Source organism: Phascolarctos cinereus, unplaced genomic scaffold, assembly GCF_003287225.1.
Source record: "Phascolarctos cinereus isolate Bilbo 61053 unplaced genomic scaffold, phaCin_HiC Scaffold_1;HRSCAF=81, whole genome shotgun sequence".
NCBI classification, from domain to species: Eukaryota; Metazoa; Chordata; class Mammalia; order Diprotodontia; family Phascolarctidae; genus Phascolarctos; species Phascolarctos cinereus.
The window spans coordinates 233867096-233939035 of NW_027555514.1; the positions used below are offsets into that span (position 1 = coordinate 233867096).

Sequence of the window (71940 nt, forward strand, 5' to 3'; positions counted from 1 at the left end):
CATGTCATTAGTATATAAGGCAGTCGGCTTTTTTAATCAGTAAACAATTTTTGAACATATACCCTGAATATATGTATATTTATTTATTAAACATGTACCTGTAGATGATTCTAAGTTCATTTTACTTAGCTATTTGGTTTTAATGGCTCTCTTGGCTGAAAAAAGATAGACAGCTCAAAATGAAGAAGAATTATCACTGTGCTTATTAATCATGATACTCATTTTTCATTCCATTCACTAATTATGCAAGGGTTTTTGATGAAATTTACCCAGTAGATTCTCATATTCCCTCATATTTTTTTAACAAGTAGGTTCAAAACCCAGTGAAACTTTCTTTTTTTTCTTCTCTCTCTCTCTTTTTTTTTTTTAGTGAGGCAATTGGGGTTAAGTGACTTGCCCAAGGTCACACAGCTAGTTAAGTGTTATATGTCTGAGGCTGGATTTGAACTCAGGTACTCCTGACTTCAGGGCCTGTGCTCTATCCACTGCGCCACCTAGCTGCCCTGAAACTTTCCATTAGAAAGTTTTTAAACAGATTAGAAAATTCTGTTTCCAAGTTTAAGCATACAAAAATAATAGTTTTATAGATACATCATTTTGGGGGGAAAATCATATAACAATGGCAAAATTTCTAAATGTCTACTTTCTTTCCTTTTTTTTGGTGGAGGGAGAAGGTTGAAGGAAGAGTGTTGGATAACAACAGATAAGGCAGTAGAAGTTTGTATTATCAAGATAACAGATGAAAGTTGTATTTTCAAGGAAGGATGGTTGCAACTCAACTTAAGCATAGAATTAGAGCTAAAAAAAACCTCAAAGGTCATCTGTTTCATGCTCCTCATTTTAAAGCTGACAGAATGGAAGCCCAAGAAGATTAAACAGCCTCCTAAGTCCCAACCTCTATTTATTTTGCTTTTTTGTGAGGTAATTGGGGTTAAGTGACTTGCTCAGGATCACACAGCTAGCAAGTATCGAATGTTTGGTCTGAAATGGGATTTGAACTCAGGTCCTCCTGACTCCAGGGCCAGTGCACTATCCACTGCACTACCTAGCTGTCCCCTGATCCCCACCCTTAAATCCCACCTTCTACAGAAAGTCTTTTTCAACCTCAGTTCCGGTGCCTTCCTTCTTTGAATTACTTCCGGTTTAGTCCATACATAGCTTGCTTTATTACCTGTTTGTGTGTTATCTCCCCCATTAGACTGTAATGAGGCAGGGACAGTCTTTTGCCTCTTTTTGTATCTCCAACTCTTAGCACTGTGTCTGGCACACAGTAGGTACTTAATAAATGTTTATTGAATGAATAAATGAATAAATTTTCCCAGTCACATGTCAAATGTGAATTTGAACCTAGCTCCTCTAATTCCAAAGCCAGTGTTCTTTCCACTGTAGTGCTTTGCCTGTAATGTTTCCTATGTCCCACCTGAAGCACTGGGTAGGCATGAGTGTTTTTATGGAGAGTACATTTGGTCACCAGTACTGCTTCCTCTTCCCTGCAGGACGAGTGCTATTCCCAGGCCTTTCCTATAACATCCCAGGGTGAGGTGGTTTAGGGTGTGATCTTTTTTCCACTCTCTACCCTTTTCCCGTATTCCCTTAATCTCTATTCAAAGTTCTAGTTATATAAAATATGAATATTGGAAATATGCAGTATGAATTTCAACAATGAGACCACTTTTGGGGATTCTCAGGAATTTGTAAAGGCACTTAATAAATGTTTGTTCCCGCCCTACTCCCTGCCTCTAGCCCAAGAAAACAGAATACTTTCATTAAATAAAACATTTGGGAAATGAAATGTTTGAAGGAATTTATGGACAATATACCTAGACTTCTGTCCTTTCCCTTGTGAAATGGGCTTAAGCTCTTTAATAACAGGGCACCAAGGACTATCATAGGGTCACAAAAGCAATCACAGAAACTCAGAATTGGAAGGGAGCTCATCCGCTGAAATAGATACATGAAAGACCACTGCAACTTTCCTGGTCTGTGATCTCTGTGCTCACACAAAGATCTCCAGTGATAAGAAACCTACCACCTCCTCAGACCACCTCTCTGTTCTGCTTTGGGGTAACTCTAATTGTTAAAAAGTTTTTCCTTACAAGCAATCTAAATCTTTCTCTATGAAATTTAATTCCTCCCCCAAAAAGCAAGCATAATAAATGAATTCCTCTTTCACATGACAACCTGAAAAACACTTGAGGACAGCTGTCACGATCCCCCTTGTCCTCCTCCACTTTGCCAAAGAAAACAATTGCTTTTGTATGAATGATCACATCTATCATAATGGCTAATTAAGCACCCACAGGTTAAGACCCCAGGGGCTGGCAACCTTTGCCAGTGCCTGCCCTCCCGGTTTTGCTCTTGGTTCATAGCTCTGGGGTTGCCTCTATCTCCTCAGTAGGGAAGCCAGATCCTCCTCCCCTGTGCTCCAGTTCCATCCCCTTGTCAGAATCCAGAGGCACAATTCAAATTTTGGCTCTACTTTAAAAGGGAAGAGGGGAGTAAAACTGCCCAGAGTAAAAACACGAATCAGGTTTACAATAGGCAGTTTTATTCCCACACGCAAAAAAGGGAAGTCAAAGCAATAAAGAACCATTGAATAATTATGATCAGTTGAGAAGCTAATAATACACGTCTTGTTGGGGCATTTGCAAATAACTCCTTCATCAGAGTTGCATATTAACTATTTAATATTTGTAAACAACTTCTTTACAAGAGCAGTTTATTAGCTATTTAACATTTCATCTCCAATGACCACAGCCTGATCAATACTCAAAGGGCTCTTTCTTTCTCGGTGGCCACCAGGCTCCCCAGCGCTCCAATTGCACTCAAACCTCAAATTCCTGAGGAACAATTCTATTTTTGTCTCCAATTTAAGGGGTCCTTAGGGAGCAGAAGGAGTTGAAAAGGGTACCCAGAGCACAAACTTGAATCAGGTATGGAACAAACACCCTCTTCCCTCCCAGCTGCTTCTGCCAAGATTGCTACTGCAACTACTCCATTAAATAAGGACACCCTGAGGCCCTTATTAAAGGAAAGAAGACACAAGCTGGAGGTGGCCCCATCTGACAAACAGGTTTGCCTAGGAAGCCATTAATTTGCTGTTCCCCTTTCTGGTCCCTTAGGAGCTCAGTGCCTCTTCCTGATAGGAAGAAAAGGGGAGGAACTGCCTCTCTTTTTTTGTTTTTAATTAATCTTTAAAATATATTTTTATTTTGTCAAATGTGTCCCAACTACACTTTAAAAGTTTTTTTTAATTTTTAAATTCATTTTTAATTTTTAAAAATTGAATTTCAAATTCTCTCCCTCCTACCTTTACCTCATCCATCTCAGCCCTTGAGAAGGCAAGCAATATATTGATTTTATGACATGCAAAAAATTTCCGTAATAATCATGTTGCAAAAGAAAACACACACAAAAAAACCCCACAAGAGGAATAAAGAAAGTGGAAAAAGTATAGTCTGCACTCACAGTTCATCAGTTCTCTCTCTGGATGGATAGAATTTGTCATTGTGAGTGCTTCAGAACTGTCTTGGATCATTGTCTCAATCAGAGTAGCAAAGTCTTTCACAGTTAATCATCATTAGAATATTGCTATTACTTGCATAATGTTCTTCTGGTTCTGCTCATTTCACTTTGTATCAATTCATATAAGTCTTCCTAGGTTTTCTGAAACTATCTTTCTCTCCATTTCTTATAGCACAATAGCAAAGAATTGCCTCTTTAGTATACCCATGGAGTTCTGACTCAACAGACAAAAGTGTTATTATATTCATTTGTTGTTCACTCATTTTTCAGTCCTGTCTGACTCTGTGAGCCAATTTGGGGTTTTCTTGGCAAAGATACTGGAGTGGTTTGTCATTTCCTTCTCCAGCTCATTTCACAGATGAGGAAACTGAGGCAAACAGGGCTGCCCAGAGTCACACAGCTAGTAGGTATCTGAGGTTGGATTTGAACTCAGGAAAACTCCAGACCTGGCATTCTATCCACTGAGCCACCTAGCAGCTAGCAGGCTGATAGGAAATAGTTAAGAGATAGCGAGGCCTGCTCAGAAATGGATATGGGGAAGGGTCACCCCCTTCATGCATCCCCAAGGAAGTGTTACAGATATACAGCTGTAATGAGGAGTACCAACCTCTTTCTCCCTCAGGGTAGGTGCCCCTTTTGTAGCTCATTTGGGAAGCAGCCTCTTGGTAATTTGAATCACTCAGGCCAGCTGATCCAGAGGAAGAAGGAGAATTGAAAGGCAATGGGGGAGAAAATGTAAGTGGCCCCTCTGAATTCCAAGGCTCAATGTGAAGTTCTGACAAGAACAAGAGACCATCCAGTCATCTAAACAGTGCAAAAAAGTAACATTATCATGGATCTACAAGAGACCTTTTGCATGAGTGAGAATGAAAACTGTGGGACCCTCAGTGAACAAAAGGTTTAAAAAGAATGGTGGTCCTCTAACCCAGATGTGGGTTTTGAAGTGTAAACACTGAAACTCCAAAGTGGTCTTTCCATAGACCCAACCACCAGAAAGCTGGTCCTCTGGGAAAGTGGATGGCATCCATTTGCCGATGAGCAATAGAATTAAGCTGAGTTACACAGGAAGTGGAGAACAGCAGGGATGCATGAGACCTGAGCTGCAGCCATATCATCTGTGGTTGAAAAGTACATTCATAAATGGTTTGCATGATTTTGCATGTATAATTGATATCATATTGTTTGCCTTCTCTGGGCAGGGGAGGAGTTAGGAGGAGGGAGACAATTTCAAATTCAAAATTTAAAAAGAATACTAAAAATTATATATCTTTTTAAAAAAAGTACATTCACACGTTTGCTCATTTGATCCTCATAATGACTCACAAATTATTATCCCTATTTCACAGGTAAAATATGCTAATTATGTCCATTTTTGACACATGGTAGGGTACATGTTTGCAGATGGCAAACCTCCCATCCTGATTCTAATTTGCAGAAGATGGCAAATGTTGGGCAGGATGTAAAGTACTGTGCTCTTTTGTTCTGTAGACATTCTGATTGCTGAAAAGGACAGAAAAAGAACATTAGTTCAGCTTGAGAAGAAACAAAGAACCTGATATAGAGAGGCTTGAGGAGACAGACAAGACTGTTCTGAGGACTTAAGAGAAAAGTAGCCCCCCAATAAATGTGTTGAGAGGTCCTATATCTTCAGGCAGAGCTGAAGACGGATGAGGGCCAGTGTGGTTCATCGGCTCATTTACTGGGGTATTCTCAGCATTTTGAGGGCTATAGCTGAGAAATTACATAAACAAATAACTGTTTGGGAATTATGAGTATTATATAAGGACTGTCTGGAATTGGATCAAACATGATGGAAAAGGTGCATTTCTTAAGTTTCACGTCACTAGTTAGAGATAGTTAACTAGTTATGAAGAAGTACTGCTTTCAGTATGGAATCACTGGGGTCCAGACAGACTCTGCTGGTTAGTAGGAGAGGCCTTGCTGCCCTGAGAGGTGATCAGCTGCAGAAAGGCTGAGAGAGCTGACTGAAGGCAGAGGAGATGCCACAGCTGGAAGCTCACTGGAGGAGACCAGAATCCGGCTTCTGTGTCATCCTGTTGCCCTTTCAGCATCATTGACAGCCTGAAGGAAGGGAACTTTTCCAAGGTGTCTGGGTTGCCCTTTACTGCCCTTTCTTGCTTAGGAGAGACAGAAAGAGAAAGGCAAAGACTTTATTTACAGATGTTTTGAGCTACGCTGATATATTTTGTGAAAACAAGTGTAATACATTAGAAGCATCTTGCTTAAGGGTGGCTGTATTCTTAAATAGGCTTACGGTGGCTTCAGTGGAAGGGTAACTATCCCCCCCATCCCTGCTTTCCACGTCTGTAACTATAATGTTGTTGGGCACTTAGGTGGTTCAGTAGAGAGAGTGCCAGGCGTGCAATCAGGAAGACTCATCTTCCTGAGTTCAAATCTGGCCTTGGACACTTACTAGCTGCGTGACCCTGGGCAAGTCACTTAACCCTGTTTGCCTTAATTTCCTCATCTGTAAAATGAGCAGGAAGAGGAAATGGCAAACCACTCCAGTATTTTTGCCAAGAAAACCCCAAATAGGGTCACAAAGAGTTGGACAGGACTAAACAAATGTTACCCTTGGAAAATGTGTTAATCTACTCCCCTGTGGCTCTACTCGATTTACCTGTAACTTCCCAACCCAAAATGCCCCTCTCTCATGTTAGAATATGAACTCTTTGCAGGCAGGGACTGTCCTGTCTTTCGTTTGTATCGCTAGCACTTAGGAAAGTGGTTGACTTATAGGAAGCAGGCCCAAAGTAAATGCTTTTTTTGTTCACCAAGTCCTTCTTTCATTTATTCATTCAGAAGATCTGGAGAACCACCAATCACTATACCACTCACATTTTCACTTTACTTTGACACTTTAGTATTTATTTATTGGCAAGACACTGGGGGCTAAGTGACTTATCCAGGGTCACAGAGCTAGTGTCAAGTGTCTGAGGTTGGATTTGAACTCAGGGCCTCCTGATTCCAGGACCCCTGGACTATCCACTACTCCCACATCTAGCTACCCCTACTTGGATACTTTAAAAGATCATTGATTCCCATTTATTTCATCCCTATCAGCAAGGATAAAATATCCTCTTATGTGACTCTAGTCTGGGCTTTTCCTTTCTTACTCTTACCAATAAGTACAACAGTGCTATACAAACGTACTAAGCTGTGCACCTAATAAATCAGGTGCAAATTATATTTTTAATATAGTAAATCATTCCCAATGCACCAAGGGATATTTGGAGAGCCCAGCAGGGAAAGCATTTTGTAATAATAGCTGACATTTGCACATGCTTTAAGATTTGCCTGAGGGATACATATACATACACCCATACACATACAGGAAGGTCCAAGTTCTTTAAAAGTAGAAGAATTAGGGTGTGATTATTCCCCAAGAAGAGTCAGGGAGACCAGAGTTTGAATTCTGCCTCAGATACTTTACCTGTTGCGTGGCCCTGGACAAGTCACTTAACTGCTCTCAGTCTCATTTTGCTTATATGGAAAATAGGGTGTTAGGGAAAACATGGCTCTTATGAGATAATGCATGTACATATATAAAAACAGATTTTGTACATATAATCTATTATTACACATATATCACATATATGTAGACCATACACAATTTTATATGTGTATTGTTAACGACTGTTAAGGGGCCCCCGGAAATGTAATAATGGACAGATTACAGACGATCTAGTATTGCACATATCATGCATACATGCATATTACACACATGTAATACATACAGATTATGTTCACATATGTGTAATACATATATGTAATAGATAATAGATCCTCATAAGAGCCCTGGGAAGTAGGTGCTAATAACCCCATTTTCCATGAGTTAAAACGACTCAGAGTTAGGTGATTCTACCCAGGAACACACAGCAGGGAAAGTGTCTGAGATAGAATTCAAACCCAGATCTCCCTGGCTCTTCTCAGGGAATAATCACACCCTAATTCTTTTACTTTTAAAAAACGTGAGGGCAGCTAGGTGGCGCAGTGGATGGAGCACCGACGCCTGGAGTCAGGATCGCTGGCTGTGTGACCCAGGGCAACTCACTTAACACCCCCCCCCATAAAAACAAAGAAAAAAAAACTTGGGCCTTCATACATTTAAGTTTCTTCTTGTTGTTTTTGGTTGGGCAGTGGGGGAGAAACTGACCAAGATATTTCCCCCCATTTTCTGCTTTCCTTCTAATCTTGGCTACATTGGTTTTCTTCGTAAAGCAGGTGCTTAATAACTGTCTGATTCATTTAACCAATTATCTAATTTAATTTACGCCAGTGTGAAGACAGTGTGGTGCACGGGAGAGAGAACGCTGGACTCAGCCAAAGGACTCGGTTTCCACGCCTGGCTCTGATGCCTGGGTAACCATGGGTCTGAAATTCTCCGGGGCCTCAGTTTCCTTCTCTGTAAAATGAGCGCGCAGCACTGGTCTCATCTCAAATATATAGAGAACTTTGTGAAATTTACAAGAATATGAGTCATTCCCTAATTGATAAAAGGTCCAAGGATACAAACAGGCAGTTTCTGGATGAAGAAATCAAAGCTGTGCTGTAGGCATAGGTGGAAACAATGCTCTAAATCATTATTGAATAGAGAAATGTAAATTAAAGCAAGAGAAATGTAAAATAAAATCTATTTTTATATATATACACACACACACATCATCTCATTCGATCCTCCTAAGAGCCATGTTTTCCCTAACACCCTATTTTCCATAAAAGTAAAATGAGGCTGAGGGCAGTTAAGTGACTTATCCAGGGCCACACAACAGGTAAAGTGCCCAGGGTCACACAGCTAGTATTATGTGTCTGAGGCTGAATTTGAACTCAGGTCCTCCTGAATCCAGGGTCGGTGCTCTAACCACTGCACCACTTGGCTGCCCCGTATACATTTAAGTTTCTTAAAGGGAGTTACTATAAGAGATCCCCAGAACCTCTCTCCCAGGAAAAAAAAAAAAAAACACCCACACCCATAATTAAATTAATTACTCCCATTCTTCTACCACCCCGGCGGATTGGGAGAATTCATCCATATTTGGGACTCTTTCTTCCCTGCGGAAAAGGCTGGTCCCACCCCATGCAGCGCCACCTCCTCCGACCAATGGCGGCCCAGCGCTCGCTCCTCTGCGCAACACTCACCCACGATTCCTTTACGTCACTAGAGGCTGTCGTTCGGCCCCGTTGCGCAAGCGCAGCTTGAAATCCCAATAATCCTCCTAACGCTGCGCGTCGTGATAAAGTTGGAGAGGGGGAAGGGTGGCCTGTACGTTTGCGCGTGCGCAGGGCATTTCATTCGTTGAACTTCCCGATTGTGCTTGCTTCCGGCGCTGGCGGCGAAGCAGTTCCGGGTCGGAGGATACGCTTCCGGAAGGCGGGAGGCTTGGAAGGCGGTTCGCGGGTGCTGAAATCTACCTGAACCGTAGCCTTGCGGTATCTGTGGCAACCATGGAAAATGCGTGAGTGCGGGTGTCTGGGGAGCGGGGTTAGGATCTTCCCCTCCCGGGTTAGTGTCACCTCGGGGGGAGGGTTGGTGTAGATCCTGGGCCAACGGCTCATAGATTTAGAGCTCCAGTCCTGCGCGCTCATTTTACAAAGAAGGAAACTGAGGCCCCGGAGGGTTTCAGACCCATGGTTACCCAGGCATCAGAGCCAGGCGTGGAAACGAGTCCTTTGGCTGAGTCCAGCGTTCTCTCTCCCGTGCACCACACTGTCGTTCACACTGGCGTAAATTAAATTAGATAATTGGTTAAATGAATCAGACAGTTATTAAGCACCTGCTTTACGAAGAAAACCAATGTAGCCAAGATTAGAAGGAAAGCAGAAAATTGGGGGGGGAAATATCTTGGTCAGTTTCTCAGATAAAGGTCTCATCTCGAATATATAGAGAACTTTGTGAAATTTACAAGAATATGAGTCATTCCCTAATTGATAAAAGGTCCAAGGATACAAACAGGCAGTTTCTGGATGAAGAAATCAAAGCTGTGCTGTAGGCATAGGTGGAAACAATGCTCTAAATCATTATTGAATAGAGAAATGTAAAATAAAATCTATTTTTTCGTGTATATATATATATATATATATATATATATATACATCAATCATCTCATTCGATTCTCCTAAGAGCCATGTTTTCCCTAACACCCTATTTTCCATATAAGTAAAATGAGGCTGAGAGCAGTTAAGTGACTTGTCCAGGGCTACACAACAGGTAAAGTGTCTGAGGCAGAATTTCACACCCTAATTCTTGTACTTTTAAATATTTCACATCTATCAGATTAGCTAAAATGATAGAAGGGGAAAATGACATGTTGGACGGGATGGGGAAAAAATTGGGACCCCTAATGCATTGTTGGTGGAACTGCGAACTGTTGATCCAACATTTGGAAGAGCTGTGTTTCAAGGTGACTAGGGGAAAAGGAAAAGAACCTATATGTTCTAAAATATTTATGGCAGCTTTCTTTGTGGTAGCAAAGAACTGGAAGTTAAAGGGATGCCCATCAATTGGGGAGTTGCTAAACCAGCTGTAGCATATGATTGTGATGGAATACTGCTGTGCTAAGAAATGATGAGCTGGGTTATTTTAGGGAAAAAACATGGAAAGACTTGAAATAATTAATAGTGAAATGAGCAGAACCAAGAGAATGTTACATACAGTAACAGCAATATTATTTGAAAAATAACTGTGAACAACTAAGCTATTCCCAGTATTATAAATATTCAAATCAACTACAAAGGACCTATGAAGGAAGCTGCTTTCCACCTCCAGGGAAAGATCTGATAAATAGTATTATGCCATATGCAGAGTATGGTTTTATATGTGTATCTACATATTTCATTTATCTGTGTCAAATGGAGGTCTTCTCTAGTACCTCCCCAAGAGAATAAGCAGTTTGATATAGGTTATTTGTGCATGTGCAGTCATGCAAAACATATTCTGTATTAGTCATATTGTGAAAGAAAACACAGATTCCCCCCCCAAAAAAAAACCAACTCATGAATAAAATGATTGAAATAAAATAAGCTCTGATTTTTATTCAGACTCTATCAGTTCTATCTCTGGAGGTGGATAGCATTTTTCTTCATGAGTCCTTTGGAACTTTTTTGGATCGTTGTATTGCTGAGAAGAGCACAGTCATTTAATAGTTGATCATCATACAATATTGCTGTTACTCTATACAAAGTTTAGAGAAGGCCTCTTGATGGGAATTTTAGTAGAGATGGGTAAGATTTCAACAGTTCAACAGCTGGTATTCCCAAAACACCAGTTGCAGTTGTCATCTTTTATTCAATGAATAAATGAATGAATGAATGAATGAATGAAACATTTAACAAGCACTTAGACAACACATAGAGAAGGTTTCAGTTGTAAGTTGATTGGAAAAGTCCCATGTCATTTCTACTGCTAAAATCACGTAAGTTTCTGGTGTTGAACAGTTTGACAATGCCAAGGACTTTGGGGACAAGAACGTTTCTTCCTGTGTCTTCAATAGTTGTGCCTCGTAGTACCTGCGGAAGCAGTTGCCCAGCAATACTTCTACTCAAGGAGTAAAACAAATGAATGTTCTCTTTCACTCTATTTCTTTACTCTTCCATTCTTTTGGAGATCCTACTTATGTTTCCTATTCGTTTCATCTGTCTTTACCTCCCACCTCCTATGTGCTAAGCTCCATGGGGTATGGAGACATGGTATGGTGATAACTAGGTGGTGTCCTGGAGGCGTGATTCCAAGCAAGATGAGGTGAAGAAAGACTTATTAGAGCCCAGGATCCTAGGAACAAAGTCCATGGTTCCTGTGGAGGTGAGATGGAGATAATAGTAATTTTGGCAAGGAGAAGGTCACTGGTGTTTTGTGGATAAATCAGGAAATGCCTTTTCTAGGTAGGACTTAGTGCTAGAGCTAAACATTGAAGGTGATTTGAGATTCCAAGACAATGTGAGAGTGCCCAACTTCCACAGACTATAAGGTACTACATGTTGAACGATCTAACACTGCGTCTTTCATGCAGCAGGCACTCACCAAATGTTTGTTCTATTACTTGAGAGATCACTGAGTATTGAAGTTGTCAAAGAACGTTCCACAAAGGGAGGAGTTTTGAGTTGGGCTTTAAAGACTAATTAGACCCTGGAGAGGGGAAAGAATTCAAGGGGCCCAAGATGAGTTCCTTTTGAATGTTATAGGTTGGGAAATGAGCCCACATTCCTTGGACAGTGAAAAAAGAAGATTACTCCAGTTTGAATACTCCCCTGAAACAAAAGTTTGAAGAGCACTTTATTGTCTTAATATTGACATTGTCTTATTTACACAATTTCAGGAATGGCTTTGGGGAGATGCCTTCTCCTGTTGTCCGAGATGTGGAGGTGACACGGACAGCTCGAAGACAAAGTGCAAACAAAAGAGTATCTAGTATCCTTTCCTCTTTAAATGTTGGTACAAAAATAACAATTTGTATTTGTGCTCAGGGCTGTAATTCACTTTTCTCGAAGGTCACCATCGATTTCCTAATGACCAATTCCTGTGGCCTCATTTCCCCCTTCTCATTTCTCAGCTTTGATTGCTCTGAAGGTGTTAGTACTGCTGACGATACCCTTCTTCTTTATAGTCTCTCCTTCCTTGTCTTTAGAGACATCATAGTTGGCTGGTTTTCCTGCCTCCTCTATCTCCTTTTATATCTCCATCTTCTTCCTGTGCCCTTGATGTGAGTCTTCCCAAAGGTTCTACCATTGGCTCCTTTGTCTTTCTCTGTATCATCTCTTTTGGCAACCTTTAGTCTCAAGGCTTCAGCTAAAACCTTTGTATAGAAGAGTGTTCATCAGTTTTTTTAACATCTTGATAACTATTTAATATAATTGGTTTCCTTTGTAATCCTTTTATATTCGTTATATAATGCATATAAAATGTATATAATGAAAGGCTCCATAGGCTTCAGTAGAGTACCAAAGAGGTCTATGACACATAAAAGTTGAAGAACCCCAGATGTAGGGGATTCTCTTCAATTCTCTTCAGTGTATCTTCGACCTTGACTTTTCTCCTTTGCTCCAGACTCACATATCCAGGGGCCTTCAAGACAGCTCTGCCTGATGTCCCACCGAGGCTTCAAACTCAGCGTATCTAAGTCAACTTGTTACCTGACTTTGATCTGGAAGCTGCGGATTTGGCCTTTGACATTCCTGGGAGTTTTCCCTCTAGAGTTTCTTTCAGGAGGGGACTGTTGGATTCTTTCTGTTTTCACTTTGTTCTCAGGTTCTAAGACATCTGGACAGTTTTCATTTATGATTTCTTGAAATATAGACTATCCAAGCTTTTTTTTTTAGTGGAAGGATGTAGATTGTGATTTCCAGGTAGTCCAGTGATTCTTACATTATCTTTTTGCCTCATTTTCCAGTCAGTTGTTTTTGATATTTTAGTCCTCCTGTTTTTTCCGTCGTTCGGTTTTATTTTAATGTTTCTTGTCTCATTGAGCAGTTCCTTCCCGTTTGGTCCATTCAGTTCTTGGGTAAGGTATTAACTTTCCTTGGCATTCTTTCCTCTGTAGCATTTCCATTTTATATCTCCTGCTTTGTTTCTACGAAGCACTCATTTAGTCCTTCTGACCTGAATATTTTTTCTCTAAGATTCCACTTGGACTTGTGAAATTATTCTCTTCTGCTAGGTTAACCCCTTTGATTTCTCTTGGTCTAAGGTATTCATTGTGTTTGGCATTTTCTTCCATTTACTCCTATCTCCAGCCTCAGTTTCGCAGCTGGGGACTTGTGTTGGGTGAGATTCCACTTTTATTGATCTAATTGACATGAGCGAGTCTCCTTGGTCCCGAATGTGGTGTTGGTGAAAGGAGGCTCTACCTTTTTCGGGAAAATCTGACCTTGACTCCTCCTCTGGTTCAGGCCCAGGCTTCCTCAAGTGTTGGTTTGCAGCTGCCTAAATGCTGGGGCAGGCCTGTGTTTCCTGGATGTTGCTCCAGCCGTGTCTTCTCTGGGGCTAACCTATGTTGGGCTTTGCTCAGGGTTTTTTTTCTGCCCCATGCTCTAGGACCACCCCAGTGTCTGGTTTGTTATTATCTTAGCCAGTATACCTTTTCAAACCTGTTCCTCCTTCTGACTTTTAGTACCCCTGTTCATTCAGTTTCCCATGTTTGAAACCTTGAGGTCCTCCTTGAGTCTTCCTTCTTCCTAACCTCTCACATCTAAATCCTCCCAGTTCTGCTTCTGCAGCATCTCTTCCCAGTTCCTCCTCCTGCTGCCATCTTAGTATAGGCCCTGGTTTCCTCCTGTCCGATACAGGAGCACCCTTCCGTGTCTTTCTGCTGCCACTCTTACCCTCTTCCAGTCCTTCCTTTGTACCACCGCCAGGATCATCTTCATATCTAGAGCCAGTTAATGTTGCGTGACAGCTCAAAGCATGTCAGGGGGTATCTCTTGCCTGTTGAATACAATTTACGTTTCTTTGCAGGACTTTCCAAGTTCCTTGCCATGCTGAACCGCTTTATTTTCCTGCTCTTACCCGTGATTGCTCTCTAGTCACTTGACCACTTTGGGCCTCAATTTCTGCATTTGTAAAAAGCGTGGGAGTTGAACTGAATGGCATCTGAGGTCCCGTGTAGCTCTTCCTCGATGGTCTCTGACCTGCGCTTTGCCTGGACTGAATTACTCCTGCCTGCTGAGCTCAGGTGCCTTCCTGCCTGTGCCCGTGCCTCAAATGTCCTTTCTTTCCCACCACATCTGTTGAATTGCCCATCTTTCCAGATGCCAGGGAGAGGTCCTCTTCTTCATGAAGTCTTTCCCAATTGTCTTACTGTCAGTATTGGCCTTCCTGCTGAGACATCCCGTTTTTACGTTCTCTTTACGTTACGGGTATCTGCATTTGTGTCTTTTACCTCTGTGGGATTGTAAACTCAGTAAATACACAGACTAGCTCTTATTTTGCTTTGGCTCACTCAGGATCTAGAACAGTATTCTGTACATGGTAGGCGCTTTAAATTGTTCTTGTTTATTTTCTTGGTTTTTTTTTTTTAGGCAATTGGGGTTAAGTGACTTGTCCAGAGTCACACAGCTAGTAAGTGTCAAGTCTGAGGCCGGATTTTCTCAACTCAGGTCCTCCTGACTTCAGGGTCAGTGCTCTTATCTACTGCACCACCTAGCTGCCCCGTTTATTTTCTTAACATAGAAGCATCACTTGTCTTTTTTAAAATATACATATTTTTATATAGTATAAACATACTTAGCTGTAACTTGAATGTAACTTATTCCATCCAAATGAATGGTTTTTCTTGACTAACATTCTTATCAGTCCTGACTCCCCATGAAGATACTTTGGCTAATATTACACCAAGAAGCCAAATAATTCCTCGAACTCCAAGCTCATTTCACCAAACTTGTAAGATTTTTGCTTTTAAAAATAATTTTCTAATTATGTAGGTACTAAGTAAAAACACCTTAGCTCTTGCATTGTTCTTACTTTTTTTAAATTCTATAAGCAAACTTCTTTATTTAATAAGCCTCTTCCTGGTAGATTAATTAATATAGGAAACCTTTTAGCCCTTAGGCAAATAAATCTGCTTGGTCCTGTCATAATTGAGATTTAACAAAAGGGTAAACTGAAGCAGATCTCTGAGCAAGATAACAGGGGGCATACTACCTATCAGTAATTAGGTCAGCGACTTTCTTCTATTTATGTCAAATACCCTGAGCAAAAGGACAGTTCCCCTTTTATAGGTTTTGGGGAGTACAGAACAAGGTAGATGACATCATTGGATTGAGGACAACATGATTGTTTACAAAGCTGGGGCTCAGGGAATAATATGATTGATTGGAAGTTTGATAACGGGGGCTGTCAACTACTGTCCCCTTCTTCTCTCATGAGACTTAAGAAGTGCTTATTGTCTGAGTGCAGGTGTGAGATAGTGGCCCAGACTTTTGGGCAGCAATCGGACATCCTTGAAGGATAGCTTAGTGGAGTAAAGATATCAGGCCCAACTCCTTTTCCCTTCACACACATATCCTAAAGTTAGCAAAATTCCTTGAGGCAAGGATAAATCAGTGATTAGCACGAGAGCTAGATTTCTAAAATTAACCCATTACAGGCAACCTGAATTCTGAACTACGTTCATAGACAAAGAACCATGACCTAAGCAGTTACAGGAAAAAATCAATTGCAAATAGGATCAATAAGAAAATGATACAGGATCAATCTTAATTTTCTCAGTCCTCAAATAGGTGGGGGAAAAAATCAGACTTTATATACTAACCACAAAAAACTTAAATGAACAGAAACCTTAAATTTTCTTCTACGTTCCTTTTCTCTTTAGTTACTTCACTGAATCGAAGTTTATTAAGGCAGTCAGATATTTCTACCATTCTTGCAACAAGAGTAAAGTCTCCTCGAATTGCTCATTCATCAGCCTTCTTGGGAAATCTGTCCATGGTATGTAAAAGGCTAGGGTTGGTTAATATTGACATCTTCACCTATGAAAGTAATGTCATTTCTAAGTAACAATATGGTGTGTATATTAGAACACCTCATTTGTCCAGAATCAGGCATTGAATATTTTGGAAAACTCAGAAATGACAGGTGGAAAGTTGGGGAGAGCCATTAATAGCCAGACACCAAGTCAGAGAATCACTATAACGCATTATTTTGTTGACCAGAAGAAAATAAATTGATAGGCATTAAAATTTGACCTCTCTCCTGTAGCACATGGAAGAGTAGAACTAGAGTATCGTTGAAAAGGAATGAGAAAAGGAAATGGGGTGCACCAAAGACAGAACCTAAGTTGGGAAGGAGGTAGACTTAAGAAACCTGTATACTACTGTACATACAGACAAAACAGAGAGCTGCTTTGTCTGCTCACCTTGGTACAAAATAGAATGAGCTCATGCTGTATTTCTTAAGTTTCTAAATTTCACATAATTTAAAAAAAAGAAAAAGCTTTTGAGCCTTTACCAAAAAATTTTATTTTTAGTCTTCAACATTCACTTTTATAAGATTTGAGTTCTAAATTTTTCTCCCTCTCTCCACTTTGCTCTCCCCAAAATGGTGCGCAATCTGATATAGGCTATACATGTATGATCATATTAAACATATTTCCACATTAGTCATGTTGTAAAGAAGAATCAGAACCAAAGGGAAAAACCATGAGAAAGAAAACACAAAAAAACAACAAAAAAAGAGAAAATAGTACTCTTCGATCTGCATTCAGACTCCATAGTTCTTTCTCTGGATGTGAATATTTTCCTTCATGAGACTTTTGGAAGCCTTGGATCATTGTATTACTGAGAAGAGCTAAGTCTGTCATAGCTGATCATCACACAGTGTTGTAGTTGCTGTGTACAGTGTTCTCCTGGTTCTGCTCACTTCACTCAGCATCAGTTCATGCAAGGCTTTCCAAGTTTTTCTGAAGTCTGGCTGCTCACTATTTCTGATGAAACAATGGTATTCCATTACATTCATATACCACAACTTATTCAGCCATTCCCTAATTGATGGACATCCCCTCAATTTCCAATTCTTGGCCACCCCAAAAAGAGCTGCTATGAATATTTTCATACATGTGGGTCCTTTTCCCATTTGTATGATCTCTTTGGGATACAAACCTAGGAGTGGAATTGCTGAATCAAAGGGTATCAAAGGGTATGTATGTTTTATAGCCCTTTGGGCATAGTTCCAAATTGTTCTCCAGAATAGTTGGATCAATTCACAACTCCACCGACAATGCATTAGTGTTGTAATTTTCCCACATCTCCAACATTTGTCATTTTCCTGTTTTGTCATGTTGGCCAGTCTGATAGGTGTGATGTGGTACTTGAGGCATTTTTGTTAACTTAGACCCCAAAATCTTTAGAGGAGCATTTTTTATGGTAGTAAAGAACTGGAAACAAATTAGATACCCATAGATTGGGTAACAACTAAACAAGTAATGGCATATTAACATAATATACTATTACTGTGTTGTAAGAAATGACAAATATCGTGAATGCAGAGAAGGATAGAAGGACTTACATGAACTGATACAAAGTGAAGTAAGCAGAGCCAGAAAAACAAGTGTTTTGTTTTGTTTTTTAAATCATGCACAATGACTACAGCAGTGTAAATGGAAACATCATCAACCACAAAACGATTGGAAATGGGTATTGCAAAATTGCAAAGAACAAGCTCAGTCCCAGTTAAGAGGGAAGATATCTCCCCTTACTCTAGAGGAGAGGGCATGGTCCATTGGTGTGAAACATTGCATATATTGTCAGGGGTTTTTTTTGACATATTAATTGGTTTTGCTGGGGTTTTTTTTCCTCTTAACTCTTTTTTCTTAAAAAATTGTTTTTGGTCAGGGAGGGAAAGGAATACTGGGGGAAATATAGGCAATGAAAGAAACAAGAGATTTCAATAAAATTTTATTTTAAAGAAAAGAAAAAGACAAAACAAGAAAGTTTTAACATATAGTTCAATACCATGTCACATTCCAACCAGTAAAGGATAGTTGCTAAAATTTTAATAGTTCCAAGTCCAGTACAGTTATTGAAAATCTTTATCCTCTGTCCATAATAAATGAGAGAACCTAAACTATTGTATACAAATGGTTCTCAAAGAAAAGATCAGAAGATGCCTCTATTTCTGGCTCTTTATTTGTGGAAAAGATAAAGGCTTTTTTAACAAATTCAACTGACAGAGGCTTTTGTATTTCCTAAAGGATGGTTTTGATGTTTTTTAATCTTATGAAAAATAATGTTGACTATAAAACTGCCAAACAAATATATGTGTTTGGTTTTTTTAAAATTTACTATCTCAGTATGTTCTAGAAGCAGCATAGTGGCAAGAGGCCTTGATTTAGAGTCAGGAAAACCTGGGTGCAAATCCTCCTTCTGATAATGACGAGTCGTGTGGCCTTGGGAAGTCACTTCTGAGCCCCAATTTCCTAGTCAGTAAAATGGAGATAATAATACTTAGAATAACTTGCTTGCAGGGCGTTTTTGCAGATCAAAGGAAATAATGTATATGAAACGATTTGCAAACCTTAAATACTATATAAATGTCAGCCATTGTTGTCATTTTCTGTCTTCTGAATAATCTTATAGCGTTTGTGAAATTGTTCTATTTTGGCAAGACCTGTCAAATTCTACTCTAAAAAGTGTAAGTGAGACAGCTGCTCTTCTGTTTTGCTCTTTTGATTGAGTGTGTGAAAAATTCATTCATGACATGTACCTGTTAACTTATTCTTATGATCATTCATAAATGGGCAAAAACTTTTTTCTTATTGGTTCCATTATCCTTTTGTACTTCCATCAAAAGATCATTTTAGAAGTGTATTCTTAAAATAGAAAAATGGTTATTAGCAGGTTACTGTAGAGCCTGATCTTCATTAACAGACCAGTAGTTGTCCAGTTAGTTTTTCATAGCTTGCCATAAAGTCTCACCTCCTCATAGCCAAATGTTGACGAGCCTCTCTAACATAGCTAAGCTCTTCCTCAGCAGACTGGAGTGTGTGGGAATATCTTTATCATTTTCGTGCCTCATATAACTTGAAATGCCAATATTATTTCACTGATTTAAATGGATTTATGGCATTGTTCAGATGATAAAATGTTATTCTGAAAATTTCAGAAATTCTGATGGGGCTAATCATGTTTAGCATTTTGAATCTTATTGTAATGTTGAACATAAACTTTTTAATATTGCTTGTGCCTGTTATTCTATTGAACCTAAAGCATTAGGGAATATTTAGAAGAACAGTACCCCTTGACTGAATAGGAAATAGTGATTTTAAAAAATGTGTTTTCAATTCACAGAACAAAACAAGCATTTCCATAACATAGTACAATAAAAAAGACGATTGCACATGAAACTGCAAATCTACCATGTACAACTTGCTATTCCCTCCAAATATACAACAAAGTTATCATGTAATTTTTTTTTCCCTTTTTTTTCTTCCTTTCCCTTCTCCTTTCTCTAGAGATGGCTACCATTAGATACAAATAGGTATATGTATGTAAAATTATTCTATACATACTTCGATTTATCAGTTCTTTCTCTGGATGCAAATAGCATCTTTTTTTATACGTCATTTATTTTTAATTTGTGTATTTCTAATAGTCAAAATGACTAAGTCACTCAAAGTAGTTCATAAAACAGTATTATTGTTATTGTATACAATGTTCTCTTGGTTCTGCTCACTTCACTCTTTACCGTTTTGTGCATGCCTGTCTAAGATCATTGAGCTCATTTCTTATAGCACAGTAGTATTCCATCACAACCATATACCACAACTTGTTCAGCCATTCCCCAGTTGATAGGGATCCTTGCAATTTCTAGTTCTTTGCCACCACAAAGAGATCTGCTATAAGCATCCCATTCACATTCAGAGTTATAATTACTATTTGTGAATTTCCCTCCATGTTATTTTTATTCACTATTTTCTTTTTCAGCCTCTCTTTTCACCCTATCCCTATTACCTTATCTTCTACCCTCACTCTCCCACTCCCACTTCACCCACCCCTCCAAGAGTCCCCTGCATACTCCTCTAAAAGTCTCCCCGTCTTCTCTCCTTAGTCTCCCAAATTCTCCATACACCCCTCTAAAAGTCCCTCCCCAACCCTTTCCCTGAGTTTTCTCACTTCTACATGTTCAGAAGACTTGTACACTCTTCCAGATGCACACGTTTCCTCTTCAACCCAGATGAGAATAAGGTTCCAACATTACCAGCCTTCCACCTCCACCTGCTTCTTCTGTTTTAGTTCTTTCTTTCACACCCCATTTTTCCTACCCAATTTTGTTTTTTTGGAGTCACCTCATCATGCACGACTCGGCCCCAACCTTTCCTTCATACTAACTTACTAATGATGACAGTTTTGAGAATATTGAGAATGTTTTCACAAAAATAAGTAAACAGTTTGATTTTAATGAGTACCTTATAATTAGTCTTTAATGTCTTCCTTACATTTCTTCTGGATCTTTTATATTGAATTTTCCATTGAATTTGGGTCTTTTTGTTACAAATACCTAAAAGTCTTTCAGATTGTCAAGTATCTTTTTTTTTTCATTCAGGATCATACTCAACTTTGCTGGTAAGCTGTTCTTGGGACATAACCCTAGCTTTTTTGCTCTTTGAAATATAGTGTTCTAAGATCTGTAGTCTTTTTGAGAGTAGAAGCTGCTAGATCTTGTGAAATCCTGAATGTATTTCTTGGCTATGACATTCCTGTAAGTTCCTCCAATGATCTTGGTCAGGTGGTGAACTGTAGATTTTTTTCTATTTCACCTTTCCCTTCTTGTTCTAGAACTTCAGGGCAATTTTCCTTAATAACTTCTTGTAATAATATATCCAGATTCTTTTTTTGATTATAACTTCCAGGTAGTCTGACAGTTATTATATTGTCTCCTTGATCTGTTCTCCAGATCAGTTGTTTTTCTAATGGGATATATGAGATTCTCTTCTTTTTTTTTCTAGTTTTATTATATCTTGTTGTCTTTTTTGTTTGTTTTTGTTTTTGGTGAGGCAATTGGGGTTAAGTGACTTGCCCAGAGTCACACAGCTAGTAAGTGTCAAGTGTCTGAGGCGGAATTTGAACTCAGGTCCTCCTGACTCCAAGGCTGGAGCTCTATCCACTGCGCCACCTAGCTGCCCCTCTTGTCTTTTGACCAAAAAAAAAAATTTCATTCCACATTGAATGTCTTTCCATTTTTTGGAGTGTTTCTTTATTTCAGTCATTATAATTTTATAGCTGCATATGCACAGGTCATGTGAATTTTTAATTAGATTCATTATCATATATTTGATAGTTTTTAAAATAAATTTTTATTAAATTCTTTTTATCTCATCAGAAAATAAGAATGCAAATGATTTTTGTGAATTGGTCTCCATACATTTTTTTGGTTGACAAAGATACACTGTCAAGTCATCAGCAAATATTTTGGACTCTTCATTTCCAATATTAATTCCTCTAATACCTTTTCCCTGTCTTTTCATTTCTAATTTTTGTTTCTAATACTGTGTCAAATAAAAGTTTTGAAAGTGGGAAATAAAATCCCAAAGTTCATTATGAAGTAATTTGTAGGTCTTCATTTGTAATTCTCTTGTCACTCAACTATGTTATCTTAAATTGTTTTCTCATTTTTTTTAAAGGTATCTAATCTAGATGAGAGTAACTGGACAGCGGCATTCTCCCCACAGCGCTCAGCGCTCTTCACAAATGCAGATGCCTCTAACGTGACTGAAGATGTCACTTTTAGTGCTGTTATGCTACGTGAGGATGATCCTGGAGAAGCTGGTAAAGTGGCTTTGACTTTCATTTGTGATGATGTTGATTTGATTTTCTTAGGAGTAATTAATGAAGCGCTCATTTCATAGTCTCCAAATTTTAGTCCTTCAACAAACATCTTTTAAGCACCTACTTTGTGCAGAGCAATATGCTAAGTATTGAGGAAAATACTGAGTTTAGGTAAAGCAGGGTCCCTGTGTTGTCATGGAGCTTAAGGCAGGAGTGGGTGTGATCAACAAAACTTCATGGTAATGTTTCATTGATTAAGCTAATGAGGGTTTTGGTCCGGGACCTTATTGCCTTGATGGAAGATGGTCATTCAAGCTTCATACTGTGATAGAACTGTGATTCCATCCATAGGGCTGTTGCTTCCAAAAATGCAGATTGTAAACCATCCACACCTGCCCATCTGCGTAACGATTCCCTGTGCATTCCCTTAAATTCTCCACAGAGAGTTCACTCAACATGCTGCAAGTTTGCTGCAGATCTTCTAACATCATGTGGATGCCTGTGGAGCACAAAGGCTGTCTGTCAGTTCTCTCTCCTTTTTGCTGTGTGTCTAGCACATCCTGAGCAGTTACTTGTAATATCTTCTACCTGCTTATCGGCAGCACGTTCCCCTTGGTTGCCTTTTAGGTGTCTGTGTGGTTTATGTGTAAGATGTATGTACACGTGGACTGGCTCCATGTCACTACATATCCAGGTCTGGCCAACAGGTCTTGTGCATCCATTTTCTTTACCTTCTGTGACTCCTTAGGCCATGTAACCTTTCAGTGGTACAACTCTTATTTAGGAAGCTCTGCAATGTCTTAAGAGCTTGAGGCAGTCAGCACAATGTTATCCATAGACAAGACCACCTAGAAGGCCACAGCACTTAGAATAACTCTGTCTTCTGTTGGAGCTCTGCCCTGGGTTTTCTCTTCTCACAGAGGAAGAGGATGAAACACTCTGAATGCCATGTCCTTGTAAAACAATAAACAGCAGTAGAGAGAAAAAAATAAGGTAATGGAAAGTGAGAGAGTTACTGAATTAAAGTCAGGCTAGGGGCATTGAATGAAGAAGCAGGGAGGACAGGAAGCAAGGAACGTGGAGATGGGTCTGCAGAGATTTTTGTAACAACCTCTTTTTACTGTCAATGTCATTGGAATAACCATTTTTGGACTTCTGCTAATCTACTATTGCAGTCCCAAACATGCTGTGTGAGGAAATAGAAAACTACCAAAGAAAGCTAAAATGAGAAAGGTCGAGAATTTTGCTTTGTATGAGCTTAATTCAGACAGCATCTTTCTGCTTTTTCTGGAATATCTATTCCTTCATATATTCCTTAGTAGGTTTGTCTTTTGATATAAATAGAAGAAATCATTTGTATTCATTTTTTAGAAAATTGATGTCGCTGGTAGAATAATAGGAGATGTGAGCAAGCAGTTTTCAAAGGAATTGGAAATTACTAACAACCATATGAAATCATTATTCCAATCACAATCCACTTAATAATGAAGAAAAATGCAAATCAAAACAACTCTGAAGTTTGCTCACAGCTAGCAAATTTCAAAGACAGACACGTCACTGTGTTGTTGATAGAGCCATGAATTGCTCCGGCCAATCTAGAAAGCAATTTGGAATTGTGTGGTGAGGGATTTAGATGTCCATACCCTCTGACCTTGAGATTTCATTTCTGAGTATGTACCCAAGGATCAGTTGACGAAAGGCCTCATATACATTAAGATATTTATAACAGTATTTTGTGTTAGCAAAGAAGTGGAAAAAAGGAGATGCCCATTGATTAGGAAATAGTTAAACAGATTGTGGTACATGAATGTAATATTATTGTGTTGTAAGAAATTAATGTAATGAATATAGAGAAGCATGGAGGTGGTTCTGTGTGACCTGACACAAAGTGAAGTAAGCAGAACCAGGAAAACAGTATTCATAATGACTACAGCAACAACGTAAATGGAAAGAACAATAAAAAGTGAATACTTCAAAGTTACAGTGAGCCTGCTTAGCCCCCAAAAGACATGAAAAACACCTCCTCCCATTTCTTTTTAGAGGTGGGAGGTGGTGAATGTGGGACACTGCATATAATGTCATTTTTTCTATATTTTGACTAATTTTGCTGAACTTTTTTTTATCTTTCCCTTTCATTTTTTATTATAAAAGATGGCTGTCTGGGAGAGGGGTAGAGAAGGAATACAGTGGAAAAATGTAGGTGATGTAAAAACAAAAAAAAATCAATAAAAATTTATTTTAAAAATAATGGTGCATCTTAGAAACTTTTGTTCAGTCATTCAGTGCTGTCCAACTCTTGTGACCCCATTTAGGGTTTTCTTGACAGAGGTACTGGAGTGGTTTGCAATTTCCTTCTGCAGTTTGTTTTACAGAAGAGGAAGCTGAGGTACAGTGAAGTGACTTACCCAACGTCATACTGCTAGTGAATGTCTGAGGCCACATTTGAACCCAGGAAGATGAGTCTTCCTGACTCCAGGCCCAGCACTCTATCCACTGTGCCACCTAGCTGCCCTTTCTTAGAAACTAATTTCTATTAATTTTGAAAATTACTCAATTTCCCAGTTTATACTATAAATAGCATATTGTTATAAATATCTTCTTCTTATGATAAGTTGTCCTAGTATGTTCTATGTTATAAATTAATTTGGAATCCTAGACCTTAGAGCAGGAAGAGCCTCATTTTATGGCTAAAGAAGCTGAAATCACACAGCAGAACCAGGGCTAGAATCTGTCTTCTGACTCCACGCTAGTCATTTGTGGTCTCTATCATGCTGCCTCTCAACCAACATGTTGGTCTAAATTAACTGTCATTTTCCTTGGGAGGAAGTAACCTTACTTTTACTGTTTATGTTTTAATGAATTATTGGTTTTTCCTCTTCATATGCTTACTACCAAAAATCTTAATACAAAAACCTCATTTTATCATGAACTTGTGACAGGTATGTAAATACTCTCTGGATTTTTGTATTGTTCATTTTCCCTGAGAGACCCTAAATTTAACTGTCCTATCTATTCACTTGATATTTCATTATGCTTGTGTATTCTAAAAGGACATAGAGTTTTCTCAAATATTTTTTAAGTATTTTGATTTGGAAAGCTTGAAATAGAGCGTAATTCAGATTTTTGAAATTTAGTCCCAGTATTTCTTGACATCAGTGTCAGGAAGAGAAGAAAAATAACAGGTTACTTAATGTTATATGAAGATGTTAATTTTACGATAAAACTTTCTTGTTATTGAATCAGATTACCTGGATAAATGACCCTCAGTGCTATTTTCTTCCTTTTCTTTTTGATATATTTTAGCAACAATGAGTATGTATTCTGACTTCCTGCACACTTTTCTGAAGCATGCTTCAACTACAGTTTTTGAACTTGTAGAAGAGTATGAGAATATTTGTGATAGCCAGGTAAGCTGTTTTACCTTTATGTTGCCTAAACCCGGTACTTTTGTTATTAAAACATTGAGTAATATTTCGGTTAATCCTGGAAGTACTTTAAGAAGAAAATAATCATGCAGTCACCTTTTCATTAATAAGGAAGGGAATTCTCCCCCCCTTCCCAATCATCTGGATAAGTCATTGAAAGAGTTACACATGAAACTTAGGAAAGCCTTAAAAATTGAGGTAAGGTTACTAGTTGGATGTTGACTTCTAAATAGAGACTAATTTATGACTTGTAAGAACTACATTAATTGTCTATTAGTTTTTTTTAAAGCGAATTTATAAAGTGGTTACTTTGAGAATTCACTTAGATTCATATCTGAAATAGCTAACACTTTGTCCTCACAATCTTTTCTGTGGCCAAGTATGAATGGAACAGGTAAAATTTTTATCAATGAATTTGCAAGATTAAGAACGTTATGAAAGAAAGACTTGCAGAAGGAAAATTTACTTTCACCAATTCAATTGAACACATTCATTAAGCTCCTCTGTGTGAGAGGCATTGTTTCCCCTGTAGGAGTTACAAAAATTGATTAAACATAGTCTTTGTCCTTGAGGACTTTACATTTTATATTCTATGGGACATGAATATTTCTGAGTTAGAAAAAAAAACACTGATTAGGTAGATGGTACTATTCTTCATGATGTATTAAAAGGAGGAGTTTTGGCTGGTGAGATTAATCATTTTGGATAAGAGAATTTTTCAGAGCTAACTTTTGAGAATGTGTAGAGAGAGGTAGCGTGATAGGGTGGGTAGAAGGTCAGCCTCAGAGTCAAGAAGACTTGGGTTTAAAACCTGCTGCCAGCACACACTAATCCCAGTCTCACTTCTAATCTCACTTCTAATGCTTTCTACTTGTGCAGTGTCAGCCCAGCCACTTAATCTCCTTGGGCCTTTTAGTTTCCTAATCTTTTAAATTAAAGGATTAGACTGTATGGCTTCTCATCTGACCTCCCAGTGCCTGAGGGATCTTTGTAAGACTAAGTTGCAGAACAATTTCTGTCTGCAGTTGGTTGAAGGGACTTTCCTATACTGATGAAGTCACAAGTCTTGAAACTTTTCTCTCTTTTCTCTGCCCCCCCCAAAAAAGAAGGGGGATGAGAAGGGAAAGCATTCAGACTTTCGTGTTTTAAATGAATCATAAAACTTCCTTTTATTGAACTTGATTTGTATTCTTAAATATGCTGTACAAGACCAGTCTATACTCTTTCCAGAAAAGGCCACTATTGCCACATCTTCCCCCCCCAAATCTTTTGAAATGTATCGCTTCTGTCCCCCTTCTCTTTATTGTTTAAGTAACTAGAGTCATATGTTTTCTTTTAAAAACATTTTTTTAAAAATTATCTAAATTATCCATTTCCTCTCAGTTGTTCAATATTTTATGTTCTTGTGGTGATAGCTGCCTATCCTGAAAGAAAAAAGACCTTATGGGTATCTATTGATATTAGATAAAATGTAACATTTATTAAGCATTTACTGGGTGCCAGGTACTATGCTAAGATATTAGATTTCTCAAGCCTTGTTTAGGTAAGATCTTTGTGGAGGTGGGCCAAGATGTCAGAGAAGTAAGAAGAACCCACTACCTTCTCCTTCGCCCCCCACCAAAAAGAAAAAAAAAAGAAAAACCCAACCCTCCAAACAGATCTAGAAAACACACTGTGCCAAATACTAATGGAGAAATGCAAGACAAAGTCTAAGGGAGTTGTTTGTCTAATTCAAGTAGGCACAGGAAGACAGACAGATCTGCAGAAACACGATAGGGTCTGGCCATGAGTACACCACGTGTAGCGTCCCAGTGCTCAGGGAGAGGCTGTGCATCAATGCAAGAGAGGTCCCAGAACCATGTCAGGACATTGAAGGTTCAAGGCTGCAATGAAAGGATGCCAAATGGCAGTTTCTTTGCTTATTACCAAGTTGAAGGTCAGAGATCCATGGCAAACTGAAGAAGGGGACCTGTATCCAGTAATAAGGAGTGGTTGCAGGTCCTGGACTGTATTCTAAGAGGAGCAAGTTTAGAAGCAAGCAGCAGCAGTGTAACTTGGACCCCAGGAACAAAGGAGAATCTCAGTTCCAACTTCTAGCCCAGCCCAAAGCCCTGAGAGGAATGTCCATGGTAGGAATCCCAGACCAAAGAGGAGCCTGCAGTTCTTTCCCTCTAGCCAGCAGAGCTTTCTGGGTAGTTGATAGTAGATGAGTCTAGCAGCTGTTGCTAACATCCAAACCCAGGTCAGGAGCTTAGAGAACTAAAACTGGGGAGGTTCATCAATCAGAAGTTGCCCTGGATCAGACCACTTTGGGAGTATTGAAAGCTTGCAGATCCCCAGTCTGAGCCATCCCTGAGATGCTGGAATAACACAACACTCAATACCCCTAGAAAACAGTAGCAGTACCATCTCTGACCTTCCCTTCAGACATGTACAGAGCCTGACCCTGACATCAAGTTTGAAGTCAGGAAGTTGGTTGGAAGAATGAATAAACAAAAAAAAGAACTCCATTGTTGTGATGATAGGGGCACTCAAGACTCAAGTGCAGAAGAGTGACTTCAAAATATCTACAGGCAGAACCTCAAAGAAAAACAAAACGAGCACAAATTCAGCTATATCTCTTGGCTACATGTGAAGTAGGAGTTTTATTGCTGCTGTTTTAGTAAGGGTTGTTTGTGTTGTTGTTTTTTTAATTTAATTAGTAAAATGAGGGCACTTGAGGAAAAAGGAAAGAAAAGAAATGAGAACTCTAGAAGAAAGAATTGGAAATGTAATTAATAGCTTTGGCTCAAGAGGTATAAAACCTGGCCTAAGCAATAAACTCCTAACAATTATAATGGACCAAAATGAAGACTTCATGCAACAAAAAGAAATATTAGAAGTTAAAAGACTAAATAAAATCAAAGCAAATGTAAGGTATCTCATAGCAAAAACAACTTAGTTGGAAAACTTAGCAAGGAAAAAAATTTAAGAATCAAGGACTACCTGAATACCATGATAAAAAAAAATTCTACATATCATATTTCAAAAAAATTCTTAAAACTGTCCAGATCTCTTAGAACCAGAGGGCAAAGTGGAAATAGAAAGAATACACTGTTAACTCCTGAAAGACACCCCAAAATGAAAACTTCCAGGAATATTAGAGCCATAGTCTAGAAAGAAAAAATACTGCAGGCATCCAGAAAGAAGGAATTCAGGCATTGAGGAGCCATAGTCAGAATCACACATGATTTAGAAGCCAGCACTTTGAAGGAGTGGAGAGCTTGGAATATGATATTTCAGAAGGCAAAGGACATGGACTTATAGCCAAGAATAACTTATCAGCAAAACTGAGCATAATTATAGAAGGGAAAAAAACAGACCATTAATGAAATAGAGGACTTGAAAAGACTAGAGCTATGGAGAAACGAAATAGTTCAAAGAGAAATGTACATTAAAAGAAAATGCTTACATTCAGATATGGGGAAGTGATACATGTGTCCTCTCTGACATCATCAGGAGTTAGAGGGAGTCTAATTTAGACAGAAGGCCTGGAAATGGTTTTGTTAGATATTGATCCTCTTTTAACAAAAATATAGAAAGAAAGGGAAAGAAGAGTGTACTGATGGAAGGGAAAAGAAAGGTTAGGGAAAATTATCTCACATAATCAGGATGTAAAAGTTGACCTCTCTACAAAGAGAGGGTAGGAGGGAGCAGCTGATGCTTGAACTTCAATCTCATCTGAATTGGTTAAGGAGTACATATACACAGTTATTGGAATCTGAGGAGGTGCTTAGCTGAGGAGTGGCTGAACAGGTTGTAGTGTATAGATGTAGAGTGCTGGTGTGCTATGAGAAATGAAGGAGGGAGTGGTTTCTGAGAAATCTGGGGAGACGTGTATGAACTGCTGTAGAGTGACTACAACCAGGAGAACAATTTATACGTGAAGACAAACATGAAAGCCATTAGGAACTGTGATAAGAGTAATGATCAGCCATGATTCCAGAGGACTAACAGTGAAACATGCTACTTGTTTTCTGATCGAGAGGTGACACAGAGGTGCTGAATGAGACACACTTACATATAAAATATATATTAGATCTATGTGTATGTGCATACATCTCCACATATTTGTCTTTTAGACATAGACCATGCAGCAGTTTGTTTGCTTGACTATACGTTTGTAATAGGAGTTTTATTTTTCTTTCATTCTCGGTTGGGATAGAGGGAGAGAAGGCACATTTTTACTCATTAAAAAGAGTATATAATTTTTTAAATGGAAAAAAAGGAACTTTATGTATATTGAACATATATTATTAGATGTGCATCAGGAAAAGCAAATATTTGTCCCAGACTAATACCTAAGTGTCAGCCCAATTTAATTTATACAGTACATTTAAGTACAATACAAAATAAGCTTGAGGTAAACATTTGTGAAACTTACACTATATGTAATTAGAACAGTTAGTAATCTAACAATGTCTGTATGCTCATGAATTAATAGAAAATTCTTAGAGGTCATCATGGCAGAATTTGGAGTAATCTTGGTATGCAACTATTTCTTCTCTCAGGTAAATATATTAGGTAAAATAGTGAGCAGAGCAACACCTGGACTACAGAAGTTTTCAAAAACAGCCAGTGTGCTGTGGCTTCTTCAGCAGGAGATGGTTACATGGAGACTGCTGTCCTCTCTTTACAGGTAAAGTTCTGTGGCAGTCATAGACAAGATTAGTATAAATGACAAATCATGAATAAATACATATTTGGGCTTAAAATGAGTAGGGATGAATAATTTGTGAAAAGGCTTTGTTATCAGTTTTCATTTTGATATCATGTATTTAAAAATATTTTTATTGATATTTTTTGTTTTTACATCTGCTACATTTCCCACTGCATCCCCCTACTTCATCCTTCCGAGAAAGCTATCTGTTGTTTGTTTTTTAAGAGGAAGATAGAAAAACATTTCAGGAAAATCAATCAACACATCAAAAAAATCTTAACTATTATATACACTGGTCAGCATCTGTGAAATACCTCCCACTTCCCTTGCAAAGGAGATGTGTCATATCTGTCTTCTGTAGAGCCAAGCTCAGTCATTACAATTTTGAAACATTCCATTTCAAATGGTTTATGGTTGTTCTTTTTATTTGCATTGTTGTGGTCATTGCGTATATTGTTATTCTAGCTCTGCTTCACTTTGCATGAGTTCATGTAAGTCTTTCCACGCTGCTCTGTATTTATCCATTCACATACCACAATTACACCATTGCTTGCCTGTTATAATGAGTGAATCTTGAAAGATTGTGTACGCAAGTGGTTACACATGTACGTAAGTGTTTTTTTTTCATCCAGAAGTATACATTAGAATATTAGTTCTCGATTTTTTTTTGCTCGTAGCACAATACTTGCCATGAAGAATCACAGCACGCTAAATGTTTAAGTTGGCAACAAAGAAGGGTTTCTGGCCTGTTGAGCCTCCAGACACATTATCTAGGCCCTAGAATCCTTCTACCTTTTCCCCTGCCAAGCAAAAGCTCAGAACTATGGAAGGCTCAGCTGTGGGTATGAGTTTTTTGTAGCACAACAATATTCTATGGCACCCCCTTTTAGAACATTATAGGGTAAAATAACATCTAATCAAGTGCATCTTGTTAGCAGTAAAAAACATACCCGTTTATATTCTTAATAAAATGACAGTTGTTTTGCTCTTAGGCATCCATGTGTATTAGGTCAGATCAGATATTCACTATCTAACTATCTGATGTATTTAACATATATATGTATTGTTTGAATTTCTATGATCTAAACAAGCATTACGGAGTTTCCATGCCATATTTTAATAATTAGGTGAGTAAGCATGAATTATAAACTTTTTTTCTTTTTGTGCTTTTTTCTGTAGGGACAGAATACAATCTGTACTAGAAGAAAATGCATTTGAAATTGCCGTAAGTCTTAAGTTAAAGTATTATGAATGGTGTTAATTAAGTATTGAACGGTGGTAATAATTTTTTTTGTTGAAGATTTCCTTTCTGTCATGCATACCTTCAGAATGGGGGAAAGTGTTTCTCAGTGATGATGGGATTTAAAATTCTTTTTTGCATATGGTGGAAGGAGCCGTTGCTGGCTCTGGAGTCTGAGGACCTGGGTTCCAATCCTACCTCTAATCGTGATGACCTCTGTGGGTTTGGGCTCATCATTTAGCCACCCTGGATTTAGTTCCCTCATTTGTAACATGAGGGGATTGGACTCTGAGGTCCTGTCCTGCTCTGTGATCTTAAAAATTTCAATAAATTTAAGTCAGTTGAGGATATGTGGTCTTTTGTTCTGTCATAAAACATCTTCTGTTGTAAAGGGTAATATTTAGGAAGGGGAGCGATGATGAAAGATCTTCAGTATAAAGACATTTGCTTTTCACTTTCTTATATATAATAAAGCTGTATCCAGTTCTGTTAGAATTTTTTTTTTAAGCAAAATTAAAGGTTTGGGGAAGATGATATTTTAAAAATATGAATATAATTCAAGAAAAATTCAGCCTGTCTCTGTTATTGGTTTAATTGGCTTAATTATCCTCTCTATAGATGGCATTCATATCTATATTTTTCATATCTATTCATATCTGTTCTATTCTGTGTCTTTCTGTTCATATCTGTGTGAGAACCCTAGATGCTCTTCCTGGGGCTGTAGTTTCGCATCTCTAGTTATACTGGACGTTTCAAATTGGGTGTCCCATTGGAATCTCATTTAACATGTCCAAAACACTTCATCTTTCTTCTCAAATTCATCCATTTTCTAACCTCTGTTTTTGTCAAAGGCGCGATCATTCTTCTCATGACTTGCATTCCTAACTTTGTTTTATTTTCAGTTCATTCTTCCTTGTCCCAGATATTCAGTCAGTTGTGAAATCTTGTCATTTCTACCCCAACATCTCTTCCACTGATCCTCTTTTTGCTCCCACAACCATTATCCCGGTTCAGGTCCGGTCACCTCTCTCCTGGACTATTGCAATAACTTCCTATTTGTTTCCTTCTCAAGTCTCTCCATTCCTTAATAAAGGTGCCAAAATAATTTTCCAAAAGAGCAGGTCTGACCATGTCACTCCTCAGTAACAGTGGCTCCCTATGACCTTTAGAGTCAGATGAACTCTGTTTGGCTTTTAAAGACTGTCACAACTTGGCCCCAACCTACCCAAATATCATTCCCCTTTCCATATTCAGCAGTCCAGCCAGATTGACGTCATGCTGTTTTCCTTCAGACACACTGCTCCGTCTCTTATTTCCATGTCTTTGCACTGGCAGTCCTCCATGCTCCTCACTGCTGCCTGTCATCTTACACTTGAAGCATCTCTTGATCCCCATCCCATGCCCACATACCCCCCTTCCCATTACCTTGTATTTTAGATATTTTGTTAATACATATTGGGCATGTGTTATCTCCTCTGTTAGAATGTAAGCTCCTTGAGGGCAAGATCTATTTCATTTTTTACTTTCTATAACTAGTGCCTAGCAATACATAGTAGGCATTTAATGAATTCTTATTGGGTAGGTACAAATGGATTTAATAGTGAGATGTATTCCTGACACTTTTAGAAGAAAGAAATTTTTACAAGAAGGAAATAAAAAACGTGTTATTGTCATTTTATAAAGGTTTAAATTCCCCTGTAGAGTAACTTATTGAAGTTATTTCCTCCCTACTCTCAAATTTTCTCTTATACAGTTTTGAGATAATAATATTATAATGGCAGAGTTTTTATTATAATGGAAATGTTTGTTCTTAAACAGTCTCTAAATGCCAGTGAAAAGACAGTTGTGGATACACTATTTCAACGAGATTCACTTATTCGACAAAGCCAGGTACGAGTTGGGACTTTATTTTTTTAAAATATAGGAAAAATTCTTTAGAAAAAAAAACTTAAAGAAATACAAACAGCACATGTAAAATTAAAGTTTTTGCACCATATTTTTCCTCTGGATAAATTTACTTAATTTTATTGAAGCTAAGAGAAATAACATGGAGATTGTAATACAGTCTCCCAGGTTTCTTAATGTGGTAGAGATGAAAAGTACGTCTCTTCCAGAAGTCCTTCTGGAATTAGGCTTTGAGAAGCTGGCCCGTTATAGGATTTACTGCTGAAATGTATCTGACTTTCTCCTGCTGCAGTACTAATTACTTGGAAAAATCACCTGTGGTCATTTGTCATGCCTAGATAAATTAGAAGAAAATAAAAATGTTTTTACCAAGTTTTTGTTAGAAAGCCTACTTCAAAGAAGTATAGATCTTAAAATTGTGGTTAATAGGATTATTTGCTTTTCCAGCTGGTGGTAGATTGGCTAGAGAGTATTGCCAAGGATGACATTGGAGATTTCTCGGATAACATCGAGTTTTATGCAAAATCAGTATATTGGTAAGTCACTGAACATCCAACCCAACATTTATTAAGTACCTGCTACGGATATACTATTATGCAGGGTGATGGAGGAAATACAGATATTTGTTTAGAGCCCTCATAGAGCTTTGCAATCCAGTAGGTGATAGCTGTTGTTGTTCAGTCACTTTATTCATATCTGGCTCTTTGTGGCCCCTTTTTGGGGATTTTCTTGTCAGAGATATTACAGTGGTTTGCCATTTCCTTCTCCAGCTCATTTTACAGATGAGGAACTAAGGCAACTTGGGTTAGGTGACTTACCCAGGGTCACACATCTGGTAAGTGTCTGAGGCCAGATTTGAACTTAGGAAGTTGAGTCTTCCTGATTCTAGTGCTGGCACTCTATCCGCTGCTGCCCCAGGTGGATAGCAGAATTACATAAATACTTACAATTCAAAATCATAAAGAAACCATAAGAATCTAAGGAAGGTGCTGTGTGACGTGGAAGGGGGTTTATATTGATTAATTAGGAGGATTAAGGAAAATATCTTTGAAGCAAGAGCATTTAATTTGACCTTTAAACGATGTTGAGAATCTGCAGGTAGAGAATTATCAGTTTTTTAGGGCTAGGGAAAATGGTAAGCAATGGTATAGAAGCAGGAAATCTCAGGGAGTGTGCAGGGGACGGCAGATGGTCCTGTTTGATTGGAGTTTAGAGCATATGGTGGTGATAAAAGTGGAAAAGTAGGGTTGGCCTCTGATCTGGAGGGCCACAAATGCCTGGCTAAGGAGTTTGAATTTTATTTGATACTCAGAACAGAGCCACTGCAGAGTTTTGAGTCAGTGGGTGACATGACATGACGTGACGTGACATGAATATAGAAGATAACTTCAGCACTTCACGGGTCCATAATTTCTTAGGTATGGGTTCTGCTTTCACCACTGCGAATCACTGCTACTCTGTACCTTGGAATATGGTATGTATTCATCTCCTGGTGAGAAGTCAGCCATTTCAACCAACTACCATTGTCAGGGCATGCAAGGCAGCCTAGCTTAAGCAGCAGGGCACCCCAAGGGAGAATAGAAGGCAGCATGTGCCAGGCAAGTCAAACCACCCCTACCACCTTGACTACCATCTCCCTTCAGACCCCAATGGTGATGGTCTAGGACTCCAAACCCAAGAGCCTTAGGAATGTGCTTCCAGCCCAGTGCCCTTGGCCATCATCCTGGAGAGCAGCCCTTCCTGGAGAGGTAGCCTGGCAGCTGCTTCTACAGGTGGTCCAGTCACAGCTACTGAAGCCCCGTAGAAGAGCACTCTTGGCACCAAAGTCCTTGGCACTGTCAAATGGATCAAAATCAGAAACTGATATTATTGTATCAGTGGAAAAGAGATTAAAGAAGAGACATCACAGTCAGCTTTGCTGGTGCACTCTAAGGACCCTGGGTCCTTTCTACCTGACTTGCAGCTGAACCGTTCCATTAGCATTGTCTCCCCTATTAGAATGTGAGCTGTTTGAGAGCAGAGGCTGTCTGACTTGTCTGTGTGTATCCCCAGAGCTTAGCACAGTGCTTTGCACAAAGGAAGTGCTTAATACATGCGTTATTCATTTATTCATCCTTGGAGACAAGTTTTAAAATCATGTGAAAACTCTTCATAGCATGTGTGATAAAAGAATAATGCATCAGGACCATCAGCCTACATCTCTATAAAAAAAACTACAGCAAGCTGGCTAAAGGCTGCCGTTTAAGTCAGGATTAGCCCAGCTGAGTTTGGAGAAGCGCACTAGCTCTTTGGCTACAGAATAATTGATTTGTCATCAAGGACAATGCTGGAAGACCTCCTGCTGAGAAGTTGAGGTCTGCTTTAGTGGATGGAGTACCCAGACAGAAGAAGCCAGAGATCCTTGAATTATTGAAGAAGGAAACAGAACTGCTTTGCTTAGCAAATCACCTTTATATGTGATCCCTTTTTTCCAGAGGTGAATGAAATAGCCCCAACTTTTTGTCTAATTTTCTTTAAAAAGAGAGAAAAGGAAAGACACATTCAGGCCAGCTTTTTTTGTTTTCCCTCTCCAGATTTGCCTGCCTGGTCCTCCAGTGCAGATCTCTGTCACCAGGCCCATAGTTTTGAAGCCTTTCCGGCTTTAGAGGACTTGTCAGAGTTAAGTCTGTTGGTATGATCTTCAGGGACCCTGTGTCTTGGCCAGGCATCAGAATAAAGCTGTTGTGGAAGAAGGAAGATATTGAGCATTATTGTTACAAAGCACTGAATAATAATTTCTACTTTGAGATGTTATTGAGGAGTCTAGAACCATGGTATTTGTTATATATGTTTGAAAAGACTGTTACTATACCATAAGTATCTGAAAGTCTTAAGTTCTATATTAGACTCCATAAAAGGCCAATGAATAAAAACTGTTAAAGTTTTTTAGACTATTTTTTACCCATATAAACTTTGTAATTGAAATAACCTCTTAGAGTGAAGGCCACTTTTTTAAATTAAATTTTTTTTTCAATTAAGAAACATTTTCTCCTTCCACCCCCTACAATGGGGGGGGGGGAGGTGGCAGGGGATGCAGCCCTTACAACAGATATGCATAGTGAAGCAGGGCAAATTACTACATTGCCTATGTCCAAAACATATCTCATTCTGCCTGTTTAGTCCGTTGCCTTTCTATCAGGAGGTGGTGGGTCGTTCATCAGCCTACCATTTTTAATACTTTACTAAGGACAGCAAATACAGTATGCTATCAAGTGGTCTTCTTTCTTTGCTCTTCTTTTTTTTAATATAAATTTATTAATTTTTAGTTTTCAACATTCACTTCTGTAAGACTTTGAGTTCTAAATTTTCTCCCCCTCTCTCCACTCTTCCCTCCCCAAGGGAACCTGATACAGGTTATCCATGTACGATCATATTAAACACATTTCCACATTAGTCGTGTTATAAAGAAGACTTAGAACCAAAGGGGAAAACCACGAGAAAGAAGAAGCCAAAAAAAAAAGAGAGAGAGAGAGAGAAAAAATAGTATGCCTTGATGTGCATTCAGACTCCTAATTCTTTCTCTGAATGTGGATAGCTGCTCTTCTTTCTCTACAGGCTGTATTTTAGCCTTCCAGTAAAGTCCCTCCAGCATATCTCCAGTGACCTGTCACTTTTGATTCCTTTTTCTCATATTCCCATGCCCTAATACCTGCCAGTAACCATAAGCCAAGGAGCACTCTTGGACAAAAGATAGCTTGATGTAAAAAAAAATGTTTAAAGCTCAGATTGCCTTTGATTTTTATAGAACTCAGACATTGGTTTAGTGGTTGTTGTTTTTTTTCTCATTCATTCACCAAAAATAAAGTCTGCAGCTTGACTAATCTATTCTTAATTAGGATATTACTTCTGCAGATTTGCATTCTTTATCTGACTTATTGAGGTTAGACTAGACCACATTAATGAGCATCTCTGTAATAACTACTTGCCTGTGCACTTTGATTTTAGTGAAATGGTCAGATTTCTTATTACTGCCAGAAAGCAGTTTTATTGGCTGGAGATGCTTTGTCTCAAGGGAACCAGCTTATGTTCTGGGTAGTTCTGCATCAAATTGTATTGTGCTTTTAGGTTCCCTGTTTACAAAATGAGAAAAATAATATCCACCGGAAGACAAAAATGAGTAAAATTCCCTTTTTAATGTTAGTGTTGGGATCTTGTATTATTAGTATCTGTATTCTGGGTTAATCTACCAGGATTTTACTATGGAAGGTGCTATTTGAGTTGAGACATAAGTACTCTTTAATAATGAGCTATAATGAAAAAGAGGGGGAGTTCTAATGTGTTTTGCAGTTTTAGAGGAAAGGTTCTAGTAAATATAAAATATCCCTAGAAGTAGGAGGGTAATTGTATGGGGCAGCTAGGTGGCACAGTGGATAGAGCACCAGCCCTGAAGTCAGGAGGACCTGAGTTCAAATCCAGCCTCAGACCAAACACTTGCTAGCTGTGTGACCCTGGGCAAGTCACTTAACCCCATTGCAAAAAACAAAACCAGAAACACAAAACCTGTTGTAATTATGATTCCAGTCTAAGGAACACATGACACTTTTTTGCCTACAGGGAGAAAGACCCTCCGTGTCAGTGTCAGTCTGGTAGTAGCATTAACCTTATAGTAGTAGGTGTCAGCTGTGGTGACAGGTGAGAGCACCAGTGCTCTTGTGGAGTTAGCCTCAGTACAGAGGAGAAGTTGTTTTCTTACACAGCCAGACTTTGCAAAAAGCAATTTTAACAAATGTTCTTATTTGCCTCGTCCTATCCTCAGTACTAAACACTTCAGTGAATCTGTCTTCGTATCAGTGCAGTCCACATCACAACCCATCATCCCTTCTTAACCAGTTTGATTCTTACTCATGTCTTCCCTGAAATCCTCATGAAAGGTCTGCTCTGTGTAGTGGAGGCCTTCCTCTAGGACTTGTGAATACCAAGACAGTACTAGCTTGTCCATTTGTTATCCCTCACTCTTACTACATCTTCTGGATTAGATCTCTATGCCACATCTTGTGTTCAAGATCGTGTTGGAAATGTGCTGTGGCCTGTTTTGCCAGCCATACATTTTTCTGTTTCTTCATGGTCACCTAAATCAGGCTTTTGTTAGTGCCTGCCATGTGTCTTTCCTTTTCCCCCCTTTACCCATCCCTTTCCCTCCACCATTCCTTCTCCTACCAGAGTTCTTGAACTGTGAACCATGGTAGATCAATTTTGCCATTGTCCTGGATGTATTGTGTCATCTCTTCTCCTATGGACCCACTCACCATACCTGTAACTTTCCCACCAAAATAGCCCTTTCTGATCACCACTACTCTTTGTGAATTATCTCTCTAGAAAGTAAACTTCTTGAGCAAATAAGACTGTGTATTTGTATCCTCCAAACTTAACATAATGTGAGGCACTTTTTAAGTGCCTAATAAATATTTTTTTCATTCGTTCATTGCAAGATTAAAATATTCCATGGTTCACAATCCTGTAGTATTACTGGCAAAATTTTGGTGTTAACAAGATGATTGTTTTAGGGAGTAGCTTGGGATAATTGAGCACCGCACATTTTTCCAAATTGTATTCTTCCTGTTGAATTTTGTCCTAGCTTATCAAAAGGCATCTCTTTTCTGTTCAGACTTTGCACTGAACATCCTCTACAACAGAGGTGTCAGATATATGACCCAAGGGCTGAATATGGTGCACAATACTTCTGAGTGTAGCATAAACCAGATTAAAATATAAATAAGAACTATTTAACAAAATTAATTAAAATATAGTAAAACATAGGTAACATTACAGTTAAGTCAATATATGTCTTGCAGGAATCTTTAGTGGCTCCTGTTTCTATTTGAGTTGGACCCTACTATCTGTAACACTACCAAGTAACCTTGTCAAGCATACATCTCTCTTATGTCTCATTTGATACTGATAATCAAAGGATTATTAAATAAAGTAGTTGTCATTGTATCCATCAAGAAATTTTAGATGATTTTAACTTGTATATGAGAAACATCTCCTTTGGCAGCAAGCTTTTAAGGCTATATTTACTCTACCAAATTAGATGCTGCTTTAAAAAAATTATCACTTTGTTTTAATGCAACAGAGCATTCCAAACAAATCTCTTTATCAAGTATATTCCCTCATTGATTATTGTATGTTTTTTTTACAGAGTAAGAATGTGTCCTTTAACTTTTTTTGGCTAGGCAGTGGGGTTAAGTGACTTGCTCAGGTCCTCCTGACTTCAAGGCCAGTGCTCTATCCATTACGCCATCTAGCTGCCCCCCTTTAACTTTGACAACGAGGTACTACTATCAACCATTGTATTTGACTATTGTTTCATTGACTTTCCTTGTTGACTTTTTTTTTTGGCTTTTTGGCTTAGTTTTTTTTTTTTTAACATAATCAGTATTATCAACAAAAGAATATCTTATATTCTTTGTACCTTTCAAAACATAGATGGATGAAAATGTGGATTGCAGTGGGATATTATTTATGAAAGCCTGCCTTTTCTCATTTTCATCACAGATAGTCTTATTTGTTATAGAGATAAGAAATTTAGCATATAGAACATGCCATATATGCCAACAAATAGAATGATGTCTTCTTAATCATCTTCCTTCTAGAACAAAGATTCCCAAACTTATTTGGCTTACTGCCCCCTTTTAAAAAAATTAACTCAAAAACCCCCCTGGAAATCTACTTCCTTTAATCCTTTATTATTATTATTTTTTAAATTTGTGTCATTTCAAGAAATATATAAATTTTTAATGACATCCTAAGTTTAATAATTTATTGTGAATTTGTGGGTTTTTTCCCTGCATTGAAATTTTGATGATGCAATATTGCATCATGTAACTTTACACTTTCATATTGTAAACTAGTCATTATACCCACATATTCCTGCCCATGCATGCTGGACTTCCCTATAATACGTGTGTGACACACTTGCCTGCCAACACGTGTTTGTTAAGACCTGTTGGTAGACTTCACCACTGATTGGTTATAACTTGCATTTTGTATGTTTATTTGGAAAATAATGTAATCACTATGACTTTAACTCTGTTACACAACAGATGAAATGTGTATGAACCATTTTTCAAGATTTTCTCGTCTTATATTTCCACCGTCCCCTTATTTTTAATCAGTGCCCCCCAGTTGCACCTGAGACTACTACTGTTCCCCTGGATCAGTCCAGTGTTCCCCAAGGTGCAGTATTGCCCACTTTGGGAACCTATGTCTAAAGCAGGCCTGCTTTACATCCTCTACGTTTTTTGTGGGCCTCCTAAAATCTTTGGCGAGCTGTATGTTGTGCAGGCCTGGTCTAGAGCAATGATGTGTGTGACTTTTTTTCCATTTGTTGAGTATCTTTTCTTCTTTCAGATAGCTTAGAATGGATCCCTTCACAACCTCAAATTGTGTAATCTCTAGCACAGACTCACTCCTCTGTATCTGCTTAGTTCAGGATCCAATTGCTTTTTCCACCTTTACTTACTTTGCTATTTCTTCTTCCTTGTACAGCCCAATGGGGATTGATGTTATAGTTCATAAGGGATGGCTCCACTGTCATTAATAGAGAAAATGATTTTTTATGGAAATGTTGGCAAACCTTTTCCTTTTTCTGTTTTCCTTCCAGTTTCATTTTTAAATGCTTTTGGGATAAATTTAGGGTTAGAAGTCTGAAGGTTAGGGTTAAAATTGCAGGCAGAGGGGGAGGGTTAGGGTTAGAATCAGATGGAGTCAGAGTTGGGTTTAGGGTTAGGGTCAGAGATGAATTTAGGGTTAGATGATCTGGCTCAACCTTTCTGCAAACTCATTTTCTCCTAACTTGGTTTGGGTTTTTTTTGTTTGTTTTGTTTTTGCCTTTTTGTGGGATGATTCTGGTTGTAATCTTTGTTTATCCTACTCTTAAGGCTTTACGGATAAATTTATATTCTAAGCCCATCATGCTATTGGCTGCCATTTTTCTGTTTAGCAAAGAAATGAAAGTTTTGGGGAAGAGAAAATTTTGGAGCTCTTTTGGCCTCCTTGTTTTGGGTGTTGCTTTGCATTGGATAAGTTTCTGTAGAAGTGGCCCATGTTGGTGAAGTTCATTTGAATAATTTAGATTAGAGCTGTTATAATTACATGCCCCATCTTATCTTTGTCTGTTCTGGTTTAGTATTTTTGCTTTAGTAAGTTAGTGGCATGACTGTACACAGCTGGTTTGGAAATCTCTCTTGCATCAATAGCTAGCCATTTTCTGTCAACACATGGTCAGTTTAATTTTTTGTGATAGGATTCAGCGCTTAACGTGCCCATCACCTCTGTGAAGAAAATATTCATGGTATGTAGGCAGGGGGCTTATGTGTAGTCTATAAGCCTTTGATGTCTTGTTTCTTAACACTGAACCATATTTTCCAACATATTTATAAAAAGTACTTAGCACAGTGCCTGGCACATAGTAGGAGCTATGTAAAATATTTATTCCCTTCCCATTTTCCTCATGCCCACCTTGATAGAATGTCTCTCCCTGTTCATTCTCTGCAATAGATGTTGATTCACATAAGCTGCAGTTTGGATTGGTCTTTTTGCTTTGTGCTTATCGTGCAAGGGAACGTGACTGAGTGTGCCATGAAATATTTTTTGGTTTTGGGTACATGGTGAAACAAATTTTGCTGACTCTTTTTATTTGCTGCTCCAGGGAGAGCCTATGAGCCATCCTTCAATTTAACTGCAATTTCTGATTTAATTTACAGCAAGAATTTCAGAATTGGTTGATTTACTTGTCCTAATAGTATGACTACCTGTTGGTAATTGCAAAGGGATCTTCTGTGTATAGTACCAACAGCTTACGGACTGTCTAAAATCTGTGATGCTTAGCACTCCTGTGCTCCCTTTTCTACCATCTACCACCATCTCTACAGACCGTGGAAGGGTGCTACGCAGTATGGAAGCCCATTTTGTGTTTTTCTTTGGATCTTGAGTTTCTGTGGCCAAAAAATTAATAAGCTAGTGGCTGTCCTATTGGTAATCAGCTTCTCCATGCTTAGTTAGGCTGGTTCTTAGGTAGCTGAGACATTTTGTTGTCAGGACTGTGGAACAAGCCCATCTAGCATGGGTTAAAACCAGCATAGCCTTTGAGAGCCCAAGGCCATCTCCACAGTGTGATAATACATTGCATTTGAACTTTATGGAGCACTTTTGTGTTACCACATAATTCTACATGGTTTTTATGTAGAGAATTGACATGAAATAGTTGTGAAAGGTAAAGATCATGATTTACAGAGATTAAGAATATTCATATTTTTAACAAAATTATTTATTAAGAGACATAAAATAACCTTTTGAGTTCAAGGTTTTTGAAAGTTTTTAGTATCTTTGTATTCCCAATATGATTGGTTAAATTTTTTAACGTTACAAAAAATTAGATATCAAAAAAATATTTAAAATATGATATGCTTTTATTTTCAGGGAAAACACGCTGCATACCTTGAAACAGCGACAATTAATATCACATGTTGGAAGTGTTCGTCCTCTTGTTACTGAATTGGTAAGTGTTGCCTGAAGGAAAGACTGCTATAAAAAAAATTTTGATAGATGTTTTTGGATTGAGAGTGTTTTATCTTCTGTAGGTTCCTTGTATTTAGTTTGTTTTTAACTTTGAGCCTAGTAAAAAGTATTTTCAAAGTATTTTGAGCTTCAGCTTCAGTATTTGACCTTCCAGTAGTAAAATAGAAATAGCAGTTCTTTCATGATCTACCTCATAGGGTTGTTGTGAGAAAAGTTCTTTGTAAAGGACTTGGTAACTGTGGGCTGTTGAAGCACTTCTTCCCTTCCCTCACCCGTCTTTTCAAACAGCATTGTGAAAATTCTCTTGTTATTATGTAGAATATTGTTGTTGTTGTTGTTGTTGTTGTTGTTATTATTATTATTATAGAATATTATTCTAGAATGGCTTTGGGCACTGTTGTGATAAAGATGAATTGACTGTGATGAATTTTCAATAACTAAATCTTTGTTACAGGACCCTGATGCACCTATAAGACAGAAAATGCCACTTGATGATTTGGATCGAGAAGATGATAACAGATTACTCAAATACCTTTTCACACTTATCCGTTCTGGGATGACAGAAGAGGTGAACCAAAGAAAACCCCTCACTTGCCCACTGTTGTCCCCTTTTTCTTATGCTCTTCCTTGTGTTATTTAAGATTATTCATGTAGGATATTAATTGTGCATCAGATTAGGTGCTGTATCTGATGACTCTGTGTTTAAATCTTGGACTGAGCCTCTGGTGACTGGTTGTGCTGATGGCTCTTCCAGTAGGGTAGAGGGTGGGGAGAGGTAGGAGAGTCTAGTTGAGGAGCCGCAGATGTTGTCGTAGCCCCTGTTTTGCACAGTTTCCCCTTTGTTGTGCTCTTTGAAGAGCTACGTGGAATTGTGACATGTAACATATTATATACTGATGATTGCTTTTTTTTTTACTCTTTTTTTAAACACTTAAAGAAAAAGAATCTTTTTTTTTTACCGACTAACTGTCCTTTCTTGTTTTTGTAGGCACAGCGTCTCTGTAAACGTTGTGGTCAAGCATGGAGAGCTGCGACACTTGAAGGGTGGAAATTATATCATGATCCAAACATTGATGGAGGTACTGTAGGGGATTTCACAAGTGTCTGTGTCTAAGAGATGTAGCTTTTGTTTGAGCCTCTGGCAGTGTCTGAGGGAGGGATTTAGTGTTCTAAGTTATATTCCAATTGTCTTCCCTTGCTGTTTTTATTCTAGGAACAGAACTAGAACCAGTGGAAGGGAATCCATATAGATGCATTTGGAAAATGAGCTGTTGGAGAATGGCAGAAGATGTAAGATAATCAAACAAGCTGTAGTAATGGAGCCTTTTTAAATATAGAGCACTGCTTCTACTGATAGGCTGTTGATTAAGTAGCTCTTTTTGAAGATGTTAGAAGTTTAATCAGCAGATGTTTATTGAATACTTATTGTGTGCAAGGATTATGCTTTCACTTTCTATGTCATTACTATTCATCTAGTCTCTTGTGTTTTAGAACTTGAAGTATGTCTAATTCTTCATTTCTTGTATTCAGTCAGTTGCCTGGCTCTATCAGTATCCTTTCTACAATATTTTCCGTATTTGTCCTTTCCATAGTCCCATTGCCACCACTGTAGAACAGTCCCTCATCACTTGCCTAGACGTCACAACAACCTTATCATAAAACTTTTTTGCCTCTGATCTGCTTCCTCCAAATGTTCCATTATGCCATTGTTGGAATAGTATTTTTGCTATGAGTAATAAATAGTAATATTAAATACAAATAGCATTTTTACTACATAGATCTACTCTTGTCATTCCTCTACTCAAAAATCTTAAGTGGTTCCTTCCTGCACAAAGAGGCAAATTCAAGCTCTTTTGCCTGGTATTCAAGGCCCTCAGCAATCCAGCATCCCTCCCTTTTTCCAGCCTTATTCATGTTATTCCCCTCTATGTACTCAGTGCAGTAGCCACGCTAGAAAACTACCCTTGTTTGTGCCTCATTCTTCGTTTTTGTTTGTGTTATTCCCTGTGCTTCTAATGTTCTCTTCTTTTCTTCGCCTGTTGAATTCTTGTTCATTCTTTAAAGCCCAGCTCAAATGCCACCTTCTCCATGAAGTTTTCCCTAATTCCAGGAGGAGGGAAGAGATAAGGGAAGAATGGAGACAAAGTATAAAATATCTGGAAAGTTAAAACTCAATGCAAAATTACCATACAAAAGATTGGTTTCATCCAGAAGATAATTTTGGTAATTTTAAGGTTCTATTATGTGCAAGGCACTGTGTTTAGTACTGTGGGCGATACAGAAAGAATAAAACCTGTTCCTTGCCTCAGTAGAGTTTATAATCTAGCAGATGTCACACAGTTGTGCGTGATGAATTCCTAAGTGAATGGTGTAAAAATCTGCCATGAGTTTAAAGAAAGAGAATATTGTTAGCTTGAGTATGCTGGGAAGGAAGGCCTTTAAAGAAGGGACTTGAGCTGAGTCTTAATAGGATTTGGATAGGCCAAGGAGGGAGGAAGGCATTCCAGGAAGGAAGAGCACAGAAACATACAGGGGAGCAGGAGAGTGCAGAGCATGGTTATCTAAAGAAGAACCTTTTTTTCTGTAAGGAAAGAAGGCTGTAAAGGTCAGGATGCCTAGAAATGGACTGCAAATACCATGTTGGGAGTTTGGGTTTCAGTGGGGAGGGGACTGGAACTTGAGTATTTTAAGAAGATTAATCTAAGAACTGTATAACAAAATACGTTGAAGGGAAAAGATTAGAAGTAATTAGAAGGGGGCTGAAAGGACAAATAAGAGACTTCGGTAAGCAAGGATTGACAGGACTTTAGTAATTGACTAAGGAGTCAAATATGACAGATTTCAAGTCTCACTGACTAGGAGAATGATGCTTCCTGTGTTAGGAATGGGGAAGTTGGGACAAAGAATAATGGTTGGGGGTTGGGGGAAAGAATGTGTTAGTTTTGTGGCACATAAAATTAGATGCAAAGTAGGAAGTCTTTAATATGACATCCTCGTTTCACGTTTCATAAAAATACAGCTCACTATTGAGGTTGTATTTAATAAATTTCTGCAGAAATTTACATTTTATATTTGAATGTTAATAACCTTGTGTACGGATGTCTGAATGATAATCTGAATAAATAATCATATCATTCACTATTCACAAATCACTACCTCACTTTCAAATTTAGATGTTATGGTTACTTGAATTCCTGGTGTTGGTTTTTCCACCAGACAATTACTTTGGTAGATACGCTATTTGGAAAGTATTAAATAAACAGAGATTAGTGTAGGAAAATGTATAAAATTCCAGTTTGGAACTTAAGGGAACGAATTAGGAGGAATTGAATCATTTAAGTTTGTTTATGCCCATTTGTGTTTTAGGAGCAGTTTAATAGATATGAGAGAGCAATCTATGCCGCCTTAAGTGGGAACCTCAAGCAAGTATGTAAGCCTTTTTTATACTAATTTGCAGTGTTTTTCCATTGATCAAAGTTGGGTACATAAGATTCTCCACTAATCCTTACATAATTCATCTTGTAAGCTTATGCCATACTATAAATAAGTGGAAAAATAAGGGATATTCACAATAGAATACTCCGTTGTCTTGCTGGTTATCTTATCATAGATATGTAATAAGCAATTCCCCTGTTTGAATTTATTTACTGAAGATTAATATCAAATTTTATTATTATTACTAATAAACATTTTTAACCACACTTGCTATCTCAGTTTATGTTCAGAAACGATGAATGCATGGTTGCCTGTTTAAACTCTATTTTGATGGGATTTTTTTCCTGTCTTGGGAAGTGTTAAATTAGCTATTTGAAATGCTACATAAAGGGCATTCCATTGTGAAATCAGTATGGAAGATTTCTTAGCATTGCAAACCCTTTAGAAGATAATGTTTATAATTTGAAGAATTAGATTTTCCATGAAATTGGATAAAAATCACATTTTTGATGACAGTTTTACTTTTAGGCAAATTATGTTCCAGGTGACTTTTTGTATATTTGTAATTGTTTTCTTTTTGGGTGGGGAAAAAAGCTTCTCCCAGTCTGCGAAACCTGGGAAGATACAGTGTGGGCCTACTTTAGGGTGATGGTGGACAGTTTGGTGGAACAGGAAGTTCGGACCTCAGTTATATCATTAGATGAAACTGAAGAACTACCTCGAGAATATTTGGAAGCAAAGTGAGTCTTTGAGTGGCCGCAGTAATTTTATTTTCTAAAGTATGTCTTATGGTCTTCCTCAAGATTATTAACATTTTCTCCCTGTCCCTTTTTTTCTTTCTTTTAAAGTTGGACTTTAGAAAAAGTTTTTGAAGAGCTCCAAGCTACAGATAAAAAGGTAAATATTTAAATTACATATTCTTAGGCTGTACCTTGGAATAAAAAAAATAGATAAAAACTAATGCCAATCGATGCTTTGGTGAAAGGCAGAAATTAGAAGCTCAGTTTTTGTTCCATCCTCATTTTCATGTCACTACTTTTAAAAACAAGGGCATCTAACAGCATTCCAGACTCTTTCAGTTCTTGCTTCATGCCCTCATGGCCCCAATCTCCCGTCTAGATTTAGTGGAGGTGTAACTAGTCTTTATCCTGTTCTTTTGCTGAACACCGCTCACATCCAAATAGATGTTTTGAATGTGATAAGCCAATTGTTCCCATTGAAATCTCAGGATAAATAATGGGAAGTCCTTGAAAAGAATCTTTATCTAAGTAGGTCCTAAAATAATAATAATCACTAGTATTTATACTGTACTTTAAAGTTTGCAGAAGTGCTTTATTTATGTAAGTACAATTTCATTTGATTTCCTATTTTACAGATGAGGAAACTAAGGCTGAAAGGTTAGGTGATTTGCTCAAGGTCATGTATTTAAGGGTCTGAAGCGTGATTTGAACTTTGATCTTTCTGACTCTCAAGTTAGCACTCTTTCCGCTATACCACCATCTAGTTACCACAAAAGGTATCTAGTTTAATCCAAATGTCAGTTCTGGAAATCGACTTTTAAGATTTGTGGTATATCAATTGTATGTGTGTTTAACTGAATTTATGAACTTTGTGTATTCCACGTTTTAACAGTCTTCCAATTTTCATTTTTTAAGTCATCTGGTGACCCTTATCATTCAACTTTCTTTTGACCTAAGTTCTTTCAGAAGTCAGTGAATAGACATTCTGGATGAGTGAATGGTTTATGAAAAGTGTGAATTATTTTTCAGAGAGTTTTAGAAGAGAATCAAGAACACTACCATATAATTCAAAAGTTCCTTATCTTGGGTGACATTGATGGTAAGCTTTTTTTAGTCTTATTTTGTTTGAGTGATTTTCTCATTGTATTGTTCAGAATATTCTTCATAAAGAGTGGGTGGAAAACTATATGAATGACTCTCAACAAATCATTTAAACTTTGTAAAATCAACTAGTTCCCAGTGTTTGGTCCTTCTAGTTGTTTGCTCATCAACACTTTTATGTTACAAAGGGTACAGAATTCGAGTTTAAAGAATTAAGGCATATTAGCAACATTTCAGAAGGTTAAAAAGGTGTTAATTGTACAGGTAAATTATTGGAGCAATCAGGAGAGAAATAGCACCAAATATTTCTAGGTTGTGACTATGTCCTTTCTCTTGGTTTTACCACTCATGTCGAATATTGGATTAATTTGTTATAGGTTTGATGGACGAATTTAATAAATGGCTTTCCAAAGGAAGGAGCATTCTACCAGGACACCTTCTCCGATTCATGACCCATCTCATTTTGTTTTTTCGCACTCTGGGAATACAGACCAAAGTAAACAGAAATGGCTGATCTGTCTTTCGTGTTCATTCAACAAATATGTATTGTGTCTGCTGAGTATAGAGCAGTGTGTTGGGCACTAAAGAGGGATAAAGTTAAGTAAGAAGTAGTCCCTTCCTTCATGGAACTTCTGTGGTAGGAAATTAGACACTGGCATAGGTAAAATGAGATAATAAGCTACTTTACAGAAGTAAAAAAACAAAACTGTGTGTGTCAAGGGGGAATACTAATAATAATAGTAGTGATGGGCAGTTACAGAATGCTTCAAAGTACTTTATGTATGACTCCAAGAAAGAAGCCTTGTCTGAGGTGGCATCTAAAACATGGGTAAGAATTTACTGGTCACAGTGTGGAAGAGAGATGGCATTTCATGTCTAAGGACCAGCCTAAGCAAAGGCACAGAACTGGGAGAATAGAAGACATGATCAGAGAGTAGACAATCCTATTTCACAAGAGTGGGAAAAGCAACAGGAGAAGAGGCTGGAAAGAGGGGGTGGCGCCAAATGTTGAGGCCTGTACATGCCAGGCAGAGGAGTGTGAACTGGACTGGGAGACAGAAGCTCTTGGTGACTTTTTGAACAGAGGCGTCACATGACAATGTCCGTGAGTAAAACTTACTGGCAGCTGTGACGTGAGTTCAGATTAGGGTAGGAGGACCTAGCCAAAGACGACTGCAGTGCTCTGGGTTTGTGGTAAGGGGAACCTGTACAAAGGTGGGGATAGAGGAGAAGGGATGAGTGCTGGAGAGCCTGCAGAGGTAGACTTTGCCAGGTGAGATTTGGAGGAAAGTCAGGTGTAAAACCAGGGAAGACTGGGGCTACAGACAAACAATTAAAGGAGAAGTACTTCTAGGGAGATGAAGTCATAGGATCATGGATCTATAGCTGGATGGAACCTTACAGGGCACCTAGGTTAATCCTCTCATTTTACAGATGAGGAAACTGAGGCCCAGAGTAGCCCAGGGATTTGCTCACTGGTAAGTGGCAGAGCTAGGTCTCAAATTGAGGTCCCATGACTCTAGTGCTCAGGTTCAGTGCTCTTTCCACCACATCTGGTGAATGGAGCTTTGAACATGTTGAGTGTGAGGTGCCAGTGGGTCCTGCAGGTGGAAATGCCTGCCACGTGGTTGGAACTCTGAGACTGGAGCTCAGAAGAGGGTTCTGGACTGGAGGTAGAGATTTGGACATGACATAGCATGCAGGTGGTCATCAAAGCTACGGAACCAAATGATGACAGATAAAAGAAGAGGCCAAGAATAGTTTTAGGGAATAGTTGCAGGCTCAGAAGAAGAATGAGGAGCCAGAGAAAATGGTTTAGATATTTAAAATAAGAACCGGGAAAGTATAATGTCTTGAAGCGGAGTGGAGTACCAAGTGAGAAAGGATGGTCAGTGGTATCAGATGCTGAATATGGTTCAAGAAGATGGAACCTTGATTTAGCAGCTAAAATGCCATTGACCTTTAAGCAGCAAGGGCTGAGGTACAGACTGTTTTGCAGTGGGGGAAGAGGAAAGCGTGGGTAATGAGGAAGTTTGGGCATGAAGCTGGCAGCGAGTGGCAGGCATGCCAGATAGGTGACAATTGTCAATGGAGTTGATATATTGAAGGCTTTTTAGAATTGAGGAGGCCTGAGCTCATTTGTAGTTAGGTAGCAAAGAGCCATTGGAATGAGAGAGAAATGATCAGTGGGGTCCTGTAGCAAATGAGAGGGAGGGGGAGAAAGGAGAGAAGTCAGGGATTAGACCTGAGCCTGGAAATAAGCATTTTGAGAGCCAAGTGGTAAGAGTGATTTTGGGAAGTTTAGAGAAATGGAGGAGGGGATTTGAGGGAGATCCCGCCTGACAGATGGCCTGAATCATCTCAGTGGAGTCAGAAGGCCGTGGTGTCTGCCCCCAGGAGTGCCTGGACACAAGGGGTGAGAAGAGGAGGACTGCACAGTTACCAGGGTGTTCGTAGTATGTCAGCAGCAGGACATGCTCTGAGAGTTCTCCCATCAGTAACAACAGGTTTACAAAGGACATCCGCACGTTTTTTGCAGAGTGACTCTTATGATGCATGTGGAGTTGAATGACCTCTAGCCAGATGAGAGAGTAAGCTTCCAAGTGCTGACCTCGATTCTGACCAAAGTAAATTTGAGTTCACTACAGTGATTAGATTAGTAAAGCCCAGTAACTTAAATAGCTAATGTATGGTACTTAAATTGTATTTCATATTTGTTTTAATTTATATGTTAGCATCCATGTAAGAATCTCAGGATCCTTGTCTGCTAGTAGAAGTTCTTTTACATTGCTGGGGGCATAAGAGCTGTTCTGTGTGTTTATCACTGAATATGTATGCTTATTTTTTCCTCCATAAAGGAAGAAGTGTCTGTGGAAGTTTTAAAGACCTACATTCAGGTAAATGGCAAGAATCTCACATCTGAAACTTGATTCAGTGAAAATCAAATTAAAAGTAATATTTAGCTCATTTTAGATAGAAAAGTCACCAAAGTACTGCCCATGAACCAGGGGAAATCATTTAATTATTATTAAATGCTTTTTAAAGCTCAGAGTCAGTGACTGTTTAGCACTTTGCTGTCAGTTTGGTTTGCTCTGTTTATTTCTGTGGTATATGTTGAGCATTTTTCTATTTTGCAGCTGTTAATGTGTGAGAAACACATCAGCCTCATAGCATTTTATACTTGCCACTTGCCTCAAGATCTAGCCATTGCTCAATATGCAGCCTTTTTGGAAGGTGTTACAGAATTTGAACAGCGTCATCACTGTTTGGAACTGGCTAAAGAAGCAGGTAGGCAGGTTGCCCGTTTTTCTTGAAGTAGCCAGTAGGTCATTTTGTGCCCTGCTTGACTGTAACATCTGTCTCACTAGTGACAAAACTTGCAAAAGGTTTCTTTTGAGAGTAGCTCTTATGTGTTCTGTAGTGTATGTTTTAAGATAGGATAAAGGTTTTTAAGAGTCCTTAGAATCTGTCATTTACTTTCATCACCTCTAAACCAATGGGTTGCTAAGTAGTGCTGTGACAGATGCTCCTGGAGCCTGCCAATGATGAGTATTAGTGGGGATTTGTGTTCACCTTATTCTACTTAATTTACAAGGTGGCAGTACTCAGATTCTTTAAAATCTTTCTCTGATCCTGAGTTGGCCATAAGCATTTTTTTTTCACTCTCTAGGTCTGGATGTTGCAACAATAACAAAAACTGTGGTTGAGAACATTCGAAAGAAAGATACTGGCGACTTTAGTCATCATGATATGGCACCTTCCCTAGATACTGTCACTACAGAGGTAACTATAGTTATAAAAACCAGAGAAATGCTACACAGAGTGTTTTCCCCAACCTTTTCAAGTATGTGAAGCTCTTTTTTAACATTGAAAACTTTCATAAATTTTCAGACTTTTTCTCCAATATGATTATTTTTCTAATTCTAGTATCCATTGATTCAAGGATACGTAATATGACCAAAGGGTATTTTGAATTCTCTAGCATTTACAAATGATTTTTATTATTTACATCAGCAGCAACATTTGAAGAAAACATTCACACTGTACATTTTGTTGTGCAGCTATATAAAGAACAGAGGACAATACTTGGTGCACATATGGATTTGCAGAAACCTTGCAGTAACTTATGTGACCTGTAGGTCAGAACCTCTGTGGCACATAATTCCTCTGTGATATTACTTCATGGATCTAGTTTCAGTGAATTAGCCAGAATCCTTTATGCAGCAGATTGAGTTCAGCTAATAGAGGGTAGTCCATTTTGGCTGGAATAGACAGTGTATGGAGAATAATATAAATAAAGCTGGAAATGTAGTTGGACTCAGATTGTCAAGGACCTTAAATGCCAAACTAAAGAATGTATACTTTATGCTATAGGCACTTGAAAGCCACTGAAGGTGGTCCCACATCCAAACTTCTTTAGTTGGCATTTCACGTCCTGGCTAAAACCATCCCTTCCAGCCTCATACGTTACTCCCCTTCATCCGCTTTGCTTTTGCTTTGGCCTTGCTTTTCCTGACACGACACTCCTCCTAGGTCTGCTTTTGTACCAGCTGCCCCCATGCCCAGAATGAACACCCTTTACCTCTTAAAATCCCCAGGATTCCTTTGAAGCTCAGCTTGTTTGATTTTTGAGCAGAGAGGTTTCACTGTATCTGTTGGGAAATTTGCTTTGACAGCTGTGTGAATGATAGACTAGAGAAAGGGAAATTGGGAAACCTTACCACAAATAATGAGAACCTGGACTAGAGTAGTTTGCTGGATGAATAGAGAAAGGGGTATGTGTATGCAGTATGGTAGAGGTAGATTCAGCAGGAAATGGCAAGTGATTTGATACAAGAGATAGTGAACAGTCAGAGGTGATTCCAAGGTTTTGAACCGGGGCACCTGAAAGCACACCACTGCCATCAGTAGGGAAGTTGTGGGGAGGAAGCTTGGGAGGAAGGTGATGAGTTGTTTTGCATGTGTTGAATGGCAGTGCCAGTGGGCCTTCCAAATGGGAAGAGTGATTTACAGGAGCTGTTGGACAAACAAGTACAGTTCTGGTCTTCTGCCACCCTTCTACCATGGAGACAGCAGAGGTGCCAGAGCTTGTCTTAAAAGATGTAAAGCATCGTTGTGATGGATTGATTCTTAAATACTGGTGATCCCCCTTCCCCAGGTCATTACAATCACTAAAAAAAGAATTGATTCTTATCTTTACAATTGTTCCTTTATTTTATAATGAAACTAGGAAGCAGCATTCTCCTATTTAGAAAACAACCAACAAGGCCGTGGTAGCACCCCCAAACTGACTTAGAAAGGAGGGGCCACATAGATGTCAGGTGGCAGAATTGTAAAGAGAATCTTTGTTTCCAGATTCCTAGTTTAATGGAGAGCTATAGAATCTACAGGGGAGATAGGAAGCTGGTCAGCTTTTAGAGTCTGTGGGACAGTCATTGAGGACATAAAATAATACAACCTGAGTCTTCCAGACTTTTAAAATATGCTTAGAGTGCACGACCCAAAACATGGAATACATTACCTTTTTGAGAAGAACTTGAACTTTAGACTGAATAGTTGCCTTTCTCTTTCTTTTTAAGGAAGACCGCTTGAAGATTGATGTGATCGACTGGTTAGTATTTGATCCTGCACAAAGGGCTGAGGCACTAAAGCAAGGCAATGCTATCATGAGGAAGTTCTTGGGTACGGTATATTCTCTTTTAAGGTTTTTGTTGGGTTTTTGTACTCCATATTGATAGATCATTTGTCTCTAAGCTTCTTTTTGAGATAATGTTCCCTGAGCTAAAAAGAGAATTAAGTATATCTCTATATACTAAGCCTCCATCTAAACCAAGAGCTCTAGAAGTATTTCCTTAATAATCCATAATTTTATGTTGAGTGCAATCTGAAAATTATTAGACTTTCATTAACTGCTTTTGAAAACACCATTTACTTGATTGTTTCCATCAGTAACTTACTTATAATTGCTTTTAAAAACTTAGGATTTTCTGTGCAGGCCACTAGGCAGATCTGTTGCTCAGTATTTAATGTTAACTACACTTAATGACTCAAGCGCATTTAATACTTCATCTCTTAAGAAAAATAAAAGTCATCAGTGGTGATTTCAGCTAGTCAATAGCCTCCCCCCTCTCAGCAGGAGGTAATCAGCTGTAGTTGAAGAACAAGACATTCGTTGTCAGACATGACAATTGTGATTTTTTACTTGACTGCTTTATTCATCACAAGGGTGCATTGTATGGGGGCAAGAGGACCATTGAGAAGTGACAGTCGTGTTTGGGGGGAAAAAAAAGCAAAACTTTTATTAACAGTTCACCAAGCACTTTAATATATATATTCTGACACCTAAAACAAAAGCAAATTTCATTTTTCCCATCAGAAAAAAATTGCCTGCTAATGAACTGATTCTTGCAGCCTTAACTTATTAGTAAACTTTTGTGCTGAAAAGACTGGCTAAATATTAAAATGCTCTGCACCTTTGTTCTGTACATAGCATCTAAAAAACACGAAGCTGCCAAAGAAGTGTTTGTGAAAATTCCCCAGGATTCAATAGCAGAAATTTACAATCAGTGGGAAGAACAAGGGATGGAAAATCCACTTCCAGCGGAAGATGACAATGCTATCAGAGAACACTTATGCATCAGAGCTTATTTGGTAAGAATTTGAAGGGGAAAAAAACAAATGTCCTGTCCTTCGTAGGCGAGACATTACTGATTCACTCTCAGAAATTTTCCAGGAGTGATGGTCGTGATGGTAGATTCATGTTTTCTTGCCCAGTTTCCCTTATGACCAACCCAGTATTTTTGTAACTAGGGGTGCAGCCTTTAACCATGGATCTGACCCACCTAGGGGTTGACCCCATGACCGTGACCTAATCAACATGATGCCATCTTAGATGGTGTGGTGAAAAACCAGAACTTGATGTCCAGTACAACTCAGAAAACGTTTATTAAGTGACTACTGTATGCAGAGCACTGTGCTCCAGGTTTTGGAAGACTGAAAGATTAAATGAAACACAGTCCTCATTCTTATGGAGTTACAATCTAGTTGGGGGATATGACACACACAGATAATTCATATAGCATAGAATGTGATGAATGTGTAAAAGATACAAAGGACCGAATGACAACCAAGGAATCAGTCTAGTCTTTACTTCTCTGAAATAGAAGCTAAGTCCCATGCTTGGGTTAAGAAGGAGCAGAGAAGGGCAGCTAGGTGTTGTAGTAGATAGAATACCGGCCCTGGATTTAGGAGGACCTGAGTTCAAATCCGTCCTCAGACACATAACACTTACTAGCTGTGTGACCCTAGGCAAGTCACTTAACCCCACTGCCTCGCCAAAAAAAAAAAAAAAGGAGCTGAGAGTGTTAAGAATGTTGTGTGATTTTGTATTAATGTAGCTTGATGTTTGTGTTTTGGGCCAGGTAAATTGAGCAGCAGTAGATTTTAGGTTTTCAGTGTTTGGCATGCCTGGAAAAATAATAGCACCCAGAAAACACTATGTAAATATTTTTGATGATTGATAATCATTGCCAACCTGTTTGTCAAAGCAATTTCTTGGTAATATAAATACTGAGCCATTTTTTAACTTGGGCCCTGCAGTAATGTGCCAAAATTGGTAATCCTCAAAACCAATGACAGTAAATGTTTCTGAAAGCCTTTTCTTGACTTTTAGGAAGCTCATGAAACTTTTAATGAGTGGTTCAAGCATATGAATTCAGCTCCACATAAACCTACTTTGATACCTCAAGCTTCCTTCACAGAGAAAGTAGCTCATGAGCACAAAGAAAAGAAATATGAAGTAAGTTAAATCTTGCATGTGGGTGTGGGTGTGTGTGTAATGAAATATAATTTTTTGATTAAATTTAACTACACGCTTTTTTTTAAAAGGTTATGTTTTTGACAGGTATGCATTCATTGGAACAGGTTAATAAAAATACTCTGATCTTTTTGTTAATTGTCCTGCCATCTGTTTAATATTTTTCCCAATAATTAAACAGAATGGAAAAAAATTCTTTAATAGGTAGTCAATATTCATTAATGAAGTTGGAATTTGAAGAATTTATTTAATCTGCAAGTTGTTGGTATTGACTGTTATCACAGTCAGCAGCTGCGTTATATGTTTTTTAGAATTCTTGTCTCCCAAACCCCATCTTGCTCAGTGTTCTAGAAATATTTCATGCCTTGATTTTAAGCGTACATCATGTTTCTTCTGCAGATGGACTATGGCATATGGAAAGGTCATTTGGATGCCCTAACTGCTGAAGTAAAAGAGAAAATGTACAATGTCTTGCTGTTTGTTGATGGAGGGTGGATGGTAGATGTCAGAGAGGTAAGTTATTTAAATTGTCCATAAATAAAACTACAAACATTTCCATCTCTTGGCAGGATCTTTCACAACCTATTTATTCTCAAATGCATAAATCCCATTGTTTGACTTTAAACTGAAAATACAAGCTAGTTAACTGACAGGATTAGAGCTCTTATCCCTACAGAAAAAAATAGCAGACTTACAGAAGGGCAGATTTTGGGCTTAGTCAGAGGAAAAACTCTGGCATGTGGAATAGCTGCCTTAGTATACACAGCACCCCATCCCTGGAAGTGTCCAAGCAGAGGCCAGATGACCCTGTCAGTGAGCTGGTAGGCAGTCGTCCTGCCCTGGGGAGGAAGTCAGATGAGGTATCTTCCACATCTGAGTTTCTTTGAGTCCCTCAGAGTGAGAGTCTGAGCTGTGTTCTCAGCCAGGAAGAATCTTTGTGCACATGATGCATTTCCCCTCTCTGGGTCTCATTTCTTTCATCTCTATAGAGATCTGTGATCTCTAACATCCCTTCCTACTCTGAAATTTTATAATCCTATGAAAAAGTGCCAATGAGTGTCAGTTCACAGAGACAGGTTTTTGACTTAATGTCGAGAGGAGTTCCCTAATTAAAACTCTGCTAAGGTAGGGCAGGCAGCTTCTCCTAGAGGTAGTGAGAAGGAGAGGCCGGGTGATTCCTTGCTGCTCGCGTCATAGAGGACCTCACGCTCCAGGGAATTCAGTTCGACGGCCTCTGAGCTCCCTCTGTCTACAAGGTTCTGTGAACTGTAAACTGTCATGTGAACTGCCCTTTAAGAGACATTGTATGTGCTCATTTGGGGAACTAAACAAAAGATGACTTCTGTCCAGAATCATAAGCAGCACCTAGACCTAAGCATTAATGCAGTGCATACAGAGACAGGCTTTTCCAGGGGCACTGAATGGGAGTCGCGGGAGCAACCCAGTTCAGTCCAGCCCACGTTTTCCAAGCACCTACAATATACAATGTCCTTTGATACTCCTGATTCCTGTGGGCTACAAAAATGGAAAATGCCATAATCCTTGCTTCACGAAGCTTAAATTTTATTGGGGTAATAAAAGATACACACAAATAAGAAAAAGAAAATAGGGTGAGGTAAAGGAGAGATTCTGACAGAGGGCTACAGGAAAATTTGAGGAAAGAACATTTTCAACTTTCAGAGAAGGTTTTGTAGAAGAGAGGGCACCTTTACTGTTTGGTAAACAGTAAAGAGAGAAGGAGCATATTCCCGGCCCAGGGTATACCCACCACAAACAGAAACAGGCAGGAGAGAGGAGGTTGAGTTCAAGTAAGAGCCAGTAGTCTCTGGAGTGTAGAGTATGTGGAAAGAAATAAGGTAGGAAAGTAGGTTGAACTCAGATTGTCAGGGACCTTAAATGCCAAGTACAAGGATTATGTACTTTATATTATAAGCTATTGAGACCTATCAGAATTTTTGAGCAAGAGAGTGACATGTACATTAAGAAATTTATTTTTAAAGCTCTTTAAAGAATGGACCAGACAAAGGGAAACCAGTTATTACAGGTGTCAAGAGAAAGACCTGAACTAGGCTCATGGCTATGCAAAGAATGCTGGAGAGGCAAAAGCAACAGGACTTGCCAGTTGCTCGAATGCAAGGGAGAGGAAATAGTGAAAGTTGATTCCAAAGTTTTGAGCCTGGGTGCTTGGATGGATGCTAATGCAATGGGTCAGTTGAAAAGAAGGATCAGATTTGGGGGGAAGGTGATGAGTTCCATCTTGGATGTGTGGAGTCTGAGGTTCCAGAAGGACATCCAAGTGGAACAGTTAGAGGCTTGTGGGCAGTTGGAGAACAGTTTGAGTCATCTGCCTTGAGATGATAACGGAAGCGGTGGTTGGCTGAGATCACTGAGAGAGAGTATCTAAAGAGTTCAGAACTCATAGGTAACGGTAGAGAGAGAAATTTCAGTAGAGTGATGGGAGTGGGAATCTACATTGAAAGTGGCCGAGATGAGGCAGGCAAAGAAATGGAGGCAACAAGCCTAGAAGACTTTTCCTAATAGTGTGTAACGGAGCTTGGCCCTGTCCAAGAAATAGGTCTCAAGTGCCTCCCACTTTGTGCTCAAGGGTTAATTCTGTGAGGATGCAAAGGTGATGATGCAATCCCTAACCTCAGTGGGGATTAAAGTGACTACAAGGTAGGTACTTTGGTAGTTCAGAGGATCAAGGAAAGCATGGAAGAGAAGGCCTTTTTTTTGAAGGGTTTGTTGTGTTTGTTTTTTATTGTCTGTCGATGTCTCTTCCCACTTTCCTCTTCACTGAACCCATTCTAGTATTAAACACACTTAAACAAAGCCAGCCTATACAGCAGCCATATCCAACAGCAGCTGCAAGATTCCTCCCCATTTATGGTGTGCTTTCTCCCCATACACACTACAGAAAGGCAGAAGGTAGAATCCTTTATCAAGAGGTAACACTGAGCTGCCCTGTAACAGAGGGCTGGGAGTGGAGCAAGGTGGAAGATGAGGAAGGGCGGAGAGGACAGACAGAATTGAGAAGATGCAAGGAGCAGCAGATAGTCCACTGTGGCCCATGTACAGGCTCTGTGTGGAGAAGGTCACAGGAGATAAGGCTAGAAAGGAGGACAGAATCAGATTGTGAAGGGTCTTGATTTTCACACCAGAGTATGGACTATGTCTCTGAAGAGTTGAGCTGAAGAATTCCTGTTATTCATATCCAGAAGGAATAGTGAGCTATTTATGATTTCTGAGCCAAGGGGTGACATGATCAAAGCGGTACTTTAGGGACAGTAACAGCAGTGTAAAGGGTGAAGCAGAAGAGGAAGGGACTGAAGCCAGGAAGACCAGTTTATAATGATCTAGACTAGGATGGCAGAAGCGGGAATGGGAAGATGGGTTAGAATTTAGGAAACTGCAGGACTTGGCTACTGGATAGTGGTGTCAAAGATGATCAGGTTCGAAGCCTCTTTAAATATGAGAGGTGGTTTAACTATTGGGAATCATTGGGTTTTTCTCACACATCACAGACCTGGAAGGAGCTTTGGAAATCAGACCTGCCTCATTTTACAGATGAGGAGATGGAGCTGTCCAAAGACTAAGTGGTTTGCCTGAGGTCACCCAGGATGGCAGAGGCAGGGCCCCAGGCTGAGCCCTGCCCATCCCACCCGGGTGCTGCCCCGCTTATCTCCATGAGCACACTAAGCCCCCTGAGTAGTGCCCAAGTCTTTAAGCTGATCCCTGCTTTCATTTTGTGGGTGGAGGATGCTGAAGAAGACCATGAAAGAGCCCATCAGATGGTTTTGCTGAGGAGGTTTTGCCTGCCAATGTTGTGCTTCCTGCTCCACACAATTTTGCACAGCACAGGCCAATACCAGGAGTGTCTACAGCTTGCTGATATGGTTTCTTCAGAGCGCCACAAGCTTTACACGGTGAGTTGGAGAGAAAACACTCAAGAAGGGAAACCTGAACAAGGTCACTGAATATTTTTCCACTTTGTGGAAATGTCATATCACTTTGTGATTGTTAAAAACGGGTTCCTTTAAAAAAAAATTCTGTTCATAACGAATTTGTGGATCTTAACAAAATATTGTTCTAACTTTGGAACTGGGGATGCTTTCCCCAAATTTAGAATCTCTGTTAAAGGAGTGCTCTGGTTAGATGTTTATAGAAAGAACTATTTTGAATCATGCAAAATAAAAACTCCAAAATACCTTTTTTTCCCTTTAAAGTTTAAATCCATGAAAATATATGCCAGTCAGATTCATTAATTAATTTTGAGTTTGTGATTTGTGGTGAGATTTTTTTTTAAGGCCAGTTTTCTAATTTATATCTGTTTCTCATCAGGTGTTTTCTAAGGAAGAACTAAGGAAGTTGTTACAGAAGCTGAGAGAATCATCATTAATGCTTTTAGACCAGGGACTCGATCCACTAGGATATGAGAGTCAATCATAATTTTCTATTTTGTACAATTCCTTTCATTTCCTAATGGCACCATAATGTAGATTTCACTAAATATGCGCATCTGTGGTTTTTGTTGTTGTCGTTATTTTTAGGAAAAGATGTTGTAAAATTTAACATTAGTTTTTTTGTACTTTTAATAAAAATTATGGCAGGAGTCTTTTCAGGTTGTTATGGAACAATATTTCTTAAATCATGTTTATTAATAAAGTATCTGAGTTCAAAATTTTTTCTTCAGATTCCTCCAGTGAAAATGAGGGCCAACTGAGTGCCAGGCCTGGAGTCAGAAAGACTCATCTTGAGGCAGCTAGGTGGTGCAGTGGATAGAGCACCGGCCCTGGATTCAGGAGGACCTGAGTTCAAATCCGGCCTCAGACACGTAACACTTACTAGCTGTGTGACCCCAGGCAAGTCACTTAACGCTATTGCCTAACCCCCCCAAAAAAGGAAGACTCATGTTCCTGAGTTCAAATTTGACCTCAGATGCTTACTAGCTGTATGACCCCAGCAATTCACTTAACCTTGTTTGCCTCAGTTCCTTATCTGCAAAACGAGCTAGAGAAGGAAATGACAAACCATTCAGTATCTTTACCAAGAAAAACCCAAAATGAGTTCACAAAGAGACAGAAACAACTGAAAAACAAACAGGGAAATTAAATTTGAAGGGCCTGTTCTTTGTTGTATATTTAGAAGACATGAGTAATTAATTCTCCCCTTCCCCTCTATTTTATAACTGTAACAATGTTAGCATTTTGAAGTTAGTTCAAAGGGATTGGAAAAGCACATCGCCATGTTTAGGACTAAAAACTACCATGTTTTCCCCTTTGCTGTAGATGTTTAGGACAAGTTTTGTAAAATAAAGTAGGTATGGGATAACTTTTCTCAAGCAATACTTTAATTTTCTTATCCTAAATACGCTTTAGGATCAGACCTAAATCTGGAAACCTGTTCCAGGAGAGGAAGCCCTGCCATGTTCTATCATGGTAGAAGGGGTTCAAGTATTGCCCTGCCAGCATGCTTCTAAGGACCAGCCTGGACAAGTACTCAAAGGCTCATCACTAATAGGTCACTTGGTTTAAAAAAAAAAACAAACGTGGCCATGGCAACCCATAAAACAAAAAATGCAAAATGGTGTTCACTTCTGTTTACCCCCCTTCTACTTCTTCAGTGACAGTGTGGGGACTGTAAGAAAAGGAGACAGCAAATGCTAAGAAACTCATGGTTAGACTACCTACGAGCTCGGATGTTTCCTACATGTCACCAATCACCAATATCCTGCTGGAGGAGCTAATATCAATCATGATTTCTTCACTGTAAATAAAACCAAAAGAAAGGAAGTTGTGGCTAAATGGAAGGATGGCTTCCTATTCCTTGAAGAGCCAAACAAAGGTGTCGGCAAAGGTTGATTTTGTCATATGCTCAAAGGCAATAAATATTTCAAAAGCTGTTCGGTTGTTTCGGACAACAAGCGTTTTCAAATAGGTCACTGTGAAAGTAATTGTTTCTTATTCATCAACATTGGTTAAAGAGTTGGAGAAATCCTATGAAGAATTTGACAAAACTTTCCAAAAAAGCTGTTAACAGGATTTTACTGAGCCAGTTTCTACCTTGAGAATGATGAAACAGTAGGCCAGAGACAACGTGCCAGTAATCAAGTTGCCATTTAATTAGTTTTATTTTAAGGAGCAGATTTGCAAATCAGAAATTTTCCTGATCAGACCCTGGTGAAGTAAAGACAGAGATTATGTACATAAGTAACAATGGAAAGGGAAGAGAGGAGGTGGATCACAAACGAGTTTCCCAGGGCTTGAGTGATTTTTCGTGACAAGCCCACAAGTGGGAGACAATGCAACAGTTCTGGAGTCCTGTGGCAACAATATTGCTTCTGTCTTTGGGAGTTGTTACTTGGTGGATCACTGGACCAGAGTTGTGTGACAGGAAAGGTTCTGTAATCAAACCCTGGACAGCGCTCTCACTCACTGCATTCTTGTGCCTGGGTACCTTAAATTAAGCCAATCAAAGATTATGAGAAAAAGATAAGGCCTGCCATTGAAATAATCACTCAATCCTGAACTATTAAAAGAAGTAAATTATTTTTTAAAATGGATTATAGCAAAAATGGCAGCACTGATTAAAATAGTTTTATGTGCCAGTGCAAGCAATGTAAGTCAGTTACCATAAGAAGGAAACCAAGTGAAGCTCAAAAGCACCTTTAGTCGGGGAACATCCAGCCCACTTCCTGAACAGAGACAAGAGCCAAAGGCAGCACCAGATCGATGTACATAAACTCACTTGTAAACCTTGTGAGGAAAGATAGTGGTTGATTACAATCAGTGGAGGGTGAAACCAACTTTCAGCTAGCTAAGAAATCCAACTAAATAAGTCATCGCTATACTCTGCATAGAGATGATGAATCCACCATCTTAGTTGATGAGGTCACTGAGACTACATAGAAGAGAGCCCAGCACAACCTGGGGGAACACCCGTAGTTACAGGGTAAAATGCAGGCAGTGGTCCAGCAAAGGAGACGTGGGGAGAATGGTATCAAAAAATAAAACATATATATCCAAGAGGAAAGGGTAGTCAAACTATCAAATGAAACAAAAAGATCAGTAGAGGTGGGGACTGGAAAGGAAAAAAAAAGCAGATTGGCAATTAATAGAACCACTGATAACCCTAGAAAAAGCATTTTCAGTTGAGTAATGAGGCTAGAAGCCAGATTGCAAAAGGTTGAAGAGAAGATCAGAAATGGAGGCAATGAGTATCAACCAATTTTTCTAGGAGTTTGGCTGAGAAAGGGAGGAGAGGGATAGTGGGGACTAGTGAAGGTTTTTCAGAGAGAAATGTTTGAAGGCGGTAGAGAAGGAATCAGTAAATAGGAAGAGATTTAATATGGGAGCAAAAGAGTGAGGAAATAATCTACTGGTGAAGGCAGGAGGGAGTCAGGAACATACATAGAAGGTCAAAAAGATCCTCTTAATCAGAGACTGGAGGAAAGGAAGCTACAGTGAGAGATGAGGGTCAGGGGGTCTTGAGAGGAAGGGGGAGCTCATAGCGATTGCCTCAATTTTCTCTGTAAAGTAGGAGGAAGTGAGGTCCTCGGCTGCGAGTCAAAGGAGGAGATGGTGTGGGAGACTTGAAGACAGAAGGGTCAAAAAAGCTATGTGGAGTGAGAGAGGGAATCCATTAGGAAGAAGAAGGATTCCCTACTACATGAGACACTGGTGGTGGATTAATAGCTTAAGTTTGTCATGAACCCATCGGCAGAGTTACAACATCTTCCAGATCTATGCATCAGCACATAAGTAGAGCAGAGGAAATAGATTGCGGGAATTATCCAGGGCTGGGAAAGGAGTGGTGGGTTGGCAAGGGATGAACAGAAAGAGGCTAAAATGTGTGACCTCGGGGCTCGAGGTCGCCCTCTCAAGTCTGTAAGTTACATAGAAGATACCAAACTTCACTGAGAGTTTCCCCCTCCTAGACTTACTTATCCTAATGAAACCACAGATCTATCCCCTTCCCTATTCTGTGTAACTGGCACTAGTGCTGATTGCTTTAGGCCAGACCTGACTCAGACCAGTCTGCTATAGTGGGTTTAGGACTAGGATGAAAAGGGACATTCAGAAATTATCTGACAGTTAATAAAAGGAAGTTTGCTTAGCCATCAGGGAAAGGATATTCAGCAAGAGTAGAGAGCATAGCTGCCTCACCAGCAAATCATGCTGGTCTGCTGGTTAGAGGGAGGAGCTCCTGACTCCCGTGGGTTGATGGGTTGACTTAAGCCACTGGGTAAATCACTGCCCCACTAAGGCAAATCTAATTTTTCTTTCAGAGGTATTGAAACCACCAGTTCTAAGTGGCACAGGGGACTAAAGGCTCAAACTAATTTCCTTTGAAGGAAAAACTAGCCTTAACCTGTGTGGGGTAGGGCCTTAGATATTGCACCTACAGCAGCTTGGAATATAAATTAAAAGGTTAGAGTCCCTGCTCTCAAAGACCTCACATTCTAACTGGGGAGACCACACATGTAAGAGATTTCAGCTTCGGGGTGGATGGAAATCGGTCCTGCGGTCCTTGTTGTAAAAGGACAGGGTAGATGCAAAGCCCAGGGGTCCTTGAGGTAAAGCCAAATATGGCCATGCCTAATCATCCTTACCTCCTGGGGCAGGGCAGATGTTAGTAGTGTACTGGAAAAGCCTGGAAATGTGAATCTGGAGCTTGAAGAAAGGAAGAAGCTAAAGAAATAGTATTAGAATAATCTAGTTCACATGGGGGCATTTCGTAGACAAATGTTTGTTGAATTTAATTGTGAAGAAGAGTTAAGAAGGCTTTATTCTTTGAGGCACGGGGTTATTTTATAAAACTCAGCACATTTACTGATCTTCTATTACGTATGCAAGCCGCCACAATGAAGTGTCCAAAAAAGTATGACATCATTCCTGCCCTATGGCAGTTGACAACTGAGAAACAGACTCATATTGTTGTTCAGTCAAACCAACTCTTCTTGGAAGTTAGCAGAGTGGTTTGACATTTTCCTTCTCCAGCTCATTTTACAGATGAGGAAAGTGAGGCAAACATGATTAAGTGACTTGCCTAGGGTCACACAACTAGTAAGTGTCTGAGACCAGATTTGAACTCAGGTCTTCCTGACTTCAGACCTTACACACTATCCACTGCTCCACTTAGCTGCCCCATATTAGAATGTGGTATCATGGAAAGAGTACTAGAACAGAAATCAGAGTCCTAGGTTGAGTTCTAATACATCCATAACTAGGGCAGGATTACCAGAGCTTTGCCTGGGGTGCTAACTTCTAAGAGGGCAGAAAATTATCAGCATAGAAACTTGAAGTTCTTTCTATATACTCTTGTTGGAGATACAGAAACCGCACAGGAAACAATTAAAGAACAATCAGAACACCAGATAAACATGAGTTATTAGAATACAACATATTCAAAGGCTAAAATGTGCCAAGTGCGATGATGAATCAGGAAGAGAAGAGAGATTGGTGTTACCTTAGAGTAACTGAAGAATTCATAGGCCCCTCTTTCCCCCTCCAGTGGGCTACAGGGAAATCATGTGGCCCAACAGTTGCAGTGGAAGGAGGCAGTGACTAAATGCTATGACATTTTTGAGCCAGGCTGGGAGTTGACAGCAGAGAAATGGCCATAGAGAAGCAATAAAGAATTCTTGGATCAAATGAGTTCCAGAACCAAGAATGTGTCATTTGGCCAGGATCGTGGGAAAATAGGCCCCCACCCTTCATTAGGTGTGGCTGTTAGGTTGACTGTACGGGTTCTGGGAAGGGATTTACTCTCTAGCAACGACAAGTCCTTTTTCCTCGCAGGGAGTCTTACCCCCTCCAGTAATTTTGGGGATCCTGTAGGTCCCTGGGGGAGTCAGACCTTAGCAGAGAGAGAGGTCTACTTTTGAGTTTGGGGGTGAGTTTTCACATTTTCTACTTAGTTAAAGAAAGACAAAAGGGGAAAGGGGGAAACCAGTATCACTACAGGGAAAGACTGGAAAGAGGACAAACCAGTTAGGGGAGCACTGTGAGCGTGATGTAGTCAAGGGGCAGAAGCATAACCAATGTTGCTTGTGTTGAGTGTGAGTTTGTTTGAATTTAAGAAGTCCTGGACTGCTAGGATGAACTTGGGTTTGATTTAATAATAATCATAGCTAACATTTATATAGTGCTTACATGTGCCGGCCACTGTGCTAAGTTCTTTACAATTACTAACACATTTGATCCTCCCAACAACCTTGAGAGATAGGTGCTATTATTAACTCCATTTTACAGATGAGGAAATAGGCAGATAGAGGTTAAGTGACTTGCCCAGGATCACACAGCCAGTAAGTGTCTTCGGCAAGATTTGAATTCAGGTCTTCCTGACTCCAGGTCCTCACCACCCAGCTGCTATTGATAGACAATAATAATCAAAAGAGCCAGGATAGTAAAGGGTGGTAGATTTGGAGTCAAAGGTCCTTGGTTAAAATATCAACTTTGTCACTTACTGGCTGTATTACCATAGGCAAGTCATGTAACATTTTTGAGTCTCAGTTTCTTCATCTGTACAATGTGGATAAATAGCTGTATTACCTCACAGTACACAGGTACACACTGAGTCTGTGTACAGACTCACAGGCTATTATAAGAATCAAATTGGATAATGTCTGTAAAATGCTTTGCAAACTTTGTGGCACTCTGGATATCTTCAGATACCTCTCTCTTCAGAGCTCAGTGGGATTTAGGACTCAAAGAGATTCAGGGTATAGAAGGGCTTAAGGCTCAGGACTAGTATTTCAATTTCAGTTGTGTTAAAAGCTAAACAGGCTTTTGTGGACTATCAAAATTTATATTTGTTTCAGTGAGAAAATGAATCGCAAGTTCCAATCAACAGAGTTACAAATACATTTGAGGGGTGATTTCTAGGTCTTGTACAACTCTTTTCTAAGACGTATTTTAGAAACTTTTAGAGCACAACACAATCTATTTTAAGTTAGAGTCACTTGTATTTAGTTTCATATACTTCTTGTACTGTTTTCTCATTCATTCATTCAACAGTACTTCATTATTTCAAGGGTTTGTGATTTCACTGATGTCAGTATTCCACCAATTCAGACCCTAATCCATCTACCACTCATTAAGACTGCCTTTGAGGGTTGCTTTTACAATAACCTCCTCTAACTTTATCTAGGCCAGTCTTTGAATGACAGACCATAGAGTCCATCATCTTACTTCCTGTTTGGTGCAACTGGACACATCCCTCAGAATTCACTTATCTCCATGCCATGATGAAACATCCAAGTAGGAATTAGTCAAAAGATTCAAAGTCTGTATCTATAGGATTGTGTTGTGCGGTGAAAGAGTCAATACAAAAAATATGCTACCTCCCTTCTTTGCAGAGGTGGGGAATGATGGGTGATACTGTTAGACATTGTTGATCTGTTGGTTAGTTTTGCTGAATTTTTCATTTATTTTTTGTTACAACATTTACTCTCGGGGGGGGGCCATCGCCAGTCATATCGACTTATGTCTTGCCACTGGACTCTGGACTCCAATGACTGGAGGAGAGCATGAGGCTGATGACTTTGCACAGTTCTGCCTCACTTAAATCCAATTCACTTGAAAGTTAAAGACATGACTCTCGTGACGTTATTGGTCCTCCTTAAGAATGAAAGATGAACAACTCTCTGAGTAGGAATAGAATATATTTGGAAATTAAGGTCAAATAAGAACAATATGTGTCTATCAATAAAAATGATTTAAGACTCTTCTGTAAATTAAAAAAAAAAAGATGCTTATTCTAAAGGGACTGTTAAGCCCTTAGGAAAAAAAAGAAAAATTTAGGGAGGATATGATAGATGTCTTCAAATATTTGAAGAGTTGGTATCTGGAGGAGAAATTAGACTTTCTGTTTGGTCTCAGAAGACAAAACCAGGAATAATGGATGGACATGTAGACTTTCAAACAACTAGAGCCATTCAAAAGTAGCATGGGCTGCCTTGTGGTGGTGGGTCCCTCTTCCTTAGAGATCTTAGAGTAAGGATTGGATGACCACTTGCTGGTTATTAGCAGGGATCCTTTTTTTTGTATGAGTTCTATGATATGCAAGTCTTTGACCTTCAGGTACTTAACAGTTTTGTAATCTTTAAAATGATGGGATTGACTACTAGGTCTGTATTCTAAAGAGAGCATAAAAAAGGGGAAAAGGGCCTCCATGTACAAAAATATTTATAGCAGCTAATTTTGTGGTGGCAAAGAACTGGAACTTGAGGAGATGCCCATCAGCCAGTGAATGGCCGAACAAGTTGTAGTATATGAATGTAATGGAATACTATTGTGCTATAAGAAATGAGGAGCAGGTGTGTTTCAGAAAAACCTGGAAAAGATTACATGCACTGATGCAAAGTGAAATGAGCAGAACCAGGAGAACAGCATACACTGTAACAGCACCATTGTGTGACGATCGACTGTGATTGACTTAGCTCTTCTCAGCAATACAATGATCCAAGAGAAGTCCAAAAGACTCAAGATGGAAAAATGCTATCTACATCCAGAGAAAGAACTGGTGGAATCTGAATGCAGATCAAAGCATACTATTTTTCACTTTCTTTAGTTTTTTTTCATGTCTTTTTTTCCCCTTTTGTTCTGTTTCTTCTTTCACAACATGACTAATATGGAAATGTTTTAGTTGATCACACATATATAACCTATATCAAATTACATATCATTTTAGGGAGGGGGGAGGAGAGGAAGAAAGGGAGAAAATTTGGAACTCAAAATTTTATATAAAAATAAACGTTAAAAATTGTCTTGACATGTAATTGGAAAAAAATAAAATACTATTTAAAAGAAAAAATAAAATAATGGGATTGGGCTGCATAGATGATCCTGGAGGTTCTTTCTAGCTCTTTAGCTTCTAACCTATGAAAAATTTTCTATATGGGGTGAAAGGAAATATAGACATGAAACTGCTAAATACCAATACAAATGAGTGCCAACTGAGTAATATAGGCAGGAAAGGTTATAGGAGTTCAGAAGACAGAGCTGATACTGGTTGCAAAATTTTCAGGGTATTTACACCTCAGAAACTGGCAAATGCAACAGATCAGGGCTCGGTTTATTGTTTTATTAATTGCCTAGGCTTAAGAAAGTGACAGAGAAAATGCTGATGCAGATTAAACTTTTACATGTGTTGCACATACGTTCTTTTCTTTCCAGAGAGATGGTTATTCAACATTTATCAGCATGCTCCTGGCTGAGGCAGATGCAGAAGGATCCCTGGAGAAGATGCTACTTGTGCTGGACCTTGGAGGAGGAGAAGATTTGGACCGGTAGATGAAATGGGGAAGGAAATTCTAGATCCAGGAGCAGTATTGGAGGCAGTAATAAGCCTGGCATTTGTTGATACCATAAGCAAACTAGGAGGGCAAGGAATAGTTTACCTATCAGATTTATGGAGAAGGGAGGAATTTAGGACCAAACAAGAGGCAGAGAATGTTATGAAATGCAAAATGGATGATTTTGATTACATTAAGTTGAAAAGTTTTTGCACAAAGACATTGCAACCAAGATTAGAGGGGAAGCAGAAAGCTGGGAAACAATTTTTACAGCCAGTGTCTCTGTAAAGACGTCATTTCTAAAATGTGTAGAGAACTGAGTCAAATTTATAAGAATAGTCATTCCTGATTGATAAATGGTCAAAGGATATGAACAGGCAGTTTTCAGATGAAGAAATTAAAGTTATCTATAGTCATATAAAAATGCTCTAAATCACAGAAAGGCAAATCATAACAACTTTGAGGTACCACATCACACCTATCAGATTGGCTAACACAACAAAACAGGAAAATGATAAATGTTGGAGAAGATGTGGGGAAAGTGGAACACTAATGCATTGTTGATGGAGTTGTGAACTGATCCAGCCATTCTGGAGAGCAATTTGGAACAGTGCCTAAAGGGCTATAAAAATGTGCATACCCTTTGACCCAGTAACACCAGTTTCAGGTCTGTATCCCAAAGAGATCATAAAAATGGGAAAAGGACCCACATGTACAAAAATATTTACAGCAGCTCTTTCTGTGGTGGCAAAGAATTGGAAATTGAGGGGATGCCTATCAATTGAGGGATGCCCATCAATTGAGATGTAGCTGAACAAGTTGTGGTATATGAATGTAATGGAATACTATTGTGCTGTAAGAAATGGTGAGCAGGAGGACTTCAGAAAAACCTGGAAAGACTTAATGACCTGATATTGAGTGAAGTGAGCAGAACCAGGAGAACATTGACAGCTACATTGTGTGATGATCAACTGTGATAGACTTAGCTCTTCTCAGGAATACAGTGATTCAAGACAATTCCAAAAAACTCATGATAGAAAATGATATCTGCATCCAGAGAAAGAACTTTGGAGTCTGAATGCAGATGGAAACATACTATTTGCTCTTTTTTTGTTGTTGTTGTTTTGTTTCTTCTTTCTCACGGTTCCTCCCATTGGTTCTAATTCTCCTTTACAACATGACTAATGTGAAAATATGTTTAATATGAATGTATATGTAAAACCTATATCAGATTGCATGCCATCTTGGGAAGGGGGAAGGGAAGAAAGGGGGAGAAAAAAACCCTCAAAATCTTATGGAAGTGAATGTTGAAAAGTAAAAATAAATAATTTAAATAAAAAAATAAGCCTGCAATTTTAAGAGGAAGAGGAAGAAGGCCTTACTGGTAGAAGACGAGGGCTCACACAGCAGATTAATGGGAGAACATTAATTAATCAGTCTGCAAATATTGAAAAGAATGAGTTAGAGGTTTTGTAGTCTAACATCCTTCCCAAACTGAATGGAAAAGGCAGAAATTCCATTCCATTCAACAAACACTAAATCCACCATACAACATTCTGGACAGGCATCTAAAACACAGAATTAAGGTTAGGCAATTGCAGGGCTAAGTGAGGAAAGGCTTATATACAAGACTGAGAATGAATTTTCATGTTTTATGTCTGAGGCAGAATGGTTTAGAGAGCCCTGGATTGCCCCTGTGAGGAGACTGTGGGTGAGGTAGACTCAGATTACTAGCTGGGCCATGTTAGGCAAGCCATTTTCCTCTCTTGGCCTCAGTTTCCTCATCTGGAAAATGACTAGATAGTCTCTTCCATTCATTCTAGCTCCTTTAATCCAATTTTTCCTTTCCCCTGGCAAGAAAGCACTTGGGTGAGGTAGTGGAAAATGTGTTGTATTCAGAGGCAGAGGAAATGAGTCAAATTTTGACTCTGCTACATAATGCCTCCAAGAAATCTCTTCCCATCTTTGGGTTTCAGTGTCCTTATCTGTAAAATGAGAGTGTTCCTAGCCAGTCTCCAAGGTCCCTGCCAGATCTAAACCCATCTGGGGCTCTCCCTTGACATTGCCCTCATTGAGCACACTGTTCTACCGGGCTCTTAGACCTGCTCCTTGACAGCAGGGACTCTCTGCTGGGCGTGCCCTTTGCCCAGCCCTGTGTCTCTGCGGCTCACTGGGTCTGACCCTGGATCACCCCAGACTCCACTTCCAGAGATGGAGGCAGATGATGAAATCTGAACACAAATCGTATACCGTCTCCAATCCAATCCACTTCAGTCTATCTTCCGCACAGTTGCCAAAGTGATATTCCTAAGGTGCCACATCCGACCGTGGTGTCTCCCATAATAATAAACTCTTTAACTCCAGTGGTTCCCTATTACCTCTGGGATCAAATATAAATCCCTCTATTTGGCATTTGCTGCTTTTTACCACCTGGCTCCATCCTGCCTTTTTTGTTTTATTATACAAACTAGCTTTCTTACCATTCTTCACACGACATTGCATCTCCCAGACTTCCACGGGCTAACTCTCATGCCTAGGATGTCCTGCTTACTTTAGTCTCTTGGAATTCCTGGTTTCACTCAAGACGGTGGAGAACCAGCTTCTACTTGAAGCCCTTCCTGATCCCCCACTGCTTGTGCCTTTCTGCCTACCAAGGTTAACTTGTATCTGTTTTGTACATGTTTCTGTACCTATGTATGTATCTGTCTATGTGTGTGTTGTCCCTCACCACCTTAGAATATAAGCTCCTTGAGGGCAGGGACAGCTTTGATGTTTGCCTTTGTATCCTAGGATACGTAGTAAGTGCTTAATAAATGCTTGTTTGGTTAATGGATTGACCTTTGAAAGCTGGAACATAAAGTTTGGCAGCTAATTATTAGGTGCCTAATAAGTGCTTGTTTTGTCTTGAGTTTTCTTTGTGTCATAG

The 71940-nt window shown here is 39.0% G+C and overlaps 1 protein-coding gene across 1 annotated transcript; it reads left to right on the forward strand.

Annotated features, from left to right (window-relative positions):
• Positions 1 to 8877: 8877 nt before the first annotated feature.
• Positions 8878 to 60398, forward strand: NUP107 (nucleoporin 107). Its single transcript, XM_020990223.2, has 28 exons — positions 8878 to 9002; positions 11859 to 11950; positions 14831 to 14917; positions 15849 to 15964; positions 21654 to 21798; positions 25102 to 25205; positions 29774 to 29901; positions 31102 to 31147; positions 32981 to 33052; positions 33515 to 33603; positions 42527 to 42605; positions 43080 to 43193; positions 43614 to 43704; positions 43839 to 43915; positions 45992 to 46051; positions 46655 to 46800; positions 46909 to 46957; positions 47830 to 47899; positions 48279 to 48397; positions 50760 to 50798; positions 51039 to 51189; positions 51572 to 51684; positions 53481 to 53583; positions 54392 to 54552; positions 55574 to 55699; positions 56117 to 56230; positions 59476 to 59643; positions 60059 to 60398. Exons 1-28 carry the CDS (start codon positions 8992 to 8994, stop codon positions 60164 to 60166), a joined length of 2778 nt encoding a protein of 925 aa, XP_020845882.1. The 5' UTR covers positions 8878 to 8991; the 3' UTR covers positions 60167 to 60398.
• Positions 60399 to 71940: the final 11542 nt, after the last annotated feature.

Bases quoted from the DNA above. Each gene is read 5' to 3' on its own strand.
- NUP107 (XM_020990223.2), top strand. The intron at 42,606-43,079 runs GTAAGTGTTGCC...TCTTTGTTACAG, and splicing joins GTCCTCTTGTTACTGAATTG to GACCCTGATGCACCTATAAG. The intron at 43,705-43,838 runs GTACTGTAGGGG...TTTTTATTCTAG, and splicing joins TGATCCAAACATTGATGGAG to GAACAGAACTAGAACCAGTG.